The 60006-nt window shown below is 38.8% G+C and overlaps 4 pseudogenes; all 4 read left to right on the forward strand.

Moving 5' to 3' along the window:
- The first annotated feature begins 5383 nt into the window (after window positions 1-5383).
- LOC143172997 (dynein axonemal heavy chain 6-like) lies at window positions 5384-12023 on the forward strand (annotated as a pseudogene).
- Window positions 12024-26372: 14349 nt separating this feature from the next.
- LOC143172998 (dynein axonemal heavy chain 6-like) lies at window positions 26373-37867 on the forward strand (annotated as a pseudogene).
- A 1645-nt stretch (window positions 37868-39512) lies between these two features.
- LOC143172999 (dynein axonemal heavy chain 6-like) lies at window positions 39513-43838 on the forward strand (annotated as a pseudogene).
- Window positions 43839-46428: 2590 nt separating this feature from the next.
- Window positions 46429-60006, forward strand: part of LOC143173000 (dynein axonemal heavy chain 6-like) — a 14258-nt pseudogene continuing 680 nt past the window's right edge.

Consider the following 60006-nt stretch of genomic DNA (forward strand, 5'->3'; position numbering starts at 1 on the left):
TAGTCTTGAACTCTTTGCTCTCCTATTCTCACCATCCTGATGCATTATCACAAAAGGATGTTTTTGATACTGATTCATGCAGTACCCTGTCATGCCTCTTTCTTTTGGGGAAAAAAGGACCACTGCAATAATGCCATTGTGAAAGTGAAAAAAGAGAGAATAAACTTTTTTTTTCTTTTCCTGTAAATATCAATATAATCTTATTCAAAATTACAAAATCTAACAGACATTCCTTCTATCAGCTTTCCCATATTGAGAGGATGGTGAGAGATGATTCTTTGCATTGCTAAAGAAAAGATGAGAAGAAATCAGCTTAATTAGCAAAAAGGAAGTGTTAGTTAGAATACTGAGAAAAAAGTCTTCTTTATGGAGAGGGTGATGAAATTCCACCCAGAAAAGTGCAGAATTTTCCTTCTTCTAAGTTTTTTGCTATTTTTGTTGTTGTTATTGTTATTAATTATTAATGATAATAATAAAAATTAGTAAATGTCATTGTTATGAATAACAATAATAACAGCAACAAAAACATATTAGAACAAATGTCTGTTTGGAAGGTCTAGCTTTTCTTAGCTTTCTTCAGAGCATGTTTTGGTTGGGTGACTTCTATAGCCCTGTGTTTCTAACTACACAGGAAGTGTATGTCAGAAGTTTTTCTGCCTGCACATGGGCTCAGGTTCTCCAGCTACATGAAGTTTCTGAAGAGTTTTAACATGAATCCTGTGCCAGTGCTGAATGGTTGTGAGGTAATACAAGTCCCTGCCTGTATAAAGAAATGACCATTTGCCTCTGAGGCTGCCCTGCAGCTGGAGTCTGTTGCATTTGTTGTGAAGATTTTGGTATGCTGCTCACAGGGACAAGAAAGCTGGACATCTCTGTTGTATGATGTTGCTACTGGGCAGAATGTAGCTTATATTCTAAATCAAAGGGTGTGATAACTGTGGGTTTCTAAGCTTTAGCTTATGTGATTTGCTTTTGCATTTTTCCACAGCTCAAAGCTGCTTGAATTTTTCAAACTTGTGTTTCTGTTTGTTCACTTTTTAGTAATTCACAATACCCTGTTATATGATTTATCATTAACTACTTGTGTCTGTCTTCTACTTTAATTCCAAGTTGATGTAATTCTTCACATCAATGATGTGAAGCTTGCATTCACAATGATGCTTGCAAGCATTAATGGAGCAGAAGAATCCCTTCCCTTGCACAGCTGCCTGCACTCTTGCTAACACAGCCCAGTATGCAGTTAATTTTTACTGTTGAAAGGGCACGTTGCTGACCCATGTGCAATTTGTTGTACACCAAGACCCCCAGATTTTTTTTCTGCAGATATGCTTTTTAACAACTCAGTGTACAGCCAGTCCTTTTGCATGAGGTATTCTATCTCACATGCAAGATTTATCATTTGCATTTGTGGAACTTCAGAGATTGCTGTCAGTCCATCTGTCCAGCCTGTCAGGATGCCTCTAAAATGCAGCTGCGCCTTCCAGTGTATCAACTATTCCTCTTACAATTACCTGCCATCCACAAACTGGATGCACTCTCCCTTCATCCTGGTCATTAATAAAGACATTAAACTGTATTCATCCCCATATAAAACTTTGAGATGCACATATAGATTGCTGTAAATTGAGTGTTATAGAGAAATAATATTTATTCCAGCTGTTTAGATTATAAGTTCTGTCTGTCAGTCCAGTGTTTCTTGATACTTCAGTGCTTCATGCTCATGGGGGCTGGGAGGCGGAATGCACAAATCCTGTAGGGTTCGTTTCACTTTTCTAAGGGTATCTTTCTTTTGCTTGTATTCTAAAGTAAAGAGTTGTTCCATTTACAATACCTTCAGGCTCCCTTTTGTCCCATTGTCTATTTTGACAGACCAAGCTTCTGCAGCAGTGAGTTTTGCAGGTAGATTACACAGGTTTCTAAAGAAGCACTATTCCCTATCTTTTAAATTAACCCAAATTATCCATTTCGCAGTTACTATGCTTGTTTTACTCTGCAATGGCATTTCTGGCCACTTACAAATACTGTTAGTGTCTGTTTGGTCAGTACCTTGTATTAATCACATGAATGTACAGGACTCTACCACAATAAGGCCCTTCTTTTCAAGTAAGATCTCTGGTACTATTACAGCACAGAAATTTATTACTATATTGTGACAGCTTGTGAAGTCTTAGTAGTTGTAATAATTCTTCATTTTGTGTTGGTAGTCTTTCTTAAAAATAGGAACTGCCTTCACTTTATAGGTTTGGGACAGACCACTGTCTCCCAGCATATGGGATGTTCTCTTCTAGCTGCAGTGTGGAGAAGCCCATAGTCCTTCAGCTCCCAGCCCCTTTTTCACTAATGACTGTGAGAGAAGTTCCCCCTCACTTGATGAAGCTGCATCCATCTGAAATACACAGCATTTTGTCTGCTTTAAGATATTTATTGCAAGTTTTTCCTCAGAATTTACAGTAGTTTATGTAATTATCTTTGATTCTGCCTGTGGAAACACAGCTGATACAAAAGGAAGGAAGGTAATTATTTTTCTGACCCATGTCCCTTACACATCTCCTAAAATAGTGTGCTATTACATCAGTCTCCACATTGCTGTTAGTCTCTCCAGCTTTCTGAGATCAAATCTCAGAAAGATGATGCATTTTTGCACTATCATAGTGAAGTAGTTGTCTTCCAGAAGAGCTCAGAGATCTTAAATATCTGTGCAATCTAAGATCCTTGTCATCCAGTTGTATGGGATAGTTGATGTAATTGTGTGTTTACTTGTAGTTATTAATTTCTAACTAGTCTTGTATGGTATATAAAATTCTTGACTAAGCATGCACCTAGGAGATGGAAAAGGTAGTCCTGGGACTTGGATTTTTTTTAAATCTCTTCTTATCTGTGGTTTCTTGTAGACATAAAAGCTATGTTTCCATAAATTGTGACTACAGAAACAAAAGAAAGAGGCTTTGCCTATAATCTCTCAGAAGTATCATTTGTTTATGAAATTCAGCAGTTCAGGACTGTCTGTCCTTTTCCAGTCTTCTACTGTAGTGTGCCTTTGAACCACTTGTAGTTTTCAATTTTTAATATACAATAAAATAATTATTTACTTTAACATGCACTGTTTCTGACGCTCCTGAAAAAATGCATAATTTAATTTGTATACGTTGTTATTACATACAATATTCAAACAAAAACATTTGCACAGGAATTACAGGCTCTGTCTTAGAACCATAAATATTGTATTCACTTTACTTCAACTTCTGGTACTCTTGCTCAGGTCAGTCATACATTACTTTGTGAATAATTGCATTGATTTTGATTGTTTCCTGGTGAATAAAGTTTCCATTCAAAGTGGATTAAGGTGGCAAATTCTTATTCTGTGGTCATTAATGAATACATTTGTGTGTGTGTTTGATTTTCTAGAGTGTAAATTTGAAAACTTGGATCCAGCACAACTAAATTCCCCAGTTTCCAAATATGCCAGATTTGTGAATCAGCTGGATTCACACCATCTAATAGGGTGCCAAATAGGGTTGCCGCCTAACAGAATAATAGAATCATAGAATCATTTAGGTTGGAAAAGACCTTTAAGATCGGGTCCAACCGTAAACCTAACACTGCCAAGTCCACCACTAAACCATGTCCCTAAGCGCCACGTCTACACATCTTTTAAATACCTCCAGGGATGGTGACTCAACCACTTCCCTGGGCAGCCTGTGCCAATGCTTGACAACCCATTCAGTGAAGAAATTTTTCCTAATATCCAGTCTAAACCTCCCCTGGTGCAACTTGAGGCCGTTTCCTCTCGTCCTATCGCTTGTTACTTGGGAGAAGAGACCGACACCCACCTCGCTACAACCTCCTTTCAGGTAGTTGTAGAGAGCGATAAGGTCTCCCCCCAGCCTCCTTTTCTCCAGGCTAAACAGTCCCAGTTCCCTCAGCCGCTCCTCATAAGACTTGTTCTCCAGACCCCTCACCAGCCTCATTGCCCTTCTCTGGACATGCTCCAGCACCTCAACGTCCTTCTTGTAGTGAGGGGCCCAAAACTGAACACAGTATTTGAGGTGCAGCCTCACCAGTGTCAAGTACAGGGGCACGATCACTTCCCTCCTCCTGCTGGCCACACTATTTCTGATACAGGCCAGGATGCCATTGGCCTTCTTGGCCGCCTGGGCACACTGCCAGCTCATGTTCAGCCGGCTGTCAACCAGCACCCCCAGGTCCTTTTCTGCTGGGCAGCTTTCCAGCCACTCTTCCCCAAGCCTGTAGCACTGCATGGGGTTGTTGTGACCCAAGTGCAGGACCCGGCACTTGGCCTTGTTGAATCTCATACAGTTGGCCTGGGCCCATCGATCCAGCCTGTCCAGGTCCCTCTGCAGAGCCTTCCTACCCTCGAGCAGATCAACCCTCCTGCCCAACTTGGTGTCATCTGCAAACTTACTGAGGGTGCACTCGATCCCCTTGTCCAGATCGTTGATAAAGATATTAAACAGAACTGGCCCCAATACTGAGCCCTGGGGAACACCACTTGTGACTGGCCACCAACTGGATTTAACTCCATTCACCACAACTCTCTGCGCCCAGCCATCCAGCCAGTTTTTTACCCAGCAAAGAGAACACTCATCCAAGCCATGAACAGCCAGTTTCTCCAGGAGAATGCTGTGGGAAATGGTGTCTAAGGCTTTACTGAAGTCCAGGTAAATAATATCCACAGCCTTTCCCTCATCCATTAAGTGGGTCACCTTGTCATAGAAGCAGATCAAGTTAGTCAGGCAGGACCCTGCCTTTCATAAACCCATATTGACTGGACCTGATCACCTGGTTGTCCTGTATGTGCCGTGTGATGGCACTCAAGATAAGCTGCTCCACAACCTTTCCCAGCACCGAGGTCAAACTGACAGGCCTGCATAATAACATAGTGCCACAGCTCAAAGCAAGGGTAGAAAGGATGCAAGAAAAGTAAAAATGAAAATAATTGTGGAGAGCAGAGAATTTGCCAACCTGTCACATTTTGAAAGCCAAGTTTTTTCTGATTTTGCTCCAAAATGTAAAAAAAAAAACAAACAAAAAAAACCAAAACCACCTACCCATAAAAAAAAAACCAAGCCCAAACCAAAACCAAACACAAAAAGACCTCCAACAACACACACCTTGCTCAGTTTCCCCAAAAACCACAATCTTCTAAAATTAGAACTACTCTCACTTCTCAATGCCTTTTTAAAGGGCTGAGTTTTCTAGGTGGTCAAGGCTGTAAGCAAAGCTGTATTATATCTGTTGTTTTACTCTTCCAGGTGCCAGTTATTACAGACATGAGAAAGCCCTTTTTGGAAACCGAGACATTGTGCAGTTTTTGGACAAATGGTTCATGCTGCTTTGGCTGATGTGAAAAAATTCACTATCCTTAGCTCAACTTGTTGAGCTCAATGCTTTCAAATTTTCTTAGTAAATTCAGGGTGTTTCTGGGGAATCGTCTGGCAAAGCTTCTCTGGAGTCAGTTCTCAAAGAGGTACTTTTAGCGAAGAGATCTTTGATTTTGATCTTTGTGGTTTTCACAGTTCTGGATGGTAAAATATTAATACTACATTGATACTATGATTTTTATAGGTGAACAAATAGAAAGCAAAAAAACACTTTCTGTTATTGTACCCAAAGCTGTTATGAGGGAAATTTACAGAGAGCGCTATTACAGTTCAGATTTAATCTGTAGTTGCACAGTGTTACTCTAATTAGCAGTTACTAATTAGAGCAATTTTTTGCAGTTGCTAGAGCAACAAAACACCTATAATACCTTTATGTCTAAGTCACAGTTGTGTTTTGGACTGGGAAGTTCCTACGTGAATTGACGTTATTGCAAGTGGACAAAAGCAAGACACATGCAATTTCTTTGCTTTGCCAATGATAAAACAATGTGGCGCTTACTAAGTTAAAGAGAACAAAAGTATCTGTAATTTTCCACTGTGTGTTCTGACAAAAGAAAATGGAAAAAATAGCAATCTTTTTAGTGTCAGTTTAGATAAAAAGGGAGTGTTTCAGTCATCAAAAGATTTTGTTACTTATGTATAATTTGTAAGACCTAAACATTTCAAGATTATAACAAGATTTAGAGACCCTATAATTTTCTCAACTGGGTGGAACATTCTCTTGGAAAGCAACTGAATTTATTGTTCATCCTCACCGTCATTCTGGAGACGTATTTATCTTTGGTGCCACAGACAATATTCAAGTATGTAAATGCTTTTACTTACAAATTTCATTCAGAGTAGGACAGATGAAAGTAACAGCAGTAACTATAACATGGTAGCATAATTCAGTAAGAACACATGTTAGCAAAATTTTTCTTATATGAAAAATGTCACATATAAAATTTAAATGCATGGCGTTCCTCATAACCATATCAAGACAAAATATTTTCTTAAGGCAAAACTTATTTTCATAGTTGTCCCACTATTTCATTAATAGTTGTGGTGCATATCACAATATGACATTTTTCTCAGTTAAACAGAAACACAGTGACCAGCATGGAACGTTTGCACTAAGAGAAAGAAGCAGCAGTTTGCTAGCTCGGAGCCCTGTCGAAGAAAGCTGAGTTCGGTCCTCTGCAGATTGACCCTGACACAGGCCACCTGTAGGCACTTCCTCCCATCTGGGCAGAGTCATTCAAAAGCCTGGAAGCAGATTGCTGTTTCTCCTTCTTGTTGATTCCTGATAAAGGCTGAGGATCTTGAAATGAAATTGAGAACTCTTTACTGCTTCCTTAAGGTTACTCTTGATAACAGCACTATTAAAATAGCAATTATAGCCTCCTGAAGATACATGGGTCCTCTTCAAGCACATGTAGATGAATGGCTGAAACAACTCTTCTTATTTTTCAGTCACGGGTGAGTAGCAAATTCTCTGATACAGTTTTACAGCTAGTCTCTATGTCATAAGAAACCCATTCATCTGGGGAAAGTAAATCATCATTTAAAGCATGTCATTGGCTTTATATGAAATAATGATGGGATTATTTATGGTTAAATTTTATCTTAAGAAGGTTCCTTACCTGGCAAACAAATGGCTCTAGGAACTTGTCGTATGTGGTGATTGTCGAGGCACGGAAGTATTGCGCAGTTGTCTTTTCAGATGCTGGAATTGATAGGTAGGTTTGCCTGCTTACTTAGATACAGTATGTAAGTATTTCAAGTATGCAGTGTCTTAATGCACAAATGGTTGAGATATGGATTGTACGAAATACTTCATATTATGAAGAACTAAATACTTTATGGTACAGATGCTTCTCAAATGTAGGATTCTTGGAAAATAAGTGGTTTGAATGCATGACGTTTATAGGAGAGTCGTGAAGTGAGACACCTGGAGGTAGAAAAATACTCTGCTCTGCAAGAAAATTCCTCAAACGGGACAGCGTACAAAGACTTTGTGTTCGGAATAATAAAACAGTTTTGTGAATCTGAATTTTGCAACACTCTTTGGTGCAACTGGAAATAACAGTGACAGAATAAATACTGAAAAGGTTAATAATTTTTTTAAATGTAAGAAAATGCAAATAATTATTTTTAAACTACAAACTCTCCCACCAGTATTAGTTATCTAGCTGTCAGAAATATTGCATAAAACTTTTATGCTTAATAGTAGAAATGCAAAAATCAGGTTCTGTTTTCAGTTGTTGTCTTTGTAGGACTGAAGCCTGGGAAATAGTTGCCGATTTTTTTTTTTTTTTTTCTCTTTTTTTACCATCCTTTAGGCAGAGTGGTAGAGATGTCAGAAAAATTGGCTCTACTTAGAAATTATTTTTAATGGTCCTGATATTCAAAGACATCTTCCTGGCAAGGCACAAATGTTCTTATACATGGATAAGTCTTGGAAGGAAATAATGACAACAGTTAATCATCTACCAAATGCTCTCCATGCTGCTATTCGGCCTGGTATAAAATAATAGCATGACATACCAGTAGATGCCTTAGATATTGTAGGCTGTGTTTATCTTTACTCAGAACCTACAAGCTTTCAGGCTGAGCTAATCAGAGATGAAAAACCCATAGAGCATTTTCTTTGTGACAGTTCTTTTTGCAGCTGAGAACAGGGATTGTATCCTGTTCGTGTTTACTTGCGTTTCGTTACCACTTGTTTTCAATATTCTTTGTCATTACTTTGTTTTTAAAATTTGACTTGCTATACTTCACCCATCTCATGATACAGTTCCTTTTCCTAATGGTATTTTGATTTTTTCCCTCTTCTTTCTGATTGCTACTGCATGACCGCATGTATATTCAGGTCTCCTCTCTTTCTTGCCTTATACTCATTCCTATCGCTTTTTCTTTCTGCACTGTGTATTTTTGACCTTCTTCCTGTGCTTCCACTGCTCCTTCAGGTTATAGTGAGTTGATGTATGATGTCAGGAATGTGAAATTGAGTTTCCCTTGCATTTTCCTTGATTTCCTCTCAGTGTCTTCTGGACTACTTGAGGGTTCCCAAATTGGCTTTTGTAGCAGTTGGTGGAAGATCATATGGAATGCGAGAGAGTCACCTCAAGGCTAGTGAAAAATTACACCAAAGAGTGGATGTGGCCTGTTGCTTGACAGCAGTAGATGGAAAATGTAGTGCATCACACCTCTTGCTGTGATTCAGTGTGACACAGTATTTGCAGTTTGTAATTCACCACACAACTTTTAGAATTTACTCCAAATGTGGTATTTTAAAATAGTGTGAGAATATTCTATCTTACTGTACTTTTTATCCGAAGTTTATTATTGTCATTAACCAATTTTACCATTTTTAACCAAATTATGAACTCCTGGAAATTTTGGCTGAAACTCCTAATCCCCAAGCAGTCCAGATTCAATTGCAAGACTGGTATTTGCCCTATAAACTGTAGGAAAACAGGAGAAAGTTTTCATAAATGATAATTTAGAAATGGTGTCACCTGAAGTTAAAAAAAAAAAAATTAAAAAGTAAATGGTTTCCTTTTTAGTATGTTAATTTGTTAACCACTGATAAAATAAAAAATGTCTTCCTATATTGTATCACAAAGGAAAGTTACAGACAAACTATTAGAAATGCATAAAATACAAACTTCCAGATCATCACTGGAGCATTCTGTCTTTAAGCCGGTATGACCCTCTTGGAATAACATTTTTTATTAGTGAAGTCCATTATATTTGGCTTTGTTGTTAATACTCTTTATTTTTAGTGAATAAACAAGGCACAATATCCACAAGGTATTAAGTAGTCAGAAATATGTCTCTTTATAACTAACTTGGAAATTAATTTTAAATTAGCTTAGGCAAAGGACTAGGGCCTGAGGAAATGTAGAAGACTGGCTCATTGAAGTGGAAGAAGTGATGCACACTTCTCCTGTGTACCTGACAAACTGTGCTGTTGCTGATTATCAGACCAGAACAAGAAGGAAATGGTTTGCTCATGGAAACCCATCTCAGGTAAGACCTGACATTTTTTTCTATGCAACCTTTTCTTTTAAATTGTGAACTTAGTCTTTGATCTTTCAAGAACTTACACAAATGTTTTAAGCATACCAGCAATTGAACTTAAAGATGTGCATTGCTTGCAACATAATAACCTTATGTTTTTGTATGGCACCCTCCATACATGGCATTATAATGCTTGCTCTGTTTATATACCTGGGATCAGGCTCTTGCACTAGAAACAAATAGCTCAAAAAAAAAAAAAAAAAAAGGTAGGGGCAGGATTCCTTGAGCAGGAAAATGTGTCTATGTGAGAGGATCTGCACAGTAGAGTCAGGGAGTGTAGCTTCATGGATGTTGTTTTCAGCAGGTGGTTTGTAGCAGTTTAATGCAGGACTGGACTGAGCCATACAAATAGCCCGGTATCAAACCTTTCTTAGATGTATCAGTAATTCTTTTTGTACTTCTTTCATACCGATTATACTGACTGTCTCACATTGCTTGTGGTGTCGTGATTTTACTCAGTGTTCGGAAGACGAACGTGGTCATTTACAGGATTTGATAGAATTTGAAAAAATATTTTTGATGTATTGATGTTCATAAGCTTTTTCTAGCTTCTAAAATGTTTAATGTGTTATTGTGTTGTGCTTCAGCTCTGGATTAATTTTTAAAAAGAAAGTAGTCATATGTCCATTTAAGTGGATTAGAATATAGATCTGGTTTGTTGTAAGCCCACTGACATTCACATGCCTGAATGTCTCCGGGTTTACTCTGCTATGGAAATTCTTAGTTGCACCATTATGTGAAAGCTTTTGAGCTGGTTTGATTCCAGGTGATGGCTAGAGTTGATACGGATTTTGGAAACGCAAGGCTACAGCAAGACTTCAAATATTTTACTTCCTTTTTCAGGAAAATCAGAACTAGCTAATCTTTTGTGCTGAATATGATGGAAATGCTTTAAAAATAAACTTTTTCTCTAGTTGTGTTTACTCCACTGAAACCCACAGATTTTTTTTCTCCCCTAACTGGTCTTCAAAGAAGAGCTAAATGGAATGGGTCTTGACCAAGCCTGAGATTGTGGTTAATGCCACTAATGGCCAGCATTCCTCAAAACCAGGAGTGCAAGCTTCATTTAGGCCACAGCTATGGAGATGTAATTACGTATAAGCCGTTTTAGGGAAGGGCTAGTAAAATTAAGTGTGTAAGCATCAGAAAAAATGCTCAGATGTTCCAGGTTAATTGTTCTTCTATAGCACTGCGTACTATTTGCTTCCTAATAAGGAAGGTATTACAGAACTATCCTCTGCATAGTAATAGCTATTTGGTTTTCTCCTATTTCTTATAGTGATTATATACTTTATAGGGACTATATTTAAATGTGTAGTTTTTACTTTTCTGTACTTAGAACCAATCCAAATATATAAAAATTGCAAGCAGCTTTATTCTACTATTCTCTGTAAGTTTTACTGATACCATTATAAATGTGTCAGTTTTGGTTTTTAGTCATGAACTAAGCAAATGTTTCTTGCTGACTGTATCTGTTGAAACTTGGATAACCTTGAGAGCTGTATTATACACTCTGTAAGAAAATGACCCTATAATGTGTTTCTTCATTTCCAGAGATGTACCAGCTGGACTCGTTCTTAGTAATCTTCCTAAATTACACAGAGACCATATAACAGCACTGGTAACTATTGATAAGCATGCCAGAGGCATTGTTACTGGGCTTTTGACAGAAAAGGTATAGTGTTTCTCCTTGTACAAACCTGCCCAGGGTAACAGGGTGTTTCATTTCTGTAGGTGAACTCTGCTGACAGTTTTGATTGGTAAAAGTAGCCACATTACTACTGGGACTTGGGTCTGGATGACCCTGCCATTAGAATGGGTTTATCCCAGTATACGTATGGTTATGATTACCTAGGGGCATGTCCAAGTTTGGTTATAACCCCAGATACTGTATGAATTTGGCTATAATTTTTGTTATTGTTCAGTTAATGCCGTGTTGGATTTTTATTGGATGCAGCTGTAGATAGTTTGTATTTATCGTTTGTAACCACTTGTAGGCATTTAGTTTTATAGTTTGTACACATTAGTATGACATTGACTTGCAGCATGAACAAAGTGGGTTAACCTGTGTAGGGTATTCAAAGATTGTGGGCTTGCAACTGATAACTTTTGCTAGTTGTACCTTTAAATAAATAATTTAAAATGTCCTAAGCTTACATAAGGTGTGTAATCCATCCAGTCTTTAATACCTGCATCATTGTCATATAAGATGAGCAATTTATCAATACCTTCAGCTTAAGTTTATGATTTCATTCAGACCAAACTAGTCAAACCCACATTTGTAAAAACTAGCCTCATGTATAGTAAGAAATGTCATGCTTGTACATATGGGCATTTAAACTCAAGCTGAAGATGTTTTTGAATATAGAATTATTCTCAGATATACCTACGCTCTGTACCTGTGTGAATCTCTGTACATGCCATTCCTGTGGCTTGGCATATATAACTGCTGGACCAGCTCAACGCTTTAATTCCCTTTTTACTGAAGAAATTCTCAGTGATGACCAGATCATTGCCATTCTTAACTTCTTGAACAACACAGAAGGGATTAAATAGGGCTTGCAAACTCAACTTGTTAGGCATCCCTTAACTGACAGATTGGGGCCTACTTGAGTGTAGTGGATTTTTTTGTTTTAGTTTTTCACAGAAAATGGCAGTACCTTGTAGACTGCAAATACACACACCTGTCCATAGATTTCACAAGTTTGCCATTCTTTGGGAAAGTTAATCTATTCTTTAATAGTAGAATTCTGTAACATTGGAAATAGTGGAATTCACTCAGTGGAATAACCTGGTTTTGCATATAAGCAGTTTGTTATATTACCTGTGACAGTAAAGTACCTATCTGTAAATCTTTCCTCCCTGCTACCCCACGTAAGGTACCAGTTCTCAAGTGCAATCTCTATGGCTGGCTCTACAGTTTTCAATCTCAGTCTTTAATTGCATGGCAATATGCTATCTTTTGTCTCAAGATATCCATCTTGGCCATGCATGGCTGCTAGATTGTTGGAAGTCTGTAGAAAGCGGACTTTTCTTTTGGGCTGGCTGGAGGAGGAAAGAGATCTGTCGTATCTGCCAGGTTTCTTCTGCAGATATGAAGAAACTGAATGATTCTTTTCCTGAAACTGAATTATTTCCTACCGTAAAGCAGTTAAAAAATCTAACACTAAGTTCCTAAATAAGCTCTAAAAGTTCTTCTTCTCAGATAATGGGATGTTTCTTCAGTAGCTTGGCTCAATTTGGGATATAGTGCTGCTTTGAATTTAATTGCATTGATATTGAAGTTATTTCTGTGATTGCGCAGCAGCTGATTACCTTCCAGAATGCTAAAGTTACAAAGGTGGAGTCTTTTTCTATTTCATATTAAAACAAATAGGTATTTATGTACATCATAAATGTATTTCATACTTTGAAGACCATCAGGATTGCTGATACCACTGTAAACTGTTTTGGTTTTTTTATTTTAGCCAAAGAGTGAATGTCACATGGGGAGCATCAGGGAAATGTTCTCATCCATAACCAAGCCACAGCCCTGAGGGCCTGAATCTCCAGTCTCTGTACTCATTCAGTCCTTATCTTTTAATGTCTGTATATCAATTTAAGCATTAATTGTTAGTAATTAAGGATCTTATTCATTGAACTTTGTAGATCTTATCTTTTATCCCTTCTTACAGGCCTGAAGAAACCTATAGGATTATGCACAGAACCAGGAGTATCTGAGCCTAGTTTCATTGTTAGTTTCATTGCAATCTGTTCAAGAAACAAGTATTTGGTTGTTTCAGCAGCATTTAGTCCTTGAACATTCATTCCCTCGAGGAATAGGAGAGTCATCTTTTTCCCTATTTTGACATATCACTTGGAAGTAGGAGTCATGCTATTACTAATGCACATACTGCAGTCAAGAATGCCTGGACTGCAAAAAAAGATAGAGACAGTAGGTGCTGTTTCCAGAATTGCACCTGTTATGGCATCTTTCTTGGTGCTGAATTGAAATCAACCAGGTTTTATGGCAAGGGGAGTAACTTTCTGTCATCAGTTTTAGTTAATGGTGGAAATTAAGTGTTTATTTGAAATTCTTGGGGGTTTTGTTTTTTTTTTTTTTTAGTTAAGCACCAAAAAATGTTTATATTTATTAAAGCACAGCATTGTTCAAAGATTATTCCCATACCAGATCTGAACATATTACTTAGTTCAGGCACCTAATACATATGTTTTTTTCAGTAAAAGTGAGCTTGTGCAAGAGACCTCTGCATTCATTTAATGTTAGAACTAAGACCAATGTACCTAATATTTCCTTAATTTAGTCCATGTTGCTTTGCTTGTAGATTATGCAGTCTTACAATTTCCTACTTTTAAAGCCATATTCCAGAGAGTCTGACAAATTATTCCCTAATCTTACTTGTACCCCTAAACATCCCTGTGATATTAAGCTACAGCCTGTCTACATATCACCAAATTGTGCAGTGCAAATTGTCATGGGGAGTGTTTGTGTATACATCATGTTTACATGAACACACAGTGTACTTGTGCAGGTGATGATGCCCCAGTGTATGTGACTTTGGCCACCAGTGCCTGTGAAGTATCTTTGTGGCTGCCAGACAGCTTGCATCTGATTAAGGATGCCATTACCCAGCAGTTCCCTCACTACAAGCTCTTCATTTACTCTGGCTAAGCCAAGGGTCAGGCTTAGTGGATGCAGCTTCACATTTCAAAGATTACCAGATACTTTGCTGTAATCTAGCTTCACCCTACATGTTCCATGCCAGAGTATTAGGGTGCCACCCTACAGGAAAAAGAAAGGAGAAAGGATTGCTTGACATTGTTGCTTGGTATTAATGAATTACAAGAAGTTTGGAAACTAGTCCCTACTTCTCCACGTATGATTGTATACATTTACTATTGCTGTCAATGAATTTACAAATACGCCTAGATATATTTTAAACTATTTTCTTGAAAGTTGAATCTATTTATTAAAATAAACTGGTTTAATTCTTCAGAGAATTCATTTTTCTGTGGACACAAAATGTACTAAATATCATTTAGATACATAAACCCAGAAGTCTAATTTTTTTTCCTATGTTTACTTTTAATTGCACTTTTACTAGTCTGTCTTCTACAGCTGCACTTTGAAACATTTAATTCTACTTTTGACAATTCAGACACCCAGGTTTTTTAGCTATGATAACCTGAAATGCACACTTAACTTCTTATCCTGACTTGCAGATTTTTTGCAGAAAATATTAAATATATGTTCTTTTTCGACCCTAGTATTTATACATGAGAGAATATATAATGGTTAAAAGTGCCAACAGAATTAATAACTGCAAAATCTCTATTATTTGAAAGTACATATGTCTCGTGTGAGATTTTGTTCCCTTTAGGGTAAATTCTGTGAAAAGCACAAAGTCTATATCTACAAAATCTTTCAAATGTAAACAGAATTATACATGTCTTCCTTCCTGCCCTCCCCCCCCCCCCCCGGTAATATTGTATTCTGAAGAATTTGACTCTAGCAAACCTCTTGCAAGGAAGATGACCCAAATGTACAAACTCTGCAGTGAACCGCTCTCTCAGCAAGATCACTATGACTTTGGAATGACAGCAGCTAAGTCTGTGTTAAAAATGACCAAGTAAGTTTCTCTATACACTGCAGGTTATGATAACCTTATGAAAATCTCTGAAAATGTTTCAATTCAGCCACTGGTTATTTTTTTAAAAGCTACAGTTGTCAGCAATCCAAAAGAAGAGGACATTTAGATGCCAAGGGAAAGATGGTATTTACCTTAATGGATCTCTCAGAACTCTGTTAGGTAGCATCAATTTGTTTTGGTGACATGGTTAGCTAACTTTGTTTCCATGTTCAGTATTATTAGGAAATAAATAATAGATAAACACCAGCCAGTCAAAAATGGGAATTTGGAAAAAAATAAGTGTTTTTCTAGCTGTTTACAGCATTATTATGTGAGTATGTGAATAGAATCAGATCAAATCAATCCAAATAAATAATAGTTTTGACATTTAATCCATTCACTGGGTATTTAAGTAATCCATTAAATATTTCTAAATAATAGTGTATGTAAGTCTGAACAATTAAGTAAAATTAAGTAATCTTTATTCATTATTTTTTGTTCTATTTCTCTAGATCACTAAAGAGAGAAAACTCAGATCTGAATGAAGACATGATTTTAGTAAGAGCTTTAAGTGATTAACTTAAAGTTTCTTGCAGATGATGTGCTATTGTTCAGGCTTTTTTTTTTAGTGTAATACTTTGGTTTTTATTGCATAATCATGCTATAAATGTTACGATAGTAAAACACTACTACACCTGTTACTCTAAGTTTAGTTTAACATGCATCATAGTGTAGCTTAACTTGTTTGATAGGAAGAGAGTTACATTTTTGTCTCACACTACCCTGTCTGGCACTGTGTTCTGTTCATGGTAACTTTGAGAAAAATCCATCCAGTCCTTTTGGTCTTTACTTTTTCAAGTTTGGATTTTAATATCTTTTTTATTATTTTTGCAACTTCAAATAAAAAAAAATACTTTTGTCAAAAATAAGTACTTTTAGGAAAGTTGGATACTTTACCAGCATTTTTTCAGCACCAGGTTTATTACTTTGGATAAGAATTTTGAAATTCAGCATAGATATAATTCTGTGTCAGGGAACTATAATTTTGCTGCCTATTAAAAAAAAAAAAAGGCTCAAAGTGCTCACATTACAATTTTCTAAAAATTGCTTATGCATACGAGGGAGGTCCCACCCCTTTTTGTTTTGAACACAATACCTTTTTATTTAGAAGAAAGTGCAGTAGGAGGCAAGATGACTTTTTATCTCTGCTATTGATTGGATGTTAATAATTAATTGCTGTTCACTGCTCTTATTGTTAATGTTTGTGACATCCCTGTGTTATTAAGGGAAGAAATACCTGTCCTTCTCCCTCTCTCAGCCTCATTTAGGAACTGATTGAGGGCTTAGGTCTTTCCTAAATGGTAGGAAGGAGCTTTCATTCTGATGTATATCTGCTTTGAGTCTTAGTATCAGAATAAATTTGCTGCATCTGTCTGTGGGCTTGACAGTGTTGTCCACAAAGTTGAACTCCTATGTAAGCAATTTGGAGCTTCATAGTCATGCATGTGTTGGCTGCCTCACAAGACTAAGCATTTTACTGCTGTCTGCAGCTCATTAGCATGTTGTCTAAAGTGACAGAAATTTCACAACTGCACCTGATTTTTTTTCATGTTATTATAAAAACACACACAAAACCCCCCTCTTGCAGTGCAAAAATATGTAAAAGAGATTGAGAGGACTAATTTAAACTCTGAAAAGATAACAAATTACTGAATTAGTTTTGTTACTTAATTTTGACCACATTTGCTTGTACACTTCATCAGCTTTCATGGAATCATGATTATGCACTACTTCACAAAAACCTTCACTGACTTAGTCTGTTTTGAAGGTCTGCAGTGTTCATAAAAGCATCAGGTTTATTTTGTAAACAAAACAGTTGCTTGGAAGGATTATACCTTGGAAGGTATACTATATATACAGTAAACTATACTATAGTTTAGTATACTACCTATACTAAACTAATTCAGTTTAGTACCTGAAAGGCATGTAACAGGTATAAAAAACACTGATGCAGAAACATGATTAAACCTCTTGTCTGTGCCTGAGGAGATTCAGATTCTGTTGCTAGCTTGCCAATTTCCTTCCTAAAACTAGCGGCCAAATCATATTTAACAGAAATATCACTAATTTCTCATTTTCTGAGGACCTAACTTTATATATTGTGAGCTTAGTTCAGACAGATCAAAAATTTCAAAAAACTGTCACATGGAGAGGTATTAGTTATGTCTCCTTAGGTCAGATCTGATTTCAGATTTTGCACTCACCAGGCCTCCCTCCACAGTGAGTGCACTCAGGGTTGGAAATGGCTGTCTTAAATAGTTTCCATGTACTCTTTTAGTGCCAGAAGACATTAGTCAAAGGTGCTTGAAACTTTAGTTCTTGCACCTCCCTAAATGTTCCTGCAAAGGAAATTGTGATACAGGAATGATTGCATTACCTGGTGGTGGTTTCTTGGTGTCATTTCATGTCAGTAGAGGCAAAATCTTCTCAGTATGTTGGGGATGAGGACCCAAAAGAAGCTTCCACTTCTTTGAGACCTGCAATGGAAAAGCTGTTTCCTTTGCCTGCTGTGTTTATGTTTCCATTTCAGAGAAACCCTTCCCTGTTTGTTTTACCATTTGAGGGTAGACTATAACTCTAATTATAATTACTCACCTTCAGTCGCAAGAAGGAAGGTTATAGCACAAGTAAAGGCATTTGTTAATTTAAAACTGTCCATTTGTGTAGGTTTTAAAACATCACTCCAGGCAGGCTCTTGGCCCTGTGTAATCTCCTCCAAGGCATCAGGGAAACCAAGCATACCTTGGCTGAGCAAATCTGTATGCCAACTTGTGAAATTTTACTGAAAATATTCAGGGGAACTCAAGTGCTTTATTTTTTGTTTTTGATTTCATTAGCCCTGGGCTTTGGTGATTTACTTAACATACTTGCCTTGTAGTTAATAGAAAGTAGTTCATCTCATTCATGACAGCTGGACCTTTTTCAAATGGTACTCTGCAGGAAAATACTGTACAAAATACTTTTTAACCAATATTTATTCCTCATTGGGGCACTCAGAATTACATACCATTATCTGCCTGACTTTTGTTTTCTGCTTCTCATGGTCAGTGGGTGGAAATTAAACTGAATACTACTGGGATGATTTTGATATATTTGTGAGACAACTGTTTGAGGAAAACCCTGAGGCCAAAGTAAAGAAACCTGGTGACAGTGTAGCGGAAATCTGGGAGGCCAAAGTAATAATTTTGAATGCAGAAATAACAAGAATAATATAATTTTCTTACTAAAATACCATGTCTCGGGTACCTATAGTCATTAGAGTTCCTATGTTAGTTTTTTAAGCCTCACAGCCTGGTTCTTTATTGCCTGTGTGCTGTATATTCACTTTCACCTATACAGCTATCAATTTATAAAGGCATAGTTTATGTCAACATTTGTAACTTCACATTTCAGGTGTCAAGTGATTAATCAAAATGCAGAGAAGTAGCATATCAGGATACTGCTGTGCTCATCATGGTTTTTTTTCTTTCTGAGAACATACACCTGCTGTGCAATTACTTTATAATTATCCTTAATTCATTCTATACTTGTATGCCCTTGTATTGCTAGACAGCTGCCATAATGTGACAATGGTGATTCCACCCATCAGTAAAATATATGATATTTTTCTGGATCCTTATGCCCCTCTGGGATGTATCTCTTCCCTAGGACATACTGCTTCCTTTTGTTTCAAAACCCTGTTCAGATTATCTCATAGCTGTAGGAAGATGTCCTGATGTGTGTTGGTATTTTTGAGCACTGAAACAGCTGCTACCCAAGTCCTAAGAGTACAGAAGTGTTCATCTTCTGTTCCACATTTGTTCTCGGGTATCCCAACCTAAACTTCACCTCACCTATCTTATTGGCAGAGCCCAACAGTACTAGTCTCAGCAATGATGGTAATAGGGAAATAGGTGAAAAAGCAGGTCATGGTGGCGCTGCAAATTTCAGGGGACACCTTTAAGAGCTACCAGTGAATCCTGCACAGAAATCTCTATTCTGCTGAAGGGAAGTGACTTGATATTCAGGGCAGCCAGGTGCCAGCTGTGCATTCCTTATGCTGTCTGAGACTTCCCAGGAATACATGCATAGCAGTGAGCCTTCTTCACTCCCTGTAGTCCAGCAGGCTGGTTTGTAGTAGCCAGATTTCTTCCTGGCACAGTGAGTTCCATCTGATGTTCATTCCAGGGCTGTTCATCTGTTAAGTGATATATGAATACATCTGTGTTTGGTGGAAACTGGCTGTGAGACTAAAGAAGTATAGCAAAGAGTATTTATTTAACAGTGGAGTCCTTCAAAATTATCAGGCATTGATCCTTAATACATTAATTAGCGATCTTAAAAGTTGAAGGGAAGATAGTTGTCCAGATTTCTAGATAGTAAAATTAGGGAGGACAGAATAAGAAAAGTATGTCAGAGAGTTGTAATCAGGAGTTCACAACTGTTTACAACTCCTAGGAAAGTGTAACATTATGTCAGAGGAAATTCAATGTTGGCACATGCAGAGCAGTGCTCTCATGGACAATGATTTTCTCTGTTCATGCGTCTTACTCTGTTAGTTGGATTAACTAGTTCAAGATACAGGCCTGGGCATCATGTGGCCAAACATGATTTTAGGATACATCAAGAAGAAAAAAATGGTAAAGTAGAAAGAGCAACCAAACTCAATTTAGTTTTAAGAAGAAAATACACCTGGAGCAAGTTATTCTATAGATCTTTCTCAGCTTTATTTCCTCTAGAATATGCGGTTTTGGTAAAAAAAGATTGCTGAGTTTGTATTCATTGTTCCTGAGCAACAGGCATGGCAGGTGCAATGTGAGTTATCCTGGGTACATTGGTTCATGCTGCTATGCCTTTCTGGAAGTGGAGAGGAGTAGCGTAACAGCCTGTTGCAAGGTGAACTGGAAAGCACAAGCAAAGGTTGGCATCTGTTTCACTTCTTCCGTTCCTTTGAATTATTTCATTGAACTGTGTGCATGATTGCATAATGAAGCATAAAATGCATGCATGTAACTATACATAGCTGGAAATATGCTATAGTTGTTACTAGTAATTTTGCGTTTCTTTCTGATGTCTGTAGTTGCAAAGGGACTGCTAAAACAAATTTAAGATAGACAGGCTATGTGCAAATTTATCTAAATTTCTCTGCTCAGACTTCATCAAGAACACAAGAGATTATTGAATCCAAATTAGAGAAGAAAAAAAAATATTGAGGTAATTATTTTCCTAATTATTTCTTTATTTGAATGGTAACATTTTGAAATATTTTCTGCTGCAGATTTTCAGATACTGGAGTTAGGTCCAGTGGAAGGCCACCAAGGTGGTCAGGGGGCTGAAACACTTGACATATTAACAAAGGTTGCAAGAACAGTGTTTGTTTAGCCTGGAAATGAGAAAACTCAGGGGATATAAAGATTTATCATTTTTTCTTTTTTACCATGTGGGTGAGCAAATACTGGGATAGAGGTGGTCTATCCTATCCTTGGACATGCTCACCACTCTACCGGACAAGTAGAGACAAGTGCTCTACTGGATAAGAAACCTAATTTGATTAGTCCTGCTTTGAGCAGAAGGTTGGAATGAAAGATCTCTGGGGGGCCCTTCTGGCCTAAATTACTTTATGATTCTATGGTTCACTGATTCTAATGACATATTATGGAGCATGGTGACTGAAAATTAGCTTCACGGTCAAGTTACTATTAAATTGCAACATAGCAAATGAAACTTCAGCTCTATGATTTAAAAGATGTAGTTCTTTTAGTTTTACAGCTGAGCACAAAACTGAGATCTCATACTTCACATTTATTTAAACACAGAGCTTGCCGTATGAAAAAGTTTTATAAATTATTACTAGTATGGTTTATAATGCATTGTTCAATTACACCTGTATAGTCTAACATTAAAAACTTATTTTAGGAATATACTTGTAGTATATTGCCTATCAGCCAACCTACTAACAGTGATAGAAATAAACACTATCCGTATTTAATTCACATCTAGGCTTAGCCCCTGCCAGTACAACTAAACAACTACAGACTCTTCTGCTGAGCTGTAAATTGGCTTTTAATATAAATATTTTTGCTTGCAATGCAAACATTCCTTTCTTCACAAAGTATATTCACTACATAATCCAAACAGCAAATACCTACCCATAAAAAATATCTATTGTTTATTTTAAACCAACATAAGTGACATTTGGGGGAACACAAGGAACACAGCTAGAAAGAAATAGAAGCATACAGCAGTTTACTTCCTTTATGGAACTAATCAAAATCTTTCATTGTTCAGCTCTGCTTCCCAAAATTTGGCAAATCCTCTTGCACCGTACATTCTTCCTCCCCTGCCAACTCTGATGGCAAAATATTGACCCATAGCAGTGGAGAAACACTATGTATTTATTTGAATGATTTGAATTTTTTCTTCCAGAAATTAACCATTGTGGACTTTTCTGAAAGCTGAAACTCTTTTTGAAGTGTGGTTTGTTTGGCATTGCTAGATTATAGAAAACAGTTAAGATGTCTAGGATAGTGAGATGTCTTGCCATGATTTACTAAGACTTTAAACTAGAGAATGTAACGAATACTGAGAAAATTTGTGTTCATCTTGAGGTTATCTATGATTGAGTGATGGATATAAATTACTTGCCTGATTTAAGTACTTACCAGCTCTTTCAGCTTCTAGATGAAATGCCATGAAAACCTGATTTTTTTCTCCTATCTGTCCTTAATGTACTCTTTTTCAGATGCACCCTGCTTTTATGCCTGTTTTTTCTGAGTTTTTTCTACTGACCTGGCAGGTTTCGTTCTTGAGTTTCATAGCATGAGAGTGTGAATAAAACTGTTACCTAGATGTCCGCATCATGACAAGATCTGCAGGCTAGTATTCCTTTGATCTAAAACTACACCCTGTTGCATAGTGGAAACTTCAGAGGTCCTATGAAGTTAAACAACAATAATAAAGCTTGTGTTCTTTGTTGTAAACAAACAGTTTCTCGATGAAAAATTTAAACTGTTACTCCAAATCTGTAATTTTAAGTTCATAAATGGAAACTATAAGCAATTATATGTCTCTCTATTAATTCATTCCTTTTTTGTTTTTTTCCTAGGTGCACCAGGAAACAAAAGAGTTGTTATTTCTGTGGATGTTTTAAACATGCATAAATTGGGTCACTATGCCTCTCACACTCCTCCTGAGCTGCTTCAACAGATTTTGGAGGCATCTATGACAGGGATAAACTTTTTCAGAAGCTTCTAAATTATTTATGTAGTGAATCTGGTAAGGTTATTTGTATTCCACACTTCTATACAGTTATAGGGTTATTACTTTTTACTGTTTCTAAACATAACACGAGTTTTGTTTTTACTATTCTTTGCATTTATCCTCAAATTCAGAGATTTTCTTCCTTGTCTGAGTGTTTGTAAGGATATGATCTCAGGTACTCTGTCACTTTCACTTTTCATAATGGCATTTGTATTGTGTATCACTTCTGTTTGAGGAAGACACATTTCTTTCTGATACCAGTTATCTCTGTTCCTTGAAGCATTCTCATTGGAACAGTGTGAAGTATGTATTTTAACCTTCTGACCTCTACCAGCCCAGGAACTGAGGCAGCAGGGTTGCTTTTCAGCAGTGCTTAATGGTATACATAGAGTCAGTTTCTGAATTTAGCCCTTCTCTTCAAATGGCGATTCTAATATTATTATCCAGCAATTATTTGTTTTTCTTAGCTTCTTATTTAGTGTCTGTTCTTCTGCCTGCACCACAAACCAATTTCATGAATTGAAGTTCCAGTCCTTTTTTTGTCATTGTCGCGGATGGAGTGAGACTGCACTTCCCTTGTAAGAGAGAAGCAACAGTACACTTTATTGATAGAAAACAATGAGTTAACGAAGTTCATAGTAAATGTGACAGTGATTTAACAAGATTCAATGGCAAGGTACACTTCATTATTTACTGCATAGAGGACAGGGTCAGATAAAACTCTAAGGGAGACCCTCCCATTGAGTCATGAGGTTCAGAAAGGACCCCCTTGCGTTCTAAACTCCCTCTCAGAGAGGAGTCTAGGTGCAGCTGGATCCAGACCTAGTCCCAGGCTTGGTCAATGGTTTATGTCCAATTAATCCTTTATATCACTTAGCTAAGATTTCAAAGTTTAGCATGCTATTAGTCACCGAGTATTTGTTGCAGCAAGGAATCTCTCAGCCTCAAGGAGTAACCTTGAGAGGCGTCCCTACTCAAGGGGAGATCCTGGCATGCAGGCTGCTGCCTTGCAGGAGAGCTCAAAGGGCTCTTGGGCTGCTCACTATTTATGGGAGTAAGATGATTGACTTATAGTCATGTTTGCATACCAATAGCTGTGGTTAGGTCAGCGTATTTCTCACAATAGCCCTTGGTTATTGTGTTGTTATCTGGCTCCCGAATCCACTTTGAATAGACATAGCTATCACTATAAGCATCCATTAACAACCACCCCTGGTAGTTATGGCTTGAGCAGGGTTACAGGAGATAAAGGTCAGGTTGGGCAGGAAAGCACACTGTCAGAGTCATCTGTTGTATACTGAAGATGGCAGGAATGATTGCTGAGGGGCAAAGCCACTAAAGAACTTACAGTTGTGTGATTACAGGGAAGAAGGCGGCAGAGGGTGGTATGTTTTAAAACTGCCTCTTTCCTGCAATTGACTGAAGAAGTCTCCAGTGGGTGCTCTATAACGTACGACGCAGATCTGTCTGGGGTGGATCTGACCCATCCAGAATCTCTCTGAAGCATGGGAAATTCTCCCCTGAGAGGCAGGTCCATGGCCTCTCCGTGGTGGTTTTGTAGCACAAATGGGCTGTAGTGTAAATTATGATATAAACAGAGGTGTGTAAACTACAACTGTTTCAATCTTCAGTGATTTTCACATAGCAGCAATTTAGCTGCCAGGAATGTTCTCCTTGTGCTGGCTTCCCTGTTTCATTGCTCTTTCAAGCCTAGAGGGGAACTTTGTATTCATAATAATAATGGTGTGTCAAAACCATCTGTTCAATAATCTGTACAGATACAAGAGAGGAGAGGTAAAATTTCATAGACAACCCATCTCATTTTTGACACTTTCATTATAAATCTCTTAAATCTATAATTCTGGTAGTATACTATATGTTATAGTATGTATCTTCTCTGTGGATACTCAGATTTTATGCCATACATAGCACTAAAATGAGTATGTTGGATCTATAATATGCCTGTGAAAGTTGATAAAATAATACTCTTAACAATATCAAGGACAGAAAGATGGAGCTGTGCAGAGTGTGAGTGATCTGCTGCTTCTTTCATAAAGCACTGGTAGTAAGGCTGAAACTAAAGTATAGGAGCCCTCTTTTTCAGAACTTTCCTCTAGCAAGAGAGCTTCATTTCATCATGATGTGGAGGAAAGCTTGAAATTAATTTTTAAGATAAGATAACCTTGTCATTTCCAACCTGAGGGATGAAATGGAAAATTAACAAGGGGATTTGCCTCTCTTTTCTGTCCCATTCTTCATGCAAATAAGTGGACAACTGCCTTTCTGCTTGTGCAGCCATTTATTGTGGGCATTAATTCAGTAAGTTATGATTTTAGCACATTGTAAAACCATTGAGAGCAAACAGTAGACTGTTCTGAAAAAATAGGAGAGTCTTTATGTGATTTTAACTGTCTTTGGATTAAAAACATACAAGTACACTCAACCACACTGATTTTTTATTAATTTGCCTGTGTGCATAGGTCCCACTGGCCTTCACTTGAATCATTCTTAGGATGGTGGTAGCAGTTTGCATTGCCCATATTCTCACCATGCTCATAATAAAAAAATTTCTTCCTTATATCCAATCTAATCTACCCTCTTTCAGTTTAGAACCATTGTCCCTTGTCCTGTCACTACAGGTCCTGGTAAAAACCTCTTTCTTTGACTTTCTTATAAACCCCTTTTAAGTACTGAAAGGCCACAATAAGGTCTCTCCGGCGCCTTCTCTTCTCCAGGCTGAAGAACCCCCAACTCTCAGCCTTTCTTTATAGGAGAGGTGTTCCATCTCCCTGATCATTTTTGTGGCTCTCCTCTGGACCCGCTCGAACACGTCCATGTCTTTCTTGTACTGGGAACCTCAGAGCTGTATGCAAAACTCCAGGTGGGGTCTCACAAGAGCAGAGTAGAAGGGGAGAATCACTTCCCTTGACCTGCTTGCCATGCTTCTTTTTATGCAGCCCAGGATATGACTGGCCTTCTGGGCTGCGAGCGCACATTGCTGGCTCATGTCCAGCTTTTCATCCACATTTAACAGTCCATCCATTAAACCCATATCTCGCCAATTTAGCAGCAAGAATGTTGTGGGGGACCTTCTCAAAGGTCTTTCAGAAGTCCAGGTAGATGACATCCATAGCTCTTCCCTTGTCCACTGATGCAGTTACTCCATCATAGAAGGCCACTAGATTAGTCAGGCATAATTTGCCCTTGGAGAAGCCATGTTGGCTGTCTTCCATATGTCTTGACATAATACTGTAACTCCATGTTTTATTACAATACTTTGCTGTGCTGTGCCTTCTAATGTCTTCAGAGCATAACCTGAACCAATTTTTTCAGGTCAGTAGCAACTTATATTTTACCATAAGGGGGAGAAAATCATCTTGAAAGTACTATGTCACATTGCAATATAATTAAATTGTCTCTGTTTCCCTTCATCCTTCACACTTATTTTTGTTTCAACCCTTCTTTCCACATTTCTTCTTTTCTTCCTAATTTTTTGCATCTTTCAGCCAAGGAGATTCTGTGCTAGGAAACAGAGTGTGAGAGAGTTTTGGACTTAAGGAAGGAGGCTAAGGAATTGACCTGTATCTCTCCATTGGGTCAGTGCAGACCTCATCATGTATTTGCCTTGTCCTGGGGCTGGTCTTACATCTACCTGCTTTGCCTAGATTATCTGGAAATAGACAACTTTTCAGCTCAGAGGAGATGGAGCACAAGGAACTCAAGTGCCCTTTCCCAAGGCCCTTTCCCTTTTGACACAGACATTAATTTGTTCCCGGCAACCCAGTTTCTTTCATATGTAGATGTCTGGCTATGAATTAGAAGACTGAGTGCAGGCACCTTCCAGTTAAATTCATGAACTCAACTAATGTAATTCTTAAATTAATGCTTAAATTTATTTACTATAGTTTTGTGGTTAATGTGTGTGTCTTCTGTTATGTTAAACTTTTCAGCTGAGATTCCTTTAAATGATAACAGAATGGGACTGCAGGTATTTGATGATCAAAGTAAAAGTAAATTTCCTGCATATTGCATTCTGAGTGTGTTTATTCTTCTGCTTCTGCTTTGCACATAGGCTATCCTGAAGGGCTTCTTGGCAGAATTTGCTCAAGCAGTAAAGCAGACTGCAACAAACATTGTGGATGCTGCTGTGGAAACTTATCAAAGCGTGAGTATTGGTCTTCTCCCAGCACCAGACAAATCCTGTTATTTTTTTAATTTATGTGATTTGTCAAAGTGTGTCCAAGGTAAGATAAAGCTGTTTTTAACCTGATGTCTTCTAGCACCCTATTAAGTTGGTCAGGAGAGTTAAGGGCACTATGCTATTGACCTTTGCAGTGCTCCACTTTCTCCTGATTGCATCGTCAGAACTTCTTTTTTCTCTTTCCCCCTCTGAGGTAATTGAATTCTCTAGAGCAAAGTAAATGATTTTCAGTTAATCACCCTTGTACTTTTGTCTTTATTTCTCTGCTTGCAGACTAGATGAAAGAAGTTTATGGTTTCCTGCAATATTTTTTTTCCCCAAAAGGTATAAAAAGAAGGCAAATGCAGTGGAAACACTTAACCTGAAAGGATTGTGTATAAAATAGTATAAATACATTTGCTTTGCAGAGATAATAGGGCATCTATATTCACATTCTGTCCCTCTAGCTCATTTGCTTCTTCAGCTGCTCAGGTATCTAATGTGTGTTGCCTGAAAACCAAATTAACCAACCCCTTTTGATTCATCTTTCCCTCATTTACTTTAAAACAGGTATGTGAGTACACACGGTGAATATTTTAAAGAGAACGCATAGGCTTCCAGCTTCCTTTTCTAATTCTGCCTTCTGTTTGCCTTCTCAGTTAATCCTGCCTCTGCAATTTGTTCCCACCAGACTTAAAATATTATTTCCAAAGAAATATGGTCCAGATTGGTAAGAGCTAGAGAAAGGCAATGAATACTGCAAGTGATATGATTAGATTTACGTATAGTACATTAGCTTGCAGGGACAATGGTTATTTAGTTCGTAAAAGAGAAGAGTCAGTGTAAATCAGCTGAGATGCTCATAATTCTGAAAGTCACACTGAAAAATGATCAGTTCTTCATATTTTATTTTTCTCATAGCAAAAGGAAGAGTGGACATAAAGAACAAAATGGGTAATATTTTGTAACTAATAATATTTCATTCAGATTATGATCTACCAGTGGAATTCATAGTGCAGCCAGTCATCAGACACTATTATGACAGACCAGTTTTATTACTTGTCCTGTTTTTGGCTGGGATAGAGTTAATTAAGTAACATGGCCAGGGGAGGTTTAGATTGGATGTAAGGAAAAATTTATTCACTGAAAGAGTGGTTAAACATTGGAACAGGCTGCCCAGGGAAGTGGTTGAGTCCCCATCCCTGGAGGTATTTAAAAGATGAGTAGATGAGGCACTTAGGGACATGGTTTAGTGGGTGGTGGTGTTGGGTTGACGGTTGGACTCGATCTTAGAGGTCTTTTCCAACCTCAATGATTCTATGATTCTATGGATAGTTCTCCAACCTAAACTAATCAAAATAATCCAGTTGTGCTTCATGTCACTAAAAGAGGCATTACTGAAATTAAGCAGGACATTTTTCTTAAAGTAACATACAAATAGGCTTGATACATATCTTATGGGAACTTACTGCTCCTTTGAGTTAACTTGTCTCTGGCCAGGATTAAAGAAAGACAAATTTTCATAGATGTCCACTCTCCATAATCAAATATAAGATTGCAGTTTTTTCCTCCCTGCTTAAGTTTGTGCACAGAATGTATTTTTATAAACATCACAAACATTTTAAATAGCTTTTATTATGAGGTAATGTTGTGGTTTAACCCTAGCCAGCCACTAAGTACCACACAGCCACTAACTCGCTCCCCCCAAGTGGGATGAGGAAGAGAATCAGAGGAGAAAAAGTGAGAAGACTCGTGGGTTGAGATAAAGACAGTTTCATAGGCAAAGCAAAAGCCACGCATGCAAGCAAACCAAACAAGGAATTCATTCACTACTTCCCATCGGCAGGCAGGTGTTCAGCCACCTCCAGGAACGCAGGGCTCCATCACATGTAACAGTTACTTAGGAAGACAAACGCCATCACTCCAAACGTCCCCCCCTTCCTCCTTCTTCCCCCAGCTTATATACTGAGCATGACATCATATGGTGTGGAATATCCCTTTGGTCAGTTGGGGTCAGCTGTCCCAGCTGTGTCCCCTCCCAACTTCTTGTGCACCTCCAGCCTCCTTGCTGGCGGGGCAGTATAAGAAGCTGAAATGGCCTTGACTCTGTAAGCACTGCTCAGCAACAACTAAAACATCAGTGTGTTATCAACATTATTCTCAGCACAAATCCAAAACATAGCCTTGTACTAGCCTCTATGAAGAAAATTAACTCCATCCCAGCCAAAACCAGCACACCTATAAACTCTCCCTCATTTATATCCTTAGGCTGTGGGTAGGCAGGCAGTATTCTCTATACAGCATGTTATTTCAGTTTGTGGTGTTCCCCACACTTGCCCTGCCTCCTTCCTGCTCTCAAGATTGTCTGTGCACCACACTACAAACCAAATCAGGAAACAAACAGTCTTTAAAAAAAAAAAGTGGAAAAATTGTGGATTTTTATGTTGTTTTGTTACTGTTTTTGTGGGAAACTGTTGCTGAATGAGCTTACTGTGCAGCTCAACAAACAGGTACCAAGGAAGATCTGGTGTATGCTGGAATCGTCTTCCCCGCCCATTCTTCTTACGGCGTATGGGGACAGCCTGCTCCTGTGCCTTTAAGACTTCCTTCTTGAAGATTGTCCAGCCTTCCTGGACCCCTTTGCCCTTCAGGACTGTCTCCCAAGGGACTCTCTCAACCAGCGTCCTGAACAGGCCAAAGTCCACCCTCTGGAAGTCCATGGTTGCGGTTTTGCTGCCCCCCCCCCACTTCATCGAGAATCGAGAATTCTGCCATTTCATGGTCGCTAAGCCCAAGACGGCCTCCGACCACCACATCTCCCACCAGTCCTTCTCCGTTAGTAAGCAGCAGGTCGAGCGAGGCACCTCCCCTGGTAGGCTCACTTACCTGCTGTGTCAGGAAGTTGTCTTCCACACACTCCAGGAACCTCCTAGACTACTTCCTCTCTGCCGTGTTGTATTTCCAGCAGACGTCCAGGAAGTTGAAGTCCCCCACGAGAACAAGGACTAGTGATTGAGAGACTTCTGCCAGCCACTTGTAGAACGCTTCATCCACCTCTTCATCCTGGTTGGGAGGTCTATAACAGACTCTATAATGGCCTTCCCCCTCATCCGTACCCATAAACACTTGACCGTACCATCATCACAATCGTTGAGCTCTATACAATCAAAACACTCCCTAACATACAGGGCCACCCCACCGCTTCTCCTTCCTCGCCTGTCCCTTCTGAAGAGTCTATAGCCATCCATTGCAGCACTCCAATCGTGGAAGTCACCCCACCAAGTTTCTGTGATGGCAACTAAGTCATATCTATCCAGCTGCACAATGGCTTCCAGCTCCTCCTGTTTGCCGCCCATGCTGCGTGCATTGGTGTAGATGCACTTGAGCTGGGCTATCAATTTCGCCCCCGGCATCGGCACGCCACCCCTAGGCTCATCTCTAGTGAGCCTGGTTTTATCCCCTTCCCCCTTCAAACCTAGTTTAAAGCCCTCTCAATGAGCCCCACCAATTCATGAGCGATGATCCTTTTCCCCCTGTGAGACAGCTGAACTCCGTCACCAGCAGGCCTGGTGCCGTGTAAACCTCCCCATGATCAAAAAAAACAAAACTCCGCCGATGGCACCAGCCCCTGAGCCACGTGTTGATCAGGTGTGTTTTCCTGTTCCTTTCAGTATCCTTCCCTGCCACTGTAGGGATAGAGGAAAACACTACCTGTGCTCCCGATCCTTCAACCAGTCACCCCAGTGCCCTGAAGTCCCTTTTGATCACTGCAGGACTTGTCTCTGGAACCTCATCACTGCCAGCCTGTATAACCCATAGCGGCTAGTAGTCAGAAGGCTGTACCAGACCAGGGAGCTTCCTAGTGATGTCTCTGACCCGGGCCCCAGGGAGGCAGCAGACTTCCCTGTGGGACAGGTCCGGTCGGCATATCGGGCCCTCTGTTCCACTCAGAAGGGAATCGCCTATGACAATTACCCTCCTTTTTTTCTTAGCAGAGGCAGTCATAATGCGTGGGGCTGACTGCCTCACCCTAGGCAACCCCCTGGATGGACCTTCGTCTACATCCTCGTTTGCCTGGCCCTCAAGTTCCAGGGCCCCATATCTGTTGTGTAAAGGCAACCGGGAAGGTGAGGGAGGTCGGGCGGGCATTCACCTGGCACCCCGAGTAGGGACCCGTTTCCATTCCCATCCGTCACTTAGGTCCCCTCCTTCTGCCTGGTGGCAAGAGGGCAGGGGATCCTCTGCTTCTCATGGAGCCTCCATCTGCTGCCTTTGCCTCAGGGACGGCAGGGTGCGGCTCCACCAATCTATCTCCCTCTCACACTCCCGGATACTCCTCAACCTTTCCACCTCCTCCTTCAGCTCTGTCACCAGGCCAAGCAGATCATCCACCTGGTCACACTGCACACAGGTGGTGTCTCTGCTGCCCTCCGGTACAACTGACAGGCTCAGGCACTCCCTGCAGCCAGAGACCTGGACAGCTGTATGCTTGCGTGAGGGCTCCGTCTGGGTCACCACATTCCTTCTGGCAATGGCTTTCGGCCGAGTGGAAACCATAGCTGATCCTCTTCTGGGAGGGCAACGACTACTAGTTGAGTTGGCCTCTAGAGCCAGGAGGGGATCTGCACCCCCACCTGCTCGCCTTCCCTGCACGCCCTGCCTGCATGAACTGCCACACAAACTGCCGCGCCACGCCCTTCTGATGCAAAAGAAGTTTGGAACTGGAAAGTCATGATCTTGGTCAAATGTTGTACTAAAGGCAATGTTTTACTTTTCTAATGATTATTCTCCAGAGCCTAATCTTTCAAGGGTATAGCATAGGTCTCATCCCTAAAATATTGTAAATTCTCCAAAAATGTTGGCTACTGATGGCAGCTTAACCAAATGTAAACTTCAGGGACTTTCCAGCTTTTCTCAATGGCCCTCTGGGAACAAACTACACTAATCACACACTGAGCAACAGCCAACTTAAATGTGCATAGATTGGCACTGAATGACCAGAGATGCTACTTTAAAAAGTTGGAGGGAACAAAACAAAAAACTAGTAACTGCTTTTTATACAGAAGAGCTCTCCGCTGGTGAGGTAAAATGAAACAAAAGAAGTCAAGATAATGATCTCTGCCTGATAAATGTTAAGTGAAGGGTCACTCTGTGAATCTAACAACACATTTCTTGATTCTCTGGACACAAAAGCGCATGTTGCAGAGACACCTGAGTTAATCTGGATGGAGTCAGTGAGATCTAGACATCTTAACCCCTTACCAGTGGATTCAAGGACAGGCAGCATCCCCAGGAAAAGGCATGCAGAGACAGTGAGGGGAAACTTGTGTGTGGAAAAATGGTGTAGAAATCTGGACCTACTAAGGAATGAAGTATTGCTAATTTTGTCAAGGCAGGCTTTGCAATAGAAAGATTGTTAAGAAACATAGGGAAGTAGCTAAAAATGGCCACATCTCAAGGATACTGAAGCAAAGCTGATAAGCTACAATCTGCTTCTCCACATGTTTCTCCTTTTTCTTCAGCCTTCTCAAGAATTTTCTCGTGGAAACTCCACAACAATGGTGTATTTTGAAGAGCAGAGAAGATAGAAAACAACCTTTGGATTAAACAAAGTTCAATATAATTTCTCCTTAAATCCAAAAGGAAAAAGTTCTGAATCAAATTGCTTTTCTTTAAAGGAAACTGACCTGTACAAGGAGATTTATTAGGAAATGTCACATTGAAGGATACTAAAATGATTAGACAAGCTTGATTCATGTCACCATTTTGTGTGGAATTAAGCTCCCAAATCATTATTTAGCAAAGAAATATCTTTTACTTTGATAAACCAGATTAAGTGTGCATCCTCCCCATGAACATATTTGTTTCCTCTTCTGGGGGTTTAAATGTCAGGAAAATGTTTGGAGGAAGAATGAGGACCTCATTACCAACTTTGTTGGTCTTCATGTTTAAAACCTTTTTTCCCATGCTTAAACCAAAAAACTAGTCAAACCCTCGGACTAAAAGCAGAAGCATCACATAAGTATGCTACGATCTGTTCTCTCATTTAATATTCAAGAGACTAGGCTGGTTGAAATCCTCAGTGTGAACCGTCCATTTCCTATTTTGTGAGGCTTTCCTTCACAGCGGGAACTTTATAGCGTATACTACAAAATAAAAAATACCACGGCGATGCACTGAAATGCAGTAGACTGGTATAAATTCCCTCTGCTAATTCAAACATTTCAACATTTCAAAATGTTTAAATGAGTTCACTTTGTACACTGAGGCTGACAACCTCTGCATATAAACTCTGTATCATACAACCACTGGCACAGGGCTGATCAGGTTGAAATGCATATTGCTGCTTGATTTAATACAGTACAGTTCCAGTAATAATGGAAACGGAACCGTACACTTGTTCTCTTTCTTCAGTTGAGGTTTTTGATTGTAATGCTTTTGGAAATATAACCTGTAATCTTTTTTTCCATATCAGAGCCAATTATTAATTATTTCCTTTTGGTAACAATTTCTGAGTGTGGGCAGATTGTGGATGTGAGCCAGGCTACATGCCAGGCATTTTAGTGAGATTCACCTCATCTAAAATTAGATGTCCAGATAAGAAATACCTGTCTCCCCTCTATATTACCATCTCATAATCAGTCAAGAGAAAAAATACATCCCAGAGGAAGATTCATCCTGTCCTGTGAGAAATACCTGATATAAGCCAGATGGGAAGTTCTAGAAGGCCTTTCTTTTTTTGTTGTGGCAGACTGTGAAACCAAAGGTCTTTAAATCCAGGATCCAGAGAACTGGGGATTTAAACTAGGGTTTAACTGGGATTTTAACAAGTGGGGCTAGAGCTTAAACCATCAACTAAATTCTGCTCTTAATATAAATTGTAAATATACCAATAAACACATATAGAAATATCAGAATTATGGTCACTGATAATTAAAACTCTGTTAGATCATTAATGCATATAGGAATGTCTGTGCGAATGTCTGTCTTACTAAAAGAATTGTTAGATCAGTTCCTGAGTTCATGCAAAAAGATGTTTCTACTTCTGATGTCTGGTCCTCCATGATATTGCTCCAAGTATGATTTTTTTCCTGTGAATGCACATTATTATTATAAGGCACAACATTCCACAAGAATAGTTCATTCCAGAAGTACTTTCCACACCTTTCTTTAAAAATACTTGAAGGGAAAGACAGGATTCTTCAGTTACTTTGGTTTTGTTGAATGAATTATTGGTACAGATTGAGAACCAAGGCCATTTTTGACAGAGCACATTTGTAGTGGAGATGAAAGTTTTTGTTTGTCCTGTATAGAAATCATATAAGATGTTTTGCCGTGTCTAAATAATCACTCAGAGAAGAGAAAATTGAGTTATTAAAAAATCTGTGCTCACTGAAGTTTGGAAGGAGATGAGTATTCTCTCAGAGGTGGTCAGTTGTACTTTTCATGGTTATGACATTCTACCAAGCATACAATATTAGAAGAAACTTGCCATGGCTATCTCAGTCATGATAGGAAGTATGCAGCTGATGTTTTCTTTTCACCTATTATTTTTAATATGAAAGAACTATAGAACTACTTTACGTGTCATTCCTGTCTTTGTCTGTCAACAAGTGGTGACAATTATCTTCTGGATATGAAAAATCATGATCAAATATTGCTAGCTGAGAGTTTACTCTGCACAATTTTTGTGAATTAAGCAATGAATAATACAGGGGGTTTTTTAGCTATTCATTCACTTGTGGCTTCTAAGGCAAATTGTAAATGCTTACAATGGAAAACAGCTTGTTAGACAATAAGCCAACATTCGATTGCTCCTTGCAGTAAATGACTGGACAAGATTTCATCTGAGTAGATAATCTAATTATTACCACCCTATTTTGACTGTGGACATTTCTACTTGCTTTTGAACAGATATTTCAATTCTTTCCTAATCCAGTTTATTTGTTCTGTGTGTGAGTCCTGTAGGAGAGACCTTTCATGTACAATGATGTCAAATGTTTCCACCCCTTGAGGTCCGCTGCACAATAGATTGGTTCTTGCGGATTTGTGGTTACTGTGATCAAGCAATGTTTGTGGTGTCCAAATAGCAAACAACATCAATTATATGTACATACTTGTGTTAATAACAGAATAAATAAGTATTTGGTCCCAAGATGTCAGCCATCATATTTTTAACTTACTGATTTCTTGCAAGCTGATTAATAAGAATGTCTCAAAAAAAACCCAAACCCTGGTTTTCTCTGACAGTAGTATTTTGCATTCTGAATTTTGCCCTCTTTAGGACCTTTCATGAAACCCAAATATTATTTGAGCTTATGCACATGAGAAGCTGCTCTTGAGATCATTTTTCCTCCCCGCAGTCGCCAAGAGAAGCACTTCTTTCTGTATCAAGGACATTTTTGTTGAATGTTGATCTTGGAAGTGATTATATGAAAGAGAAACAATTCATAATATGTGGATATCCATATGAGTGTGACTGAAATGGCAGCTGGATTTTATACAGAGCTCTGACTACAATATTATACAACATCCACTTCATATTTAGAATTAATCAAGCTCTACTTGAGAATATTGGCGGAGAAAAAGAAAAGAAAATTATTGTACGTGTAATTTTTCTGAATATAATTCTCTGTTTGCTTTCTCTCCAGCTTTGTACTGTTCTTCAATTGCTTTGCTGCAGTTTGGAAGGATGTACCATAAATAATACATCAACAATTATGACAAGAGTTTTGTAAAGTAGTTACGTGACATATCTTTCTTCTTCATCAGCAAATAAAAGTAGAAAAATAATACCCATTTTGTTTCCTGTTATATTTGTGTTATGGTGTAAAACTCAAAGTACAATGCTAGAGCAGAAGTTCTAATTCCAAATGAGAGTTCTAATTCCAAATGAATCCAATTTTCACTTTTTGAACCTCACATGAAGATATGTCTAGTATCACTCATGACAAAACAGTTAATGAATACTAAAATAAATATATTATGATGTCCATTTGCCAATTAAAACTATTAAATAAATCTGAGCTTTACAATAGCAGGCTATTACAGAAATCAGAAATTATTACATACAATGCAACTGAGTGTAGCTGGTAAGGTTACAAAAATAAATTTCAACATATTTGGGACCAGCAACTGGAAAAAATCTGAAGTTTTTGAAGTATTTTCACTCATAAGTTTCTTATATTTCAGGAACAGGGCTGTGAACAGTTGTTCATCCAAATTATTGGAAAAAAACAGCTTGCATATAAAATGAAATTAAATCTCTCAGCTTTAAAGACAGTCCTCAAAGAGAAATCAGTACATGTTGAAACTGTGATGGAAAAACTAATGGTGGATCAAGAAAATGCTGATCAGGTACAAAGAATTGTCTTGTATTATTTATTTATGAGATAACATATTACTGCTCAATAACTAACAGCTGAAATTTTATATTTAAGGATCAGTAATTCTAGGTAATATGTTTTTCTTTATGTGACATAGTAGAAGAGAAAGTCAACAATACAAGAGTAAGCATTGGCATGGGAGTCTGGGAGGGAAAGGCAGCTAGATACCATATCACCTCTCTGTGCTGCTGTTTTCATCAGCATGACTGTTCCTGTGAAAGGATGACAGATTTCAGAATGCTGCTTTCAAAAAAATGTCACATTATCTTCAATATGTGTTCTTTACTGGGGTTGCCAGTAAATAAATGCTGTTGGAGCATAACAGGCAGTGAGGTACACAGGACTTGGCTTGGCCTGCATATCCTTTGTAGTTGTTATGTTGGGGACAGTGGGGTGAATTCTAGCCAGGACATTTAAGCTCATTAAAATCTTAGCTGCAATGTGCAGTGGTGGCAGAACTCCACAGACACTTAAAAGAACAAGATCATTTGAAGTGATATTGTATAGATTATTCATTAGCAAGATAAAAATATCAAGATGAGCGTATATAATTGTTATATATTGAAAAACAAAGTAGAGGAATTTTCTTCTGTAAAGGATCCTGTAGCTTTCTTGTATGTGCCTCTTGTTGCATTCAGTCCAAGTTGCTACCTGCTAGCCTCTGTGGGTTTGGGAATAACCAGAAAAATCCTCAACAAGAAATAATTTACAACAAGGAAAAGCTATTTACAATATGTAGATTTGTTTTTAAAAAATCCATAGTTTTGGGGGGTTTGTTTTGGTTTTTTTTTTTTCAACTAGCCCTTACTTACATCTTTTTTTTCAATGTGTCTGTGTAGTGGGGATTTGACTGGCTGTCCCCAAGCTTGAGGAAATTCACCTGTGTTGAGTCAGGCTGAATATGAAAAAGGACACATAGGAGAAAGTTACAAGATCAGCTAAGGGTCATTCTTTTACATTGTCCAGCATATAACCACTAAATATTCTCATCTTGCTAATATTATTCTGAAATTCATAACCTGCACCTTTTTTGTTTTGTGTAATACTGTTCTCTTCTATTTCCATGGTCTTATATGCATGGACACATGCTCACATAAAGTGTACAACAAAATTTTCTTTTGATATTTCCCACCAGCTAACAAGCATGAGAGCTGCTAATGCTGCAAAATAACAGCATTCTATCCTAATCCTCATCTCAGTTTTTCAGTACTTAATGGGTGGCTACAAAGGGGATTGTCTCTTCACAAAGCGCCACATGGAGAAGGCAAGGGGCAACAGGTGCAAGTTGCACCAGGAGAGGTTTCATCTTGATATAAGAAAGATATTTTTCACAGTGAGAACAATTAATCACTGGAACAACCTCCCCAGGGATGTGGTAGAGTCAAGATGCGACTGGATGGGGTGCTAGATAATCTCATCTAGGCTCCCTTTCCCTTGAAAGGTTGGACCAGATGATCTTTAGAGGTCCCTTCCAACCTGGGCTGTTCTATGGTTCTATATTTCTAAGTCTCCAGTGGCTGCTGCTGTGCATGTGGAAGAAAGTAATAACTGTTTCCCATCTCTCTCTGTACACTCTAAGTGGAGTAGTGAACATTAACAGTGAAGAACAAACTCTTTTAAAAAATACTTCATTTTGAAAAGTCTTGACTGCATATTTAATTTCAGGTTTGTTGTGTTGTTCAGGAAGATGAAGCTATTGCTAAAGTGAAAGCAGAAGAGACTCAAGCAATAGCTAAAGATACTCAGAGAAACCGGGATGAAGTTGTCCCAGCTTTAGAGGCTGTAAATAAGGCTTTTGACTCCTTAGAGAAAGCATGTATTTCTGAAATTGGAGTTTTTAAGAAACCACCAGTTCTTGTCATGATAGTAATGTAAGCTATTTGTATTCTTTTAAATGCCAAGTAAGCTGTTCAGCATTTCTTATTGCTTTCCTTTTTGGCCAATCACCTTTACATTTAGTGTGCTGCTTGTGTCTATCAACACCTTTCTTGGCAAAAATATTACTCATCCTATATTTATTTTTCCTCGAGCAAAATACTCACTAACCATTTTAAATGAAAGATGTTTTTTTCACCATGCTATGTTAATTTATGAATGGTTGTTCCTGGACCAAAACCCCTGTGAAGAATACCTTTGAACCTAAAAGAAATTCAGTATTGACATTTAGCACATCTAACTGGCCTCACTCAGATATGCAGGCTTTCTGAACTTCACAGACATTCACAACAAGCTGCCAACTTTGTGATTTACCTTCCTCTGTAGTTTCTAGAACTAAATAGGAACAACAAGATAGAGTAACCTAAAAAAATTAAATGTGTATGACATGCATTGATGTTTGTTACATTTTGGTTTGTCATGTTTTGATTAATTTTCATACATAACCTTTTCATACATAACCTTTTTCATACATAACCTTTTCAAATAGTCTTTGTGTGCACTCAGCTCGACTTTCTTGCTCTAAATAAGCAGTCTTTTGGGATTGTACTGACATAATGTCTTATGAAAAAATTACAACCAGCATCTGAGAGGTAAGCAAACCTTTTCTGTCAGGAAGGTGTCATTAAAAAACAAAAGGTGGGCATAACTTTTAGTTGATGATATCATAAACAATACACATTTTACAAAAATGAGAACAACAGAAACCAGAGATGATAAAAGACCCATTTTTAAATATGTGTAGCAGTGGGGTTTTTTGTTTCTTGAAGCTTCCTATTTTTTTTCGTTTACCTGTTCATAAACTACATACTCCAAGTATTTTTAAATGCAAAAACTGTGGTTTTTAATTTAAGACTGAGTTACTTGTTCACATTGTTTATTGCATTAGCAATTTCTCATTATTTGGTCAGTGTTATCAGGATACTCTTTTGTTTTCACATGAACTTATTCAGTTTTTAAAATGTCTTTCAGAACTTGTAAGAAAGGCTAACTCCATAATTTTCAGTATGAAAAAGGGCTTGGTTATTTTCTACTTTGTGGCAAGCATGATTAGACATTCATGAAATTTTTGGGAATTAAAACAAAAGACCAGTTCTTTGGTTAGCAGACTGTCTTGAGAGTTCAAACCTGTTACCTGAAATTTCAGTATCAGAAAGCCATAAGGCCCATTCTGCTAGTGAAGAAGCAATTTTGGTAGCTTGCCTTTGAAATGTCTGCATTGATGAATTAAAACTAGAGAGGTGATGACTGTACATCATTTCATGCTTTTATGAAGCAGTAATCTCTGAACTCTTTCCCTGCTTGCACATCTGCTGTCTTTATGCATATAGCATTCTTCATTTTCCTCAGGAGGAGGGCTGTTCCTCAGCTTTCCGATGTCCTAAAGCAGAGAGCCAATTTTAACAAATTTAGATTATATCTACAGAAAAACAATTTTTTTTTTAAAAAAGTCCTATTGTCTTTATCAAGCATTTGTTGTGGTAAATCACTTCAAAGCACTATACACGAAATCACTCAAAATATGCAAGTTTGTGTTAGTTAAAACATTGCTTTCTAATTTTATATCATTGGTTTTTTAATTTCATCTCTTAAGCCTCTTATACAACTTCCTTGATATGCTGATTTTATTAGAAAGCTTTCAGAATACGATAAAGAAAATTTAAACCCTCAAATACTGTCAAAAGCTGCAGAGATACACCACTAACCCAGATTTTGCACCTGAAAAAGTAGAAAGGGTTTCAAAAACATGCAGGTCCATGAGTATGTGGGTGAGAGCTATGGATTTTCTCTGTAAGATACTCAAAGAAGTTGAACAAAAGAGGCAAAAACTTAATGCTGCACAGGCACTCAATTTATCTTACACATGATTTATTTCTTCCATGACTTCTTTGTAGTGATGAAAAGCTGAGTTATTACATGTAGTTATGTAGTTTAGTGGCACGGTCACATTGGAGGCTAAGATAGCATTTACTGAAGCCTGCACGAGCAAATACAGATCTGTCGTTCTTTACTGAAGCAGGTCACAGTCAAATACAGCCATTCTCACCTCTGCTTTTCCTCCATCCTCTTGGCCCAGACCCTGGGCTGCTGACCTCTCCAGCTAGAGAAGTTAATTCTGGTTCTAAGCCTCTTGTATCCCATTTGTGCAGAGTAAGAACCTGCATGAAGAGCCATAGAGGAGCTTTATTATTGGGATAGAATCACCACAGTGATCCACCCGTGTATTTGCAGTGACATTATGAGCCAGTTTTTCCAGGTTGGGTGGACAGAAATGATCTCAAGATGATTTTCTGAAGATCTGTGGTCCAGAAGAGACTTCCTCCCTTACCTCTATTTCAAACTTCAATAAGCTATTGAAAAAAGAATCTTGACAAATGCAAGCATGAGAAAAGACATCTGTCGTTATGAGAACACTGTTTTAGAGGCAGGACAGAAACTTTCTATATTACAGCCATTTGACTGAGGGCAGTTTTATTTAACTTAGCAGTAGGCTCCTAATTATATCTACTGTTTGTGTATGTGATCTCTCACTCCTTTTATCAGCTTCCAAGTATCAAGCCAACAGTCTTGGATATCTCATCCCAAATGTTTGCTCTGCCATCTTAGGCCAAACTTAACACTACAGGGTCTACTCTTTAAGATGAACAGATGAGGGTGAGACACATAGGGGATCAGAGAAAAGCATTACAAGGCCAGTATGAGAAAAGTCTTGGAGAGAAAACAAGCCTTGGTGATTTTTTTTCTTTAAGCCAGAGAACCAAATCTTTCATTTTCATACTGCCAGCATAGAGCTACCTGTCCATGCTCACACAAGGCTATAAGAACTTTGCATCAGGCAGTCTTATGATACATGGAATACCAAGTCAACAGTAAAATATCTGCATGCATGACACCAAAACTTCACTGGTGTGGTGCTTTACTGGCCTTTACCCTTTTTTTTAACATACACTACTGTGAGAAATCCAACAGCCAAGAGTTTTGCAGTTTCTTCTGGATCCCCTCAGCAAATGTTGTATATTAGGGACTGAAAGAAACTGATAGGAATGTGAAGAGGAGAGGCAATGTACGTATCAGCTCAAGTCTGTCGCTCCTTGTCCATAACAGGTAAGGAAAAACTGCCAGTCAACAGTGGCCTCCACTAACCTACTAATGAGATTGGGAATAAATATTAGAGCAAACCAGGGATACAACAGGAGGTAAGCATATAAAACTGCTAGGGAAAAAATAATCTCTTAGAAGATAATCCAAACCTTGTATTTTTCAATTGGTTACCAAGAACCATGGCTCTCATTCAAGCTCACCTGACCTGAGCTGGAGAACTTATAGCTGTGCTGGAGGTGGGCAGGTTTGATGGGAGGAAAGCATCAAGAATTTTGAAGCTGAGATTTCAAACATCACAGGGAATGCATTCAGAGCAGCCACTTACGTGGCCTATTATGGAGCTTTTACAGCACGATAGAGGAAGCTCATGAGTAAAAATAATCTTCCTTTTCTTTCTTTCTAGAATGTTCTTGTAAAAGGTATCCAAGATCAGTTTGTATCCATTTCAAATTAGTCATTATATCCACATGTGGTGGGCTGACCCCAACTAGCAGCTAAGCCCCACACAGCTGCTCACTCACTTCCCACTTTTCAGTGGGATGGAGCAGAGAATTGAAAGAACAAAAGCTGAAAAATTGTGGGTCAAGATAAAAACAGTCTAATAGGTGAAGCAAAGCTGTGCGCACAAGCAAAGCAAAACAAAAGGGAATTTATTCAGGAATTTATTTACTACTTCCCATCGGTAGGCAGGTGTTTAGATACTTTCCTGGAAAGCAGGGCCTCAGTACGCACAATGGTTACTTGGGAAGACAAATGCCATAAACACAAACATTCCCCCCTTTCTTCCTCTTTCCCCCAGCTTTTATTGCTGAGTGTGAGGTCATATGGTATGGGATATCCCTTTGGTCAGATGGTGTCAGCCGTCCCAGCTGTGTCCATTCCCAGTTCCCGCAGCCTGCTCGCTGTGGGGGCAGAGTAGGGACCCCCCCCCCGGAATAAAACCTTGACACTGTGCAATCGCTTCTCAGCAATAGCCAAAACACTGGTGTATTATCAACACTGGTTTAGTCACAAATCCAAAACAGCACCATATGGACTGCTATAAAGAAAATTAACTCTGTCCTAGCCAGACCCAGTACACCACTAAGCAGTCCTGCCCATCAACATAATGATGTTCCTCAGCCTGCTATTAGTTCTTAATAATACAGTCTCAGACAGATGTCTTCTCTGAAATGAGGTGAAGCTTGTAATTTCCTAATCCAGTTCATAGCCTTCCAATGGCGAAATTTTTCAGTCACTATGTACTCATATTCAAACGTTTGTTTTTACAAATCTCTCTGAGGAGTACCTAGACATCTTGTTTAATAGCTAATATTTTTCAGCTGATAGACTGCTCTATCAAGAAATGCCAAAATGTAGATGCCAGTAAGTCTGGTTTTCAGTCTGATAAACATATTGGGAGACCTTCAGCAGAGAGATTGCCATGTGAAAACGTATCTACAGAAAACGGGATCCTTGTCACTCAGGGACAATGCTGGCCCTTGATGATTAATCCCCAGATCAGGTGAGCAGTATATATAAACAAGCCCTATTGATTTATTTAGTCAAAAGCTGGACTCCTGTCACTGGGTATTGAGAGTTTCTAAAAGTCAGGTGAGCCCAGATCTTTAGATGTTGTAACCTGACAGAGAGGTACAGTGAAGTGAATTCAACTGTAGAGATTAATATCAGCTGAATTTTCATGTCCATACTTTTAAAATACTAGATGAGTGACAAAAGTGGCTCAACAAACACAGTGAAATCACTCACACTGAACAAAATTCTATGATGTAACTTTTCCAGTTTATTAATTCCAAAACCTAGCTAATGCAAATTGTTTTAGGATCAAATTGCCTGCCCTAGAAGAGGAACGGTATGTGCTTTCAACCGAAGAGCTCTGAAACACTATTTTGCCCCTCTCTGCCAGGTTCCATGTAGCGGGTCTCTAAAATTACTGGAGAAACACATTAAGCTAGGAGTTCTGCAGATGTGCAGAAGAGGACAAGATTTGCCTTAGGCTAATATGTTCATAAGCACAAGTCATTCCAAAAGGAGTGTTCAAATTCCCATTTCTTTTCTGTCCATTTGAAGAATGAACTGCATCACAGCATGTCAGCTTTGGAAACCATGGTCTGGTGGAACTCCCTTCAAACCAGTTCTTTCTTCAGATTAGATCTGTTACGTGATTTGGATGATCTGAGTCTGCAAATAGAAAAGTGTAGGCAATATAAAGAAAGTTGAAGATCCCAAAGTGTAGAATAAGAACTGCAGATTTTATGGAGGCAGGAAGAGGCATTATCATCTGAGGAGGTTTAACAGAGAAGTTATGCAATTGATCTACTCTTCTGATTTAAAAAAAAAAAAATTAATAATTGTAATTTTGAGTATTGTGGCAATATGCTAATTTACCTGACTTTAGTGATGATTCTTCTATTTTCTGTGGAGGCAAACTGTTGGATAAAACCCAAAGAATCTAAAAATGGCTTACAGATAATTAATCTTAGTAATTCTAGCTTTCTGTGCACTCTTGAGAATTTGATTCATTTGGGTTTACTTGTTCTCCTAGAAGAGTTTTTTGTCCATAAATTTATATTATTTTTCTTGTATTTCAATTTTTAATAATATGCTGCAGATGGTAGTTTCTCTTATATATAATTCCAAAAAAAACACAATTAAATGAAGCTCTTTCAAAAAAGCAAGCAAAAACCTTTGAAATTTAAAAAGCACAGCAAGAGTAAAAAATTATTTTATGTGAGAAAAACTTAGACACAACCAGGACTCAGTAATATCTTTTTGTTCTGTTCTGTTTTCCCTTCAGGAAATTATATTCCATTTGAAATTTGATATGGGTGGGAAATAAGCACAGGAAATTTTATTAATAGGACAAGGTGGTTTTGAAAAATACAGAAAACACGTTATTTCTTTTAAAAAGTCTATTACCACCTTTTCTTCATAATTCTACCTGGTTTTGCATGGGAATGCCACATAAATTTCCCTTGCTGTCCTCAAAGATAATATTAATCAAGCTCATGAAAAGAATGCTGAGGTACCAGCAGATGAGAAACTCAATGTGTGGGTAGAAGGAAAATGCTTTATTTTACAGATGCTAAGGATAAAGCATCTGAAAGACTTAAACATACCCTATAAGATATGCATCTACAGAAAGGTCCAATATTGAAGAGAAAATACAAATTAAGGGCCTGATAGATGGGAATTCGTCCCACATGAAGCAGCAAAGTAAGTAGCAGGGAGGAGATACTGGGAAACAAAACCTGAAGACTGCTGCTTTATCAAACAATGAGGCAACTGTGAGAAAATGCCAGAGCTTAAGACTGTGATTCTGGAAACTGGCTTGGAAGAAGGAGATTAATTTTAAGACAGCACAGCAGTGCTGTTTAATTTTATGTTGTTGATGGCAATCGCCAGAGACAAGACTAGAGAGAGAAAAAAAGGTGACAAAGCCTCTTGAAACTTCTGAGGAGGACAAAGAGGCAGAGGAAGAAGAGAAACTGCAGAAGCCAGAGTTATGAAAGCCAAAGAAAGACAAACTTTTGGAAGAAGCAGTGAGTGAACTGACATACCTGGAGAGAAACAGTACATGACGGTCCCTACCCTGGCATTATCTGTTGGACAGGCTGCAGTGAACTCACATTGCACTCTTTCACTGCCTACCCAGAAGGCGGCATCAGGAGGACACAAATCACATCCAATTTCTAGTTTCTTTTTTCCAAACCACAGCTAAGAAACCGCTTCTTCACTTCTGTGTCTTCACCTGCTTCCTTGGGGAGAGATGAAAATGGTTTTGTGACTGAGCTTTTAACTGTCTACTGTGTGACCTTGCCCTGTACCACAGCAGTTAGCAAAAAGAAAAAACAAAAAAATTCCTCTCTGGACAAAGATTGATGTTGTATAAATGAGCATCCTAATGCTCACCTTGCAACTGGTGTAGTGGTAGTGGTATAGCGGAAATGTACTTCCTCCCAAAACACTGTTGGGATCAAAAATATAAAGCATTCTCCAGAGACTCCAAAAGCATCATAAGTGGTGTAGGATGCGAGAAGACTTTGTTACGGTAACCCAGGATAGTTCACCTCCCTTATCCAAGTATGTGGAGTCCCAAGCACGTCTTATCTTGTTGTTACGGTAACCTGGGATAGTTCACTTCCCTCCCCATCTGCACCTACTTTTGCACGGATGCCAACGATAGTGGCCAGCTGTGGATGTCGGAATTTGGACAACACCACCTGCAACTACATCAACAAGTTTGCTAATGAGCAAAACAGGACATTGTATATGTATGCTACATTAATCAGCACAAGTTTTATCATCCACCCCTGTGGTGCTTTCCCTTGAGCTTCACTCCGAGCAGGGCTCCACTGCATCGGGTCCCCATTTGATTAAAGCCAAAGCTTTCACTTGCCAAGTGTTGTGCCTCATCCCTGAAGGATCTGCACCTGCTTTTCGCTTGTAACAAATGGCCACACAATTTTTGCCCTGTTCTGGTAGTTGCCATATGTGGATACAGCCTCATGAACTGACAACTTTAAATCAGAAAGAAATAATTTGTGTACGCAGAGGAATTTCTCTTTGGTAATTGCTAACTTTTTAATGAAGACATGCGATTTGTAACAAACGCTGTGTTTGTCAATTCAGAAACTTGAATGGAATTATGTCCCAGTCTGGGATTAGCCAACTACTTTAAGTTACCTATATATCTAATGCCAGGGGAGAAAGTCTGTTCAGCAAAATAAATGAAAATAATTTGCTGAAACAGAATAAAAATTCAAAATAATAATTTCTGCTCTTTTGGAAACATGCAAAAAGTTCTAAGTCAACCAGGCTATTAATACTTGATTAGGTACTTTTAACACAAAAGTACCAGAGCCTGGTGTTTTCTCATTCCCTATTTATTACATTAAATTTATTTTACTCAGAAAATGAAAGTCTACTGTAAAGCAGTTTCCATCATGAGATTTACTCTTTGAAGTCTTCTATGTGAAGATGTTACAGCACATTTATGACTAACTGTTGTCCATAAATCACTTCTTAATTTCTAACTCTGAAAAATGTTGCGTATTGGTTGCTCCTATGCCATTGCTATGGATGATTCTTAATGCTGTGTATTTCTAACTTTTTTAGGAATTTTAGTTGTTTTTAATTTTATTGTTAATGCTGTGTCATTTTTAGGATGTTTTGTCTACGTATGAAGGTTGTCGTTCACAGAGTTGCTGCTTGCCAGGCTATTGTTTAATAGATGCACTTTTTACAAATGATGCATAAGAGAGGCCAGCTAACAGAGGTACAGTTGAGAGGCAGCCAACAAACACAGCAGTTTGCACAGCAGACTGCACAAAAGGGGGGGGTCAGCAACTTGTCTTAGAAAAGCACACGTGTCCTCAGCAATGGTGTTGCTACACCACAGAGCATGGTCCCCAACAGCTGTTGGAGTAATGGTCCCTGTAGCATCTGAGCCGTTGACACAGTCAGAGCTCTGGAGGGTGGATGCTGCCTTCCATGAGAGCCTGGGGCCTCTTGCTGAGGCTGGGGCACTGGGAGAAGGCTTCCTATGCTGCAGGAGGTGTGCCCTTGTTGAGAAACGGTGTTACCAAATAAAGAAGCTGCAGGAGGAGGTCAGCAGACTGTGCAGCATCAGAGATGATGAGAAAGAGATTGAGCAGGTCTTCTCCAAGACTCTGCAGCTTCAAGAGTCTGAACCTAAAAGTGTACTGAATGCAGCACAGGCAGAGTCTGTGCTTACTGGTTTGGGAAATAGACACTCTCATTATGGCAAAGGGTGGAAGTTTATGAGTTCTGGCACCAGGAGGATGGCTTCTGCTTCGTCTGCAGATTTGCTAAGATGGAGTAGGTGCAATGCTTTTGCAGCTGTCAAGGGCTGACAGGTCTGTCAAATGAAGCTTCCACTCAGTCTGAGCTTGAGCCCTGCCACAGCACCAGGATGAAGTAGCAAGTGATGGTGGTGAGAGACTCCCTGCTGTGATCCCTTTGTGACAGTTAAAAGGTGCATAAACAGAAAAGAATCTGATTTAGTTTTTGTGGGAAAGAGTGCGAATTGCTGGAACCCTGAACTGAAGAAAAGGAAAGCAATGACCACAAGTAACAGAGCAACCAACAGAAATTCAAATCTTCTCTGGTGATGTTGTGCGTGTGTAGGAACTGGAGCTTGAAGATCAAAGAACTCAAATCATTACATGCATCAATGCTGACAAAAAAAATACAAAAATCAAGGCCTTTGAAGACAAAATTTTCAGAAAGTTTTCTGTTTCTCAGGGAAATGTCCTGGACAATGAAGAACTCATTAACCCACTGCAGGAATCAAATGCAGCAGACATGTTTGCAGTTCATGGTCAGAAATCAGAATAAATGATTGATGTGCTGATTTTTGGTTGCATGTTTCTCCTGGATAGAATTATTTCTACAGAGGAAGTATCATCCAGCTTTTGAAAATGTGGCCTGTTAATACCACTAATTAGAATAAAACTCTCTTTGAAAATTGGCATGAATTGCACACAGTGCTTCCTTACTGTGTATTTTATTAATGTTTTCAAATCTTCACATTTAAGGTTTTCAATATTATTGTTATTAAAGTTATTGTTATTGTTATTAAAACCAGTATTTGTCAGTGGCTACAGTAGCTTATGATATGCAGTAGGACAACTCCTTCTCAAAACAGAGAAAAGCTGTTAATTTTCTAAAGTCTGTTCAAAAATGAAAACTTTCCATATAGCCAGTTTGAGTATATCTGAATTGCAATTTCAAATTATTTGTTTATTTGTATTAATGGCAATGTTTATTTTGTGTCTTTATTAGGCTCAGAAAGTTTTATTCTTGAACAAACAATGTTTGTTCATTGTTATCTTTATAGGTGAAATGGGGCTTTTGGCAAAGTAAGAGCAAACATGATATTTTCGTGATATTTATGATATACAGCTGGCTGTTCGCTATAGAACTCTTATGCTGACCTAATAGACTAAGGTCTGCACTATAAAGTCATTCCAACCAAGAAAGGAAATAGCTTGTGTGTAGCCTCCACATAACTAAGGGAGCCGTAAGGAGTTAAGTACCTTTCCCTTTCTCAGAAGATCACCCATACTTGCAGATATTTTTGTGTAGATTTCTCCACAGGGGCATTCCTCAACTGGTATAATCTCACATAATTTAATTGACATTTTGAGAATTTATGCTGCCCCTCTGCAGTTAAAAAGAGCTTTGAGATCTCCACACCACTCAGAAAACAGAGCTGAGAGGTTGCTTTGCTTGAGTAGCAGTCATCAACTGATTATTTTTAAAACATTCTGAACATATTATATACTTTCCTGTATTCTAGTCAGAATTTTTGAACAGAAAGTCAGACTCACTTTTCATGATCTGCTGGGATAGTGCCAGTAGAATAAATACTAACTACTCCCTTTTCTTGGGATTAACTTGTGCAGCTCTGAATCCACAAAATGCTACAGAATCCTCTTGTTTTTAAGTTTCTATTGTTATTCTGTACTAAAAGTGCACAGTATCCAAGACAGAAATATCCCTTGGTCTTGAGCTTCTGCCTGTGGCAAATGGAAGAGCTAGACAGCATTTGAAGTGGAGTCAGGTCTCCTTCAGCATGAGATAACATTTACATACCACCAGAGTTATGCCCAGAGGAGCTGTCCCTGTAACCACTGGAGCCTTGAGAGGAGAAAGTTTTCTCCATTGTCCCCAGTGTTCAGTTCGTAGTTGCAGAAACACTGCAAAAATGCTGTGAAACATGTACTTCTTTTAGGGTACATCAGGTGCCATTACGGCAAGGCTGCAAGAGGCAGAAGCAATGCTAATAGAAAATAAGTGCTGCTCGTGAGAAATATTGGGCTGTCACCACTCAAGGATCTGTCATGCTGTCATGTACTTTGTAATTGCAAGTCTGCCAGAGACAGATGCCATGTATCAGTTTTCTTTGAAGTATTTTAAGCAGGTTAGTTTAATATATCTTTTAAGAAAATAGCATTTTGCATTACGCATACTTAAAATGCCCTAAAATAGTAACTTATTAAATTGCCCTAAAAATTCCACACTTAAAAACTACAATATTTGTAGAAAAAGAGTTAAAAGTGTTTCTCAGAAGATGGGATTAGTATAGATCTTTTGAATTTACCCTGAAATGTAGACCAAACTTCTTTGTTCTATACCTCATGAGAGCATTCATTCTATTTGTAAATATATCATAAGAAATTAATAAAAATCATTAAAATTATAAAAATGTTCATGCTTTACTCCAAGTGCAGATTCTGTATTGAGCCTTCCTTTAGGAGACAGATAAAAATTCTTTTTCAAAGCACATATATATATACACACATGTAAATTACTTTTTAAGGTCAAGATACTTAAATAAATCTTAGAAAATGCTCTGGGACCTTGAGTGCACATCTCCTGTTCCAAAGCAGGGCTGGAAATGCCTAGATTTCTCCCTATAGACATTTGCTTAAGCTGTTACTAGCAATCTTCACTGACAGAAATTCTGCAAGTTCCTTACACCATCTATTGCCATGCCTGATTAATATTCGTCACCTTTTAAAATCAGGTCATTTTTACTGTGAGGTGGATGAATTTAAGCCAAGTGTCAAGCAACATTTGACTAAATCAACTTTCTCCAAGGTCACACAAGAACTCTGTAGAAGGGACCAGGTTCTTCTGCTCCTGTTTTCCCCAATATTTCACTTTGTTTCTCTCCTGTGGGGTAGTGATTTATCCCCATCAAAACAAAAATAAGAATATATAACCTTGAAGCTGTGCCCATATTAAAACAAGTTAATTTTCTTGTCATCTTGCTTCCCTAGTGATTTTGTTACATGAGTTTGGCATCTAGTACACTGCTACTTCTAGAGAAAAAGTAAGGGAGTCACTAGTGAGAAGTTGTGAGGACCTACGAGATCTCTAGTTTAAACTGTAATCTAGCGTATGAAATCAAGTGATTCTAACGGTTCCAGTCTAGTGAATGACTCCAGAATTCTGCTATAATTAATATTAAGTTAATGAGCTCATCAAAAACTAATCTGTACTTCTTACAACTATTTAGTAAAGCTACTAAGACTTTTGAAAAGAATGATAGTCTGGAGCAGCATTTGGTAATACTGCTTAGTCAGACTCTCTATGCAACATACACCGATGTTTCTGGAGGCCTTTCTGAGTAACACAAATTCCTGTCTAGTTTTATGCTGTGCTTTGAAACCCTGCAGCAGAGAGGAAAATAATTTAGAGATGTGGAATGGAGTTCTGCCTCCAGGGGCCTGCTGGCTTGGGTAAAGTACCCTGCAATAGGCTCAGGTCGAAGACAATTGTCAGAGATTACATATTTGAGGTTCACAGTGGTATTTGTGGATAGCGGAGAAAGATAGTTTTCTGGAGTTTAGACTCAAAAATATTGATATCTAGGACCACAATTAATATTTTCCAAGATATAGTATCCTCTAAGGCATGCATGATTTTAAACTATTTGCCATTTGCTGGCCTGAGTCCAGGAAAGTATACTCAGATTAGTACTTCAACATGTGAGTGTAGTTTAAGAATGTGTTTATAGGTATGCTTAAATGGTATCTTCAGTTAAGCAGTTAATTTAAGAATATATTTAAATGCCTTTTTGAAATAGTATGTTATTTATAATGCTGTTTGTTTTATAGCACTTTTATTTTGCTTATTGAAAGTCATACACTTCCTAAAATTTTCTTTGTCTTCTCTTAATTTTATTTTCACTGATTATTCCCTCTACTCACGAGCAACGCCTTGTTAAACTGGATGTGCCATGGCTTGAAGACACCATGTGATTTATGTGCTATGACTGACATGAAACAATCCAAATGGAATTCAAAAGGACAGGATTTGTAGACCTATCTTCATTAAGTTAGGTAACAAAAGAAACTAGACTTTAGATTGGAAAGATCCTTTCATGATTGCCAATCCATTGGTTTAAAGTATATTTTTTTTACACTGACACTGCCTCGTTTCACTGGATCTATTTTTGATCAGTTTCAAAGACAGCAGTTAACTCTGTCTGTAGGTGGTTTCCTAAAGGCCATTTCAACAAGACTTGGGGCCGGTCTTGTTCAATAACGTTATCAATGATCTGGATGAGGGTATCGAGTGCACCCTCAGTAAGTTTGCAGACGACACCAAGTTGGGCAGGAGGGTTGATCTGCTCAAGGGTCGGAAGGCCCTGCAGAGGGACCTGGACAGGCTGGATCAATGGGCTGAGGCCAACTGTATGAAATTCAGAAAGGCCAAGTGCCGGGTCCTGTACTTCGACCCCAACAACCCCATGCAACGCTACAGGCTTAGGGAAGAGTGGCTGGAAAGCTGCCCAGCAGAAAAGGACCTGGGGGTGCTGGTTGACAGCCAGCTGAACATGAGCTGGCAGTGTGCCCAGGCGGCCAAGAAGGCCAATGGCATCCTGGCCTGTATCAGAAACAGTGTGGCCAGCAGGAGTAGGGAAGTGATTGTGCCCCTGTACTCAGCAGTGGTGAGGCCGCACCTCGAATACTGTGTTCAGTTTTGGGCCCCTCACTACAAGAAGGACGTTGAGGTGCTGGAACGTGTCCAGAGAAGGGCAACGAGGCTGGTGAGAGGTCTGGAGAACAAGTCCTATAAGGAGCAGCTGAGGCAACTGGGGTTGTTTAGCCTGGAGAAAAGGAGGCTGGGGGGAGACCTCATCGCTCTCTACAACTACCTGAAAGGAGGTTGTAGCGAGGTGGGTGTCGGTCTCTTCTCCCAAGTAACTAGCGATAGGACGAGAGGAAATGGCCTCAAGTTGCGCCAGGGGAGGTTCAGATTGGATATGAGGAAAAATTTCTTTGCTGAAAGAGTGGTTAAACATTGGAACAGGCTGCCCAGGGAAGTGGTTGAGTCACCATCCCTGGAGGTATTTAAAAGACGAGTAGATGAGGCACTTAGGGACACAGTTTAGTGGGCGTGGTGGTGTTGGGTCGACGGTTGGACTCGATGATCTTAGAGGTCTTTTCCAACCTCAATGATTCTCTGATTCTATGATTCTAAAGTTCTTAATTGCAGAAAAGGTATGGTTCCTCTTGAATTCTACCTGCACCAAAATTCCAATAATTGTCTGTGAGAGGAATCATGGAATAGGAGTTCTGAAACAGCGAGGACATGGGCTCTCTATGAGCCAATTCAAGCTGGGTGTAAGGTAGAGCCAGACTAGCTTGCAGCTTCATAGCTGTTAAGTAGGAACATAGATCTGCAGGATAATTCCTGCCTGTACTTCCTGCACAGAGGAATTTTTGCAGATCAAAATACCATCAGTGCCATTTACAGTCTTGTGAATGCAGTGGGGATTGTGGCTTCAGTGAAACTACTTGGAAAGACTGCTCTTTGGTAGTTCAACCCTGTGTTAAGGAACAGTTCCAGCTTCTAGAAGCTGACCTCAATTTCTTGAAGCTTTTATAGTGTAAAGATAATACTATTAGAATTAGTAGCTTGCAGAAAGCTCTTTCTTCTGCTTGTGGATACACTGAGGCAGTTGTTTCTAGATATCAAAAATTTTCAGATTACTACTTTAGATGACTGATTTTTCTTTTCATTTTTGGATTTTTATTATTAGTATCATGATGAAAGACTAGGACGCATCTGATTTTGTCATATATTGTACAAGAAGCAGTGGATTTGCTACTAAGGTACAGTTCTTTTCTCTCAGCTTTTCTACATTTATATACTGCTGCATCATTTTTTCCTCTGGTGGCCTCTGCACTTTCTGAGTTTGTAATAGAGAATCTTGGAAAACAATTCATAGAGAATCCCCAGACTGGACTTGGACCTCTATATGAAGACATGTCTGCCTCAGCTGCGCTAGTGCATGTCTTGAGCACAGGCTCTGACCCAATAGGAGCTTTTCAGCCATTTGAGGAAGAGCAAGGATATTCAGAATGGTATCGATTACACTTTTTCATTGCACATGCTGTTGGGCAGGTATTTTGAGATATCAATATCAAATATCTAAATATTTTAGTGGTATTTAGGAAATTAATTCCTTAGGCTTATTTGAAAAATTCCTGTAGGCCCCTTTGAAATAGCATTCTTCTAAACATCTTTATTCTGTTAAAATACCTAATTCTACATAGCCTGTGCACAAAATCTTAGTCGTGTAACAATTGATGAGATTTTACTTTTGACTTAGAAGAAGCTGAGATTTCATCTGCATAGTGTAAGTGTAGATACATACTTCTACCCCAGTTTAAGTATGCTGTGTACTTCTTTATATTTGTAAGAACAGTAACAGTTTTCGAACAATATGCCTAAATTCATATACAACAATTAAATACCTAATGATGCCTTGGTTTCTGGCTGTTAAGCCACTACAGCCAAAATGGTGGGCTTACTGATTTGGTGGTGCTTAGCTCTTCAGAAAATTGAGTCACTTTCATTTTAGGTCTAAATATAAGACTGAGAAACCTGATTTCCAACACTCAAGCCCAAAAATGTGGTCAGTGTTTTTCAAAATGGCAAATCCCAAAGCTTCTACTATTTTAAAAGTGACTGAATATGAAATTGTGCTTAGTATGAACACTCATAAATTTTACTTTCTATTACAGACTGGAGTCAATTTCACTAGGGCACGGCCAAGGATCTATTACAGAAAACATAATAAAGGATGCAATAAAACTGGGAAATTGAGTATTTCTGCAAAACTCTCAACTCACTGTTTAATGGATGTTAGCTCTATAAGAGCTTGTAAAAAGTTTAACAGAGCCAAGTATGTAATTTTCATGCTGCATTACAAGATGTTTTCACAAAGTTGATGCCAGATCAGAATTGTGCTTTTGTAGTTCTCACTTATAGTACGGGGTAAATAGAAAGATGCTTTAGGATTAAAAAGTTGCTATTTGCTATATTGTTATGCAAAATGTAACCCACACTGTAGTGCCCTTCAGGTCATTGCCATTTTTATGGTTTTTAAAGATATACCATGTTACTTAACCTGTGGTTCTTTTATCAAAGAATGAATGACAATCCACTGGAAAACTGGGAACCATTATCCCATTTTAAAGCCTGGGAACTGAAATACAGGAAGGCCTACATGACTGTCGTGGTTTAACCTCAGCCAGCAACTGAGCACCATACAGATACTCGCTCACTCTGCGCCCCCCCTGGTGGGATGGGGGAGAGAATCGGAAGAGTAAAAGTGAGAAAACCTGTGGGTTGAGATAAAAACAGTTTAGTAATTGAAATAAAGTAAAATAGTAATAATAGTAATAGTAGTAATAATAATAATGATAATAATAATAATATACAAAGCAAGTGATGCACAATGCAATTTCTCACCACCTGCCAACTGATGCCCAGCCAGACCCTGAGCAGCGGGCCCCCGGCCAGTTTTCCCCCAATTTATATACTGAGCATGACATCACATGGTATGGAATATCCCTTTGGCCAGTTTGGGTCAGCTGTCCTGGCTGTGCCCCCTCCCATCTTCTCACTGGCAGGGCATGAGAAGCTGAAAAGTCCTTGACTAGTGTAAGCACTGCTTAGCAACAACTAAAACATTGGTGTGTTATCAACATTATTCTCATCCTAAATCCAAAACACAGCACTGTACCAGCTACTAGGAAAAAAATTAACTCTATCCCTGCCAAAACCAGGACACCACCCCTTACTCTATACCATCTACGTCATGCCCAGGTCCCACACTTGCCAATACATTCCCATTAATCACCACCCCTTTTCCTGTCTTTTGATATATACACACAAATATCATTCCCTTAGTCTATGGGCTGTCCCTATAAAATGTTCATTGTGTCCATTTAGTCCATGACTTTGGGCTCCATCTGTCATAATAATCTTTCAGGGCAGTATTGCAGTGTTGGACTGTTGCATGTTGAAGTCAGTTCTGGTACCATCATCACTGTTTTTTGCTCAGTTTCATTAAAGTTCATTCTGCATTAATCTGGGTGATTCTTATTGTGATACCATTGATATGGCATATAATATTATGTATCAATTAACATCATACAGTTCAAATAATTGGCTATTCTCACCCGAAATCAAATCCCCTTGAGGTACACATCGGAATTCCCCATCTTTCCGCATTATCCACCAAGTGTACCCAGGTCCTTGAGCAAAAGCAATCCCATGGATGGGTTTGCCTTTGCCCGAGGCAGGAATAACCCAGACTGTCTTCCCCGGCATATTTTTTATGTGCACTACAGAGACTTTATTCCCATTGACGGTAAATAAAAGTTTTGACTGGGTGGGGCCAGCTCGATTGGCAGACCCCCTAGTGTTGACTAACCAGGTGGCCTTTGCTAAATGTGTTTCCCAATGTTTGAACATCCCACCACCCATTGCTCTCAGTGTACTCTTTAACAGTCTATCGTATCGTTCGATTTTCCCAGAGGCTGGTGCATGATAAGGGATGTGATACACCCACTCAATAATGCCGTGCTCTTTGGCCCAGGTGTCTATGAGGTTGTTTTGGAAATGAGTCCTGTTGTTTGACTTAATTCTTTCTGGGGTGCCATGTCACCACAGGACTTGCTTTTCAAGGCCCAGGACAGTGTTCCGGGTGGTGGCATGGAGCACGGGATATGTTTCCAGACATCTGGTGGTTGCCTCCACCATTGTAAGCACATGGCGCTTGCCTTGGTGGGTTTGTGGGAGTGTGATATAATCAATCTGCCAGGCCTCCCCATATTTACATTTCAGCCATCGTCCTCCATACCAGAGGGGCTTTAACCACTTGGCTTGCGTGATTGCAGCGCATGTTTCACATTCATGGATAACCTGCGCAATGGCGCCCATGGTCAAGTCCACCCCTCGATCACAAGCCCATCTATATGTTGCATCTCTTCCTTGATGGCCTGAGGTGTCATGGGCCCACCAAGCTATAAATAATTCACCCTTATGTTGCCTGTCCAGATTTACCTGAGCCACTTCAATCTTAGCAGCCTGATCCACCTGCTGGTTGGTTTGGTGTTCCTCAGTGGCCTGACTCTTGGATACGTGAGCATCTACGTGACAGACTTTTACAACCAGGTTCTCTACCCGGGCAGCAATATCTTGCCACAATGTGGCAGCCCACATGGGTTTGCCTTTGCGCTGCCAGTTGCTCTGCTTCTATTGCTGGAAGCACCCCCACAGGGCACTTGCCACCATCCATGAGTCAGTACAGAGATAAAGCACAGGCCACTTTTCTTGGTCAACAATGTCTAAAGCCAGCTGGATGGCCTTTACTTCTGCAAATTGGCTCGACTCAGGGACATGGTTTAGTGGACATGGTGGTGTTGGGTCAACGGTTGGACTCGATGATCTTAGAGGTCTTTTCCAACCTTAATGATTCTATGATTCTATTCTCCTTCAGCGGTTTCTACAACTTGTCACATGGGACTCCCTACAGCAAAAAAAAAAGGGCATGATGCAGGTCAGATAAACTAATATCAAGAACAGATGAATCAATATTGTGACCCACAACTGTTAACAGATATAAATTCCTTAATATGCTCTGGTTAATCTGTTATTATCTCAAACCTTTCGTGCCCCATGTTGGGCACCAAAAAGGACTGTTGTGGTTTAACCTCAGCCAGCAACTGAGCACCACACAGCTGCTTGCTCACTCTCTCCCCCCCTGCTGGGATGGGGGAGACAACCAGAAGAAAAAAAGTGAGAAAACTCATGCATTGAGATAAGAACAGTTTAATAATTGAAATAAAATAATAACAATAACGATAACGATAATAATAGAATATACAAAGCAAGTGATGCACAGTGCAATTGCTCACCACCTACCAACTGACGCCCAGCCAGTCCCTGAGCAGTGGCCCCCCTGGCCAGTTTTCCCCCAGTTTATATGCTGAGCATGACATCACATGGTATGGAATATCCCTTTGGCCAGTTTGGGTCAGCTGTCCTGGCTGTGCCCCCTCCCAGCTTCTTGTGCACCTCCAGCCTTCTCAGTTGGTAGAGCATGGGAAGCTGAAAAGTCCTTGACTGGTGTAAGCACGACTTAGCAACAACTAAAACATCAGTGTGTTATCAACATTATTCTCATACTAAATCCAAAACACAGCACTATACCAGCTACTGGGAAGAAAATTAACTCTATCCCAGCTGAAACCGGGACAATGACATATACCACACTGTCATTTTTGCAAAATCCACTCTTCTGCCAATATTCACTTTCAGTAATGTAGCAGGTGCTAATTTTGCCTGCCCTCACCACCTCACCTTGCTTACCTATCCATAATCTGTTTCCTTTGTTGTTAATTTCATATTTTCTGTGCTTTTTTTTTCTGAAAAGGTTGTTGGTATTCAAGCTGTGGTGATATAGTTATCTAAAAAAGAAAGTTTGTTTATGCCATGGTACAATTGCACAAACAACCCATAATTACTGTCTTTGCAATTCTCAATAATTATCTTCTGATTTTTAATTTAATACTTAACTGTTGTCTCCTATAAGTTTTCTATGTTTTTTGTACTCTTTCTTATTTCTCCTGGACCTTCAATGAATTCCAAACTGCCCAATTCTTTCAAATTGTAATTACAATATTACTTATTCTCTCTCCCAGATCACAGGTAGAGAAATTACCTGTATAGAGTAATTTCTCTAGAGTATATATAGAGTAGAGTATATTACTAAAGTACTTTAATAATTTAATTAATTTTGTAATACCATGTTGGTTAAAATTTGGTTAGTATACTAAACCAAAGTTACCAGGAGAGCAACCTATTAATGTTACCTGTTTTTCAGATATCTCAGTTCATAAGAACTTCCAGCTCCATTTAAGCTCTATACTTTGTGAAACCTTTCCTGCCCCTGTGCTGCCAAATCCTGCCAAGGTAGTATGTTCAGAAAATACACAACAAAATACAAACCAATTTCCTTACAGAATCTCTCAAATAAAATATTTATGTTGTTTTCTAATTAATATACTTGTGGATGTTGATTTCACACACTGGTATATTTGTGTCTTTGCTTCTTTTCCTTTGTGTTGTAAGACACACCTATTCATAAATATGTGAAATGGGATTAAGTGATGGGCGGCATTGCTGGTAGTGAAGACCTGAAGAATCCAAAGTTTGAATAAAAACCAATATTTTCCAAATTTAGTGTTTTATTTACATTGTGGTGCCTGTAAATGTGACTATTAAACACATACCTGTATCAAGTCTTAGGAATGGAAGTGTAGGTTCTGAGGAAACACAGAATAAACTCCTATCCTTATCCAAATACATCAGAAGCCAGAAGTGGAAATCTCCAGTCAAGTAAATGATCAAAGAACAAAATTGTTATGACAGAAAACATAAATTGCACTTTGCGTTTGTACTTATGGTGGATGAACTGTGAGTAATTCCCACCTGAAATCTCTCTGATCTGTCTCAAATTTTAGTATTGGTAGAAGTGATGTGGATAGAACACATTGATATATTTGAGAGTTGCAAGTGACAAAGACACAGTAGTATTGACCCCAAAATTTTAGACGAATGCAAAGATGAAAAAAGTGTACTACTCACTCGCGTGCTAATAGACCAGTTCAAATTGCCTTGGTATCAGCAGTTTGCTGTATGACAAGTGTGACGGCAATTTTTAAAAAGGACTGAGCAACCTGATTTAGTTGAAGATGTCCCTGCCCACGGCAGGGGGGTTGGACTAGATGACCTTTAGAGGTCCCTTCCAACCCAAACTATTTCATGATTCTATGATTCAAGGGGCATTCTAGGGTGCTATAAAGCAGTCTTTGTTGAGGTTGAGATTGAGAGAATGTGAAGAAACTATTCTAAGGAATAGAATTAGTGGGAAAAATGGGTAAGCGCAGTCCGCTGGGGAAGGGTCATGGTGCTTTTGTAAAGGGAAGTCAGGCCTCACAAATCTATTGGAGGTCTTCGAAAGAGTCAACAGGTGCAGAGCAGTTGCATGGTAATACTCTTGGCATTCAAAATATTCAGCAAAGTCTCCAACCAAAGACTGGTAATCTACCATTGAGTAAGATGGAATGTCTGTACTTGGTTAAAGACCAGAAACCAAGGATAGAAATAAATAGTCAGTAATCATAGCGATGCAAGTAATTAGTAAAATGCCATTAATATCTTTGATGAGGTCAGCACTACTCATTACATTTGTAACTGCTCTGTATAACGTGGTGATCAATGAGGCAACATTATTGAAGATATTCAGAGAAGCAAAAACAAAAGCAAACTGGAGAATCTCATGCAGTAAAACGGGTAGTAAAATGGCAGATGTAAATCGCTGTAGATGAACTTAAAATGATGCATGTGGGAAAAAATCCTAACTCTGCCTATAAAGCAATCTAATCAAGATGTTGTGACTCACAGTTCTGTGAAGACGTAAAAGCAACAGTCAGGAAAGGGCAAAAAAGACAATGGAAAATCATTGAGAGGAGTATAGATCTACACCGTGCCACTGTACAAATCAGTGGTGGTTCCACATTTTGAGCCCTGTGTGCAATTCTGGTCCTCCTCTGTCATTAGAAGAGCTGCGTCATTAGAAAAGGTTTGGAAAAGAGGAACAAGCATCATCATAGGTATGAAACAGCTTTTTTATGAGGAACAATTAAAGAGAGTAGAAACCTTCACCCTGGAAAAGAGGTGGATGAGAAAGAAATAACAGAGCTCTATGATGAGAAAATCAAGGGAATCAGAAGAGAAATAGCAGAGTAGTTGAAATGAGGAATACTTTTCCCCAGAAAATGTAGTATGGGCATCAAATTAAGCCAGCAGCTAGCAAATTAAAAAAAAAAAAAAAGAAAAGTTCAGTGGTGCTCTAGCTGAAAACATTGTGAAGGCTGAAAGTTTACATGGTTTCAAAAAGCAATTGGGCATATTTCCAGGGAAAAATGTCCATTTACAACTACCATATGAAATCTAAAAAGCAAACAAACCACCTCTGGCTTAGGAAAACATAAGCCATAAACCATGGGTGACTAGAAGAATATTATGAGGAACAAGTACTATATGATCTCTCTGATTTTATACTTTCTCTTCATACTCACTGTACTTGCTTACCTTTGTAACCCTTA

This window comes from Aptenodytes patagonicus, chromosome Z (assembly GCF_965638725.1).
Source record: "Aptenodytes patagonicus chromosome Z, bAptPat1.pri.cur, whole genome shotgun sequence".
Classification (NCBI taxonomy): Eukaryota; Metazoa; Chordata; class Aves; order Sphenisciformes; family Spheniscidae; genus Aptenodytes; species Aptenodytes patagonicus.